The sequence below is a fragment of the Lampris incognitus genome, chromosome 2 (genome assembly GCF_029633865.1).
Source record: "Lampris incognitus isolate fLamInc1 chromosome 2, fLamInc1.hap2, whole genome shotgun sequence".
Lineage (NCBI taxonomy): Eukaryota > Metazoa > Chordata > Actinopteri > Lampriformes > Lampridae > Lampris > Lampris incognitus.
The window spans coordinates 22,531,412-22,603,500 of record NC_079212.1 but is presented as its reverse complement, the minus strand read 5'-3'; the positions used below and the strand labels follow the sequence as shown (position 1 = coordinate 22,603,500).

General features: G+C 46.4%; 3 protein-coding genes across 4 annotated transcripts in view; 2 read left to right on the top strand and 1 right to left on the bottom strand.

The window, feature by feature from the left end:
* The window catches only part of rarga (retinoic acid receptor gamma a), a 43,483-nt gene extending 40,675 nt beyond the window's left edge, over positions 1-2,808 (bottom strand). The window contains exon 1 of the mRNA XM_056275529.1: positions 2,682-2,808. The gene's annotated coding sequence lies outside the window, so the exon portion shown is untranslated. The remainder of the gene's footprint in view (positions 1-2,681) is intronic.
* Positions 2,809-42,910: 40,102 nt separating this feature from the next.
* On the top strand, positions 42,911-55,482 carry nr1d4a (nuclear receptor subfamily 1, group D, member 4a). Its single transcript, XM_056273860.1, has 8 exons — positions 42,911-43,416; positions 49,413-49,709; positions 49,820-49,908; positions 50,024-50,168; positions 52,566-53,137; positions 53,229-53,414; positions 53,570-53,780; positions 53,904-55,482. Exons 1-8 carry the CDS (start codon positions 43,401-43,403, stop codon positions 54,098-54,100), a joined length of 1,713 nt encoding a protein of 570 aa, XP_056129835.1. The 5' UTR covers positions 42,911-43,400; the 3' UTR covers positions 54,101-55,482.
* A 5,455-nt stretch (positions 55,483-60,937) lies between these two features.
* Positions 60,938-71,847, top strand: mfsd5 (major facilitator superfamily domain containing 5). Of its 2 annotated transcripts, XM_056274481.1 has the most exons (13): positions 60,980-61,027; positions 64,467-64,560; positions 66,694-66,784; positions 67,110-67,198; positions 67,394-67,458; positions 67,584-67,637; positions 67,741-67,791; positions 69,525-69,564; positions 70,253-70,290; positions 70,565-70,652; positions 70,827-70,922; positions 71,508-71,561; positions 71,698-71,847. In XM_056274481.1, exons 2-13 carry the CDS (start codon positions 64,546-64,548, stop codon positions 71,845-71,847), a joined length of 831 nt encoding a protein of 276 aa, XP_056130456.1. In that variant the 5' UTR covers positions 60,980-61,027; positions 64,467-64,545. The 2 variants fall into 2 exon arrangements, with proteins under 2 accessions (XP_056130455.1, XP_056130456.1); XM_056274480.1 differs by lacking the exons at positions 64,467-64,560; positions 66,694-66,784; positions 67,110-67,198; ... (7 more) ...; positions 71,508-71,561; positions 71,698-71,847 and adding an exon at positions 61,453-63,698 and having other exon boundaries at positions 60,938-61,027.
* The last annotated feature ends 242 nt before the right edge of the window (positions 71,848-72,089 follow it).

Here is a 72,089-nt window from a genome sequence, read left to right as displayed (position 1 = left end):
CAAACAAAGAATATGGAATATGGAAAACTGTATTATGCACACAACACACACACACACACACAAGCATGCACTCAAGCAGCTGCGCGCACGCACACACACACACACTAGCATGCACTCAAGCAGCCATGCACACACACACACACACACAAGCATGCACTCAAGCAGCCGTGCATACACACACACACACACACACACACACACACACACACACACACACACACACACACACACACACACACACACAAGCATGCACTCAAGCAGCCGTGCATACATACACACACACACACACACACACACACAAGCACACACATGGACGTGGGCACATGCACACACACACACACAAGTACACACAAGAACACATGTACACACAAAAGTTTGCACACGAAGATCTTTTAATGAGGGTTAAGAGGCAGGCATGATAAAGTATATCCTCACAATCAGAGCTGCACACCTGCAAAAATAGACACAGGAAATGGCATGCAGATAGTTTCCATGTTAATTATAGTGAAGTAATGGGGAGTATCCCCCCAGCTCTCTTAAAACCACCTGTCCAGCCCCTCCCAACTAGTTTGACTTAAATGTTATAGAAATTCCTGAAAGACAGGTATCAACAACTCCCAGATTTACCGCTCAAAGTCATGTCTCAGAAAAAAAAGAACTGTTTGCATTTTTTTACCACATAAATGACTCAGACTTTGTGTGCCAACAAGTCTTTGATATTTATTCCCCCTAATTACTCGGCATTATACATTTCGCAATAAAAATAATGGAAATTCACCTCATGGTAATGTAATCAACGCCATTGTGAAATTTAATACTTCCCCCATAATAACTGGTTAAATAATCTGCTAAAAAAAATCTGTGAAAAGTATAAATGTATTTCTTGTTTTCCTCTGTGTTTTACCCTTTTCATCCAAGTCAGAAATATTTATACTTTTTTATGCACAAATGATGACAAAACTTAATTTTGTGCAAGAGGCTAAAGAACCATGTTCCAACCTGTCGACACTTTTACAATGAAAAAGGGGGGGGGGCTTTGTTTCTTTTGTTCCTCAGCAGTTATTTTGGTGAAGACACCTTTGATCAGTGTGTTGTTAATAGATGTTTATCTGTTGCAGGTAAACGTGAGCTGTGTTCTTACCATTTGAAGCCTACCTGTTGTCTGACATCTGAACTACCAGTCTGCTAAAAATCAAAAAGGAAGAGCGGTTCTGATGAAGCTGACATAGTTGGCAATACCTAACACTTGAGCAAACATCAGCAACTAAACATGCCGAATACAGCCTATAACTCACACCGAAGCTGGTCGTAGATCCAAACCTATAATTGTTACTGTCGCTGAACAAAGGTGTAATGATCACGATGTATAGCATAGACTTTGTATAAATCCCAAACTGCTGTATGATGTATATGAGCGTTTCACTCAGAAAGACCCATGGGTGGAGCTCTAGGGAACACAGAAATATTACTCTGCTTTTGTAGATGAACTCTGTTTTCCTCAACTCCAGATGTCATCGATTAAAGAGTAAAATTGATAGGAAGACCATATGACAGAGGACGGCGACACGGATATCATGGGCCTTCCACAGGTTTCCCTCATTCGGCAGTGTGAGGGCTGAAAAACCATTCAGTTCTCACACTTATATCACGTATGCCAGGGGGAAAGACCCGGCGCAAAGCAGGTGCAAAGTCAAAGAGGTCCAGCTGCAGTGGGACAAACTGATTTAAGGTTACCTAACCAGCCAGACACTTCATGAACAAAAGCAAAACGCTGTGGGACAGCCACATTGTGGGGGGAACAGGAGACAGAGAGAGAGAACATCATGGTTGCCTGTCAGGTACCTGATCTGTATCCGATAGCCAAATCACGCAAGACTTGGTGTGTGCTGTGTGTCTGTTTCGCCTGTTGATACCTGCGTCGTTGTAACAAGTGGAACCTGTTAACCCAGGTAACACCATCACAGATATAAAACCCTCAATGAGACTGCCACTACATAAACTTCCATGTAAACTGTGCCCAGAGCTAGAGACACCCCTCACTTCCCCGAAGAATGATCCTCCCCTGTTTTGCTGATGACAAACAATGCTCTTCTTCCCCACGCATTCATATATTAGTAAGAAAGAAAGCGGTTCAAGGATTGGTCACTGTGCTTAGCTACACACATTCAAACAGATCAAACACACGCGAGCACTTACACACACACACGCACACACACACACATACGCACACATATGCTAATAATAAAAAGCTCCACAGGCACTGGGTAATGCTTGAAACACTCGCTAACAAGCACACATGTGCGCACAGGCACACACAGGCGCACACTCCCAGACAAACAAACACACATGCCGGGAATACACTCATATCCTCAAATATGTGCTCAAACACTTACTCTCAAAGACAGACACAAACAAACTAAACAATCGTAGGCAAACAAACCAATCGAGACAGAAAGGCAGTCTTTATGCTAGAAATAATGGATTTAGGGAGACCGGCGTTACTCTTCTTAACGTGACTCAAGCACCTTTAATTAAAACTTTCAACTGATTCACCCACCCACCCCTCCACACACAAAAAACCCACTCTTTCTCTCTCTCCCACTCTGTTAACAGAGGGAATGTAAGAAAAGGTAAGAAAACGAAGGCTATACTGTGTCAGAAGGTCTTTATCATTTACTTACCGGCTCTGTTGTTGATGTGACAGAGGAATAGATGAAGTACTTGGCGGAGCGGACTGATGAGCAGACCAAGAAGAGGAAAAGGAGAAAAGATTTGTGTACGCTCATCAGAGTCCCTCTGACAGCAAAGACAAAGTAGCAGTGAGGCTCTCTCTCTCACACTCCCCCTCTTGCACTCTCTCTCCTCCTCTCTCTCTCTCTTTCTCTCTCTCTCTCTCTCTCTCTCTCTCTCTCTCTCAAAATCACTCTTTCACTCCTTCAACACAGACACAGACACACACACTCTCTCTCTCTCTCTCCCTCTCTCTCTCTTTCCATCTCCTTCCCTAAGAAATAATTATACACCCTGATTCATAAAGCCTGCCTTTGTCACGTGACCCAACACTTCAAATATACAGCACATTTTTTTCACAAGCCATAAAATGCCTAGAGGGAAGAAAAGGCCCAGAGAGCTTAAGTTTCTGTTTTTAATTCTCTTTCCATTCTTTGTCTCTGTGTGTAATTCCCTTTTGCTGTTGTCCATTCTCTGGCCATTTTAGAAATCCCAGTTTGCCCACAAACTGTTTGTACACGTCAATCTGCGCCTATCTGCAGCACCATGTAGCCACCCAAACTTGCCCCTGGATTAACCTTAAAGAAAGGATCTATTTATAGCAGGGTTTAAGAAACTAATTAGTTGAAAAAAATACAACAACAACAAAAAAAACAAAAAACTGTATCAGTCTCTAAAAGCACTATTTTGCACTTAGATATTCTCCCTGAACGTAAGGAAACAACAAGAAGCAGAACTGTATGTAAAGCTGGGACGAAGTATTTCACAGGATACTGCGTTTTGGTTCGCATTCTCCTTTCACAAAGATTATGCAAATGTAGGTACTTATATAAACTTTAGTTTGTTTATGAATCTACTTAAGTCCTAAAATAAAGCCAGCGGTGGCATGAAGGCTATAGGGAAGTCCCCTGTGAGATGGTAGAGCTCTGCGGCAGTTCTGGGTGTGCCCCTGAACGTGCCCCTCTCTCTATATGAGATCATATGTTTCTGATCTGTGTTTGTGTGTTTGTGGTTCTGGGCGTGTGCCCTGAATTCTGAATATGATGTTACTCAAATTGTTTTGGTTGCAAGAAGCACCCCTAAACCTCAAAACTGGGAGGAGAAGGAAGGCACACCTCAACGGGTACCTTTACCTATCAACTTTTGCATACCACTGGCCTCCTCAGGGGGCTGGCTGCCAGGCGTAGGTCTTTGTCTTTCACTATATACATCTATTTTGATATAAACTCAGACATCTTAATGGTTGCAGACGCATGTTTCTTTTTTCTTAACCATAAAAAACAGCTTGCCTAATTCATGTCTAATTCAAAAAATATCCAAGGATTTTCATAATGTCCAGCTTATACATGCACTACTTATTCTGAAACTTCACCCAAAATGATGCCCTCTCGGCATGCTGACCATGCATCACTTCACATTCTCCTTAGCTTCACAGTCCGAAGCATAATCGGAGCATACCAAACCAGCATGCAGCATTATTCTTTTGGTAATTCAATGCACTGTAAGTCCTTGCTATCTGTGTATTCTCAACTTTCATGTACCCCTTCTGCTGGTGAATCCCTCTAACTGGCCTGAGTCAGTGATGGTAGGTTGTCCTCACATAAACTGACCCCAATATGTCTCCCTAATTAAGTCAAGCCATCATCTTCCTGTGGAGCCTCCACTCCACCCGGCCCAACTCTTTATATCCCCATGTGCTCCCAATATATACAGAACCACATATGGCGTACAGTAGTCTGCTGAAATAGTCTTTCATACCTTTAATGATGTGGTTTTGCTGACACAAAATCAGTGTTAATCAATGTGAGTGTCGTGAGTGTAGAGCCGCTGTCAAGTTGGCATTGGTTTTTTGCAGAAACCTTATATTCAGGAAGCAATGATCTAAGCCTTACACTAAGGAGCACTTCCACCGATCCTTATCTTGTTTACATTTGCTTTACATGTGTTACTTATGAGGTTCCTAGGGCTAATTCAAAGCCTGTACTGTTTACATACTGATGTTATATCAGCAATCGTTAAATATAACACAACAAGGAAAATACTGCCATAAGTGAATGTATGCATTACTTCCATACCAGTTGTTCCAGTCAAGCAAATTGAAAATTGATCATTTTGAGCCAGTTCTGTACCACTTCTTTCAACAATGCAAAGTCAACATTTTGAGTAAAGGACTACATGTGCCAGGGGAATACTGGGCAACTACAATGCTGGACCATGCATGTGTCAGTATGTGTAGTCAAGCGCATTTAAAGATACTCTTCTGTGTCAATGCGCTGAATATGCTATGCTTCTTATTGAATTATGGCAGTGAGCTTGAGAGGCCTCTGTGTGTGTATGTGTGTGTGTGTGTGTGTGTGTGTGTGTGTGTGTGTGTGTGTGTGTGTGTGTGTGCGCGCAAGTGCATATTTGAAGGTGTGTGTGTGTGTGTGTGTGCATGGCTTAGTGTGTGTAGGCAGTAGCAGCGGCAGGGTCAGAGGTTACTAGTGTTTGTGTTTCAGTGTCAGTGAAGTGTGCTGCAGGCTGAGATTTATGATCATTGTGTCTGGGAGGCTACAGAGTGGGGGATAATGAAGATAGATCAGAGTGCTATCTCTTGGCCCTCTCTCTCTCTCTCTCTGGGCACCACTGGAAACGTGGCCTATGGCCTCTGCCGCACTTGTATCATTAACTCGAGCCAGTGACATCATAACATACTGCCCTGACTGGTGACATCAATCCAAACACAGTCTACTCTGACAAAAAGTCGAACACAGGGAGGCAATTCCTCAGACTGAAGTCAAACCGAAGTCATCCAGCAGACCCAGGAATTGCTTATTGTTCAGCTCTGAGGCCTCATCGGGTGTGTTTTTCAAGATATGCAATATTCATGAAAACATCATCCTCCGCCTTGTGTTTCCACTTTAGAATCAACTTATTTGCATTCAAGAAACTATGAGTAGGAGCCTGGGGCCGGCTGGCAGAGAGAGAGCAGAAAAGAGCAGAACTGGAAAGAGGTGGGGGGGTAGAAAGAACGATGGAGACAGTAAGCAAGGGAGGGAGGTGAATGGGTCTAAAGAGGAGAGCAAGAAGGGGAGGAGCCGATGAAGAGAGGGAGAGAGCCATTGGTTGTGGGTATGCGAGCAAAGGGAGAGTTAAACAGAGAGAGGGAGGGCAAGAAAGAAGGGGTACTAGATGGAGAAAGGGAGGGATTGAAAAGGGCGAGTGTGTGTGTGTGTTTTGGGGGGGGGTACGGGTCGTAAGTGAGAGGGAGGGGAAGTGGATTGGGGTTTCTGGTGGCTGCGGCGGCAGGTTTTAATCAGGAACAAGATGCCTGTAATGAGATCACTATTTCCCCACATTCAGATTGATGTCATGTGAAGTTTGGTGCCGCACTGAGGCGCATGGGGGATGCAAAGCCGGCACACACACACACACACACACACACACACACACACACACACACACACACACACACACACACACACACACACACACACACACACACACACACACACACACACACACAACGCAACATATAAATATACACTTGCTTGCACTTGCTTACACAGTGACAGAGTAAAACACACATCCTGTGAGATGAAGGCGCTCATTCATCCAGCCTGGCAAAATGTGCTCATTTAGAGTCCAAACGTCTTGAAGTAAAAACATACACGGAGGAATACGACTCACAGGAAAATGAGTTACTCACAAGCAAAGGAGAAACTTATGTGTTTGGGACCGAGGGGCATATACCACTACCTACTGCTCAACAACAACAACAAATGAACACAAAGTTTGGAGTGTTTGTAAATGTGCCAATGGCATTACTATTTTAAAGAGCAACAGACTAAGAAAGGGGGGCTAACGTGTGGGGAAGAGAGAGAAAGAAAGGAGAGTGTGTGTGCGTACAGTTGTGCATTTTTGGGGTGCATTCTGAGGTTGTCCACACAGCACCCAGCATGTGTGCCAGCGCATGAGCAGGCTGCCTATTCTCCAACATGTGTGTCCAATGAAAGGTGAATGGCTCTCCTGTCTATACTTTCCTCAAAATCAGCCATGATGTCACCATGAACCCTTCTTGAACCCACCTCTGTCAAAAAGCATTACTCCAGCGCTCCCTCTTTCTGCCTCATTTTCTGTTCCACCTCTCCCTCCTTTACCCCGAGTCGCTGCCTCTCACTTTGCTTGAATTCTTTCACTGAAACCACATTCTTTTTCATATCCCCGTATTCTTAAATTGTCCCCTCCTCGCCTAGCTATACCTCTCTTTACCGCCCTCTTGCTTTCCCTCGCTCTCTCTTTAAAAGCAGAGACATGCTCTTTTCGACTACCTCAGTCTAATTGAATCACCAAAAGCGGAGCCCTTTGCCAAATTTGCCAGGATGCTCTGATTAATGCAGACTTTGTTTAAGTAGTGGTTTTGCAAAAAAAAAAAAAATGCTCCGCGCACTAGTGGGGTTAGCGAGAGAAACAGCCAAAATAGGAGGGATGGGGGAGGCAGCAATTGAGGAAGGGGGGAGGGAAAAAGAGAACACTAGGGAAGAGAGGGGTGGTGGGGGCAGCGAGAAGGCAGCCAGAGAGCCACATATGGAAGTGATTCTGTAATTACTGCAAATCTGTGAGCTCAAAATGAAAGGTCTTCTTTTCCATGCCTCCTTCCCTGCACATAAAACTGCCCTTGTGAGAAAGCCGGGCATTTCATACTATGCAGAGAACATAAAAAAAAAACACGGCATTTTAATTTGTTTTTCTTTCAGTCAATAACTCATGCTAAAGCTCTGGTTTTGTCATTACTTTCCGCGTAGATACTTGGAGAAGTGAAAATGGCTGTTGATCAGAAGGCTAATCCCATAAAGCCTACTCTTAGAAGATCTTTCGCATTCTTATATAATTCACTTTGCTTTCCTGAGCTTAATCAACCGTCTTGTAAAATAATCTAAACAAACTGGGAGGCACAGCCTGGTGTAAAACTTGTTTAATCTCTCATCACCCACAGCTAAACTGGCATCATACACATAAAGAACTCTTTCATCAAGAAGGTGTGTGTGTGTGGGGGGGGGGGGGAGAACGGATTGGGGGATGGGGGAAAGACAGACAGTGATGATGACTGTCTATTAAGCCTCAGGCAAGCAGTGCTTCGCAGGTGTGTATGTTGGCAGTGACTTCTGTTCTGTTCAGTCCCCAAACAGTACCAGCAGCCTGTAATTATCTGATTCCCTGCCATAACGTGTTCTCATGTTGTGCGTGTGAGTCACTCACACATATGGCTTGGCATAGTCTGTGTGGACACACTCTTTATTCTTTATTCTTTGAGATCTAAATAATCACAACGGGAGATGATTTATGTAAGGCAAACAAACCTGAATTCTTTGTCAGGATATCCTAAATGGGCTTGCCCTCATTATACCTGTCTGATCTCCTTAAACCGTATGTTCCATCTTAAGCTCTCCACTCTCAAAATACAGGGCTCCTGTGTGTACCCAAAGTTAAAAAGAAGTCAGCAGGCGGCAGGGCCTTTTCCTACCGGGCCCCGTTCTTGTGGAATAACCTGCCTGCTGCCGTCATACATCAGAGTCTGCTGAGATCCCGATAAATCCAAACTTAAAACTCGTCTTTTTGTCTAAGCCTTTAAATTGAGTATTTCACAACCTGTACTGCGGGCGGGTCGGTTTCTGTCTCAATTAATTTACTAAACTCTGTCCTGCTGATGAGATTATAGAGTATAGAATATTGACTATTGCGAACTGTTATCTTCTCTCACATCTTTTCTCTCTCCGAATGATGTCTTCTCCTTTCTCTTCTTCTGTGTATGTGAATGGTGTGATGTGAGTCTCCCCTATGTGCATGTGTAGTCTGTCCTCCTCCCAGGTCTCCATGGTTACAGTGGTTGCCACCTGGACACTGCTTGGCATCTTCCTCATTAAATTTTTTATATATCTTATAAATCCATATAATTTTGTTATCCGGTTTCAATTTCATATCCTCCTCTCTCACCGATGTGTGACTAATGTCTTTTCTTGTCTCTTCTCCCGTTTATGTGAATGGTGTGATGTGAGTCTCCCCTGTGTGTGTATGTAGTCTGTCCTCCTGTCAGGTCTACATGGTGATGGTGGTCGCGTGGCTCGGGTCCTAGGCTGTTCTAGTAGCGTCTGGACACTGCTTGGCATCCTCCTCATCATACTCTTCATATATCTTATAATTCCGTTATAATTCTGTTATCCTCTTTCAATGTTGTATTCTGTAAATTCTGTACACACAACGTCCATTGCATGTCTGTCCGTCTTGGGAGAGAGATCCCTCCTGTTGCTCTCCCTGAGGTTTCTTACTATTTTTCCCCCCTATTAAGGGGTTTTATTTTTTAGGGAGTTGTTCCTTATCCAATGTGAGGGTCTAAGGACAGGATGTTGTATTGCTGTAAAGCCCCTTGAGGCAAATTTGCAATTTTTTATATTGGGCTATACGAATAAAATTGACTTGACTTGTCTAGAGAAGCTACTCTTGTCGCCGGTGCACTGGCTTTAAAGTAAGCGCATATCAGTGCTGGCTGGTTACTCAAAAAATTGGGGAGGACAGGAGGAAAACCAACCCACAGCATCATGTTATTTTACCCTAGTTGGCTACTTATATCTACTTTCTTATGTTAAACGTAAAACAATAGTTTACAAAATTTCCTAAAAGCAAAAGAACTTTATTTTTATTGATATATTTTTATTTAATTCATTTATTTATATTGTATTTAGTTTTTTTGGGGGGGGGCATGAAAATCTGTAATTATCAAAAACAAAGCAAAACTGAAATGTGTTATGAGTTCTGCCTGTGGGAGGGCTCCACTCACTTTACACGTTGGGAGGTTATCTTCACAACTGCTGTGAGGCCTGTTGTCGCATCCAGTCTTCCAACAGCAACAGCAAAGTAAAGGCTGGTTGTCTTCTTTGGTTCTTGTAAGGTCAGAGGAAGGCTAGTCAGTAAAATATCAACACAAGTCAAGCTTTGGCAGTTAGGGTTAGGGTTACTCGCCTTTTCTTTGGATCTTGTAAGGTCAAAAGGCAGACTAACTGTTGTCACTGCTCGATAAAAAAAAGGGAACGTAAATCTGAAACAAGGAAATGTGGACTCTTCTGGTGAGAAGGCCTAAATAAAACGTGGTAGCGTATTAAGGGGGCAGCCCGGCCGGACCGTCACAGCCGGGATGCGAATCCGTATCTCCCGCACCGAGGGCGACAACGTTAACCAGTCGACTAAAGGGTCCGACCCGTTAGCTAACGTGTCTACTTATCCGTGCAAGTTACACTACACCCCCCTTCCTTCCGGCACCCCCTTTCTTCCGGAAGCCGCGTCCCCGCGCTTCAGCATATCAGCTTCCTGTGCCCTCACGCCTCTGGGCGCACGCTCTTCCGATGGCCTCACCATCCCACTTCTGACACCAATGTAACGAACTCAAGGGGGGCAGCCCGGCAACCGTCGCCACAGCCGGGACGCGAACCCGTATCTCTCCTACCGCGGGCGACAACGTTAACCAGTCGACTAAAGGGTCTGACCCATTAACCAAAGGCTAAGCGAGCCTATTCATCCGCGACCGTTACAATATATTTTTTGTGATGTGTTTAAAAGTAGTTCGCAATTTGTATGTTATAATTTCTTTTTCTAATATACTACCGTACGAGCACCATTTCATGATGCTTTGGTCAATAACAGATGACGCCAGAAGATTCTTGCACGATATCGTTGATAACCCCCTCCCTCAAAACTCTGATTGGGTATTCACCAGCACAGTATTCACCGCTGATTGGTTCATTGTTGTTAGGCGCTAAATCCAGAGCTCCTGGCTAGACCCGCCCAAAGGGAGGTTCGTCCTCCCTTACTGCCATTCACCCCTATGTTAAAAGCCAGGACTCAGCTAACGACCGTTTATAATGGACTTCAATGGGAGGCTTGGGGAGGTCGGACCTCCGTACAGTAATTTTCAATTGCGGTAGGGGGTGCTGTAGGTAGTTTGACACGGAGACGATTTTTGTGACTTTGACGTGTTAAAATAGTAAAATTATCAGTATTTTAGTCCGTTAAATTTACTTGCTTGTATTTATTTTTCTCTTTGAAGTTTATTTGTCTCTGAAATTTTAGGGAGGATGCTTTTCCCTTTCCTCAATCGACGAGCCTCCTCCCAAAGAAGCTTAAAAAATAGATTCTATGCATGCATTCAAGAGTTGCTTTGAGTTATATAAAACAAACTCAGTGGCAATCTTAAGAGAAATTATCCACTATATCAGACAGACTTCTGTTGAATATATGGATACCTACTATGGTTTGCAAAAGGATCTTGCACTTTTTCTGTTATCTGTTAAGTTACCCCGTTGCACACGGACAATCCTTCACACGGACTAACTCGGGGCAATGATGGAAGCCACCAGCCGAGAAATTTCTGGCGCTATATTTCCCTCTAGTGACTGAATGGAGAAATGCAGCAGACCCATAATCGATGCCAGGTTGTTCTTTGATGGTGTCAAAACCCAACGCCATATTTGAGTACGATATCAACTAAATCTATATGAAATACGACGGGGATGGAATCTCCTAACTGAAAGGACAGCGTAGGGTGGGATTACATTGAATAAACAAATAAAATGCACACATTGGATAGAAACAATAGATTGTGAGATAAGATGCCCCCATTGTTTCATGATGATCTCCCTCATGAATCTAGTTTCAATCCCGACTGATGAGTCTGAAAATTTTTTTCATTATGTGCCTTAAATTCTATTATTTACACACATTCCGAAGTTAAAATTTTATATTTCAATATCTAAAGATTAAGTTGTACGAAATAATGTAGCACAGCGGTTTCGTGGTTAGCACTGTCACCTCACAGCAAATGGGTGCTGGGTTCAGTCCCAGCAGAGTTGGTTGGAGTTTGTATGTTGTTTCTGTGTTTGTGTGGGTTTCCTCAGCGTACTCTGGTTTCCTCCCACAGTCCAAACACGTTGAACTGTAGAATAAACGTATCTAGATTGCCTATTGGTGTGAATGATTCTGTGTGTGTGTGTGTGCGCGCGCGCGCGCGCGTGCGCAATGTGATAGACTGGGGATCTGTCCAGGATGTCTCCTTGCCTTTTGCCTAATGCCTGCTGGGATAGGCTCCAGCCTCCCACCACAACCCTGAATTTGGATTAAGCGGGTATAAAGGATGGATGGATGGATGGATGGATGGATGAATATAAAACAGATGATCCCCAAATGAAGGATCCACATTTTAAAAATCAATCATTATAGGAATGTTTTTATTATCAAGATGCATTTCTTGTCTCATATTTGAGACAACACCTGATAGGTCACAGGTCAAATGTCAATATCAAGTCAAAATTTGTAAAATGCTGTGCCAAAACAACATGATTTCCACCCGGAATTTTTGCCAAATTACATTTTGTGGAAAACACTGATATATAAGAATACATCTATAAAGTAGTCAGTGTATGTTCCTACTTTGTTTTTAAGTAGTATTTTCCTGAATGACTGGTGTGAATTTACACAGACATCCCTAAAGTACAAGAGAGAGTGCAAAACGGAGAGCTAGGGAAGACGACATCAAATCTGTGAGGTTAGCGAACAAATTTAAAAATGTCAAAGTAACTCTGGTTTATTAATCTTTCACTTAGGATAGCTGTTTTTTCTCCTAATTAATCTCTTAAGTAATAGGCTCAGTCATCTAATTAAATCTTTAATCAGGCTGTCGAGCAAACAACCAGACTGCCAGATTGTAGTTAACATAAAATGTAGCAGTATGTAACCCTGTGGTTAAATTATAGGCCTTAGATATATTATATTGCACTACTAGATAAGAGTTTGGCCTATGTTTGTTATTTGGTTAACCTGTTGAATATGAATATATTATATTGTTGATATTGTTCTGCAAAACAGTTGTTTACCAATGTGAAATGCATTTACTTTTAGTGTTGAAACTTACCATTGTTGTGATTGGTTGGCTGTGGAGAGAATACCTTACCTTGAATGTGATTGGTTGAGAGGGCAGCGGAAAACGTCAGCGCGAGCAGACTAGACTGGGAGAAAGGAGGTCACTCGTCCCTGGTGTGAGCAACGGAGCAGTTTGATGTCGAGTTGTTATATGCTATTTTGCGGTGAGAGAAATGTAATTGAAGTTTAGTGAACAGTGATGTGTGCGGGTGTCTGACCGAGACCCATCCCGGGAACTGTTTGTGTGGATTGGGGAGACAAACTGACTACTCGTCAGTCCCATATGTGGACCCAGCGACGTTACGGAGCGAGCTAGCCAGTCGGTATTCGTTGCTGGCACAGCAAGACGGGCGAATGGACTGGACGCGGTAAGGGGCTCTCCCCACAGTGAGTCGGGCCGTCTTCTAGTTTAGCGAAGTAACGTTATCAGTTACAGTGTAGTGGTGTGTTCATGCGACCATCGAGGAACGCAGAAGGAGTCGTCTGTTGCCGTGTTGTGCTGCCGAGACGAGCGCACGGTTCGACCGTGAGATGGTGCTAACGGCTAACTAGCCAGTTAGCTAGGATGGCTGCCGGCCTGACGTTCGCTGCTGCACTGAGACGAAGAGGAGCATTCATTCTGAGTACAAGCTGGATGTGCGGGCTTCCAAGGGGAGCGAAGAGGGCTGTTTAGGGTCCCAACATACCCGATAAAGAAACAGGCCTGCAACTGGGGGTTGACTTTCTTTTATTTTATTGCCGGCTTAGTTATAGGGTTATTGAGCTGTATGCTAAGTCTGATTAATTTGTGTATATCTGAATGCAGATGCTTGTTAGCCATTGAGGCGTATCACTTTCATTCATTCTAATAATTATTATTCATAATACATTTGTATATATAATTCTATGTACCTGTGTGAGTGTGGATTATTCATGTGTGTTTATTCCTGTGGTGTCTAGGCTATGGTAAGTGACATGTTGAGACAACCTTAAAGGGCTAGTCCACCGTTTTAATATAAGTTACTCGGTGACACATTGAGGTGTCTAGACCATGTTAGATTGCCTTAAAGGGGTCATATGCCATATTTGAGCACCTTAAAGGGGTAGTCAACCTTTTTAGTTGGAGTTACCAGATGACACTGTAAGACATTTAGAGCCTTTAGAACATACTTTAAACACCTAAAAAGCGAAGTTACCATACTTCAATAGTTTATTGGATACCGAGTTGTATAGAGAACTCAGGAGCGTTGTCCTTGACAGTTAAAAGGGATAGATAGCGCTACAAGTAGAATGTGACTAGCAACCCTCACAGCTCCAATGTGTCAGTATATAGTCAGCCTGAAAGTCAGCAGTCAGATAAAAACCATATAACAGACAGAAACTATGTGATTACAAGTTGTGAACATGGCGGAGTAATAATCATAGCTTGTGCAAAACAAAACAAAAAAAACAAAAGAAGAGGTTCGCTTTGCCGTCATTTTGCTTTCTTATGGCCTCACAATATTGTTCTATGCTCAACTGGTGCTTGACCCAAAGCAGTGCCATTTCTAGATAGATAGATAGATAGATAGATAGATAGATAGATAGATAGATAGATAGATAGATAGATAGATAGATAGATAGATAGAATCAGAATCAACTTTATTGGCCAAGTTTGCTTATGCATACAAGGAATTTGACTCCGGTTTATAGTAGCTTCTAGTACTCACGTATATCACTAAAAAGGGCAACAAAAAGGAAAACAAAAGAAACAAATGGAATAATAAATAAAATACTGGAAGTACAAACCCCAATTCCAATGAAGTTGGGACGTTGTGTAAAACGTGAGTAAAAACAGAATACAGTGATTCGCAAATCCTTTTTGACCTATATTCAATTGAATACACTACAAAGACAAGATTTTTAATGTTCAAACTGATAAACTTTATTGGGATATTTTTTTTGCAAATTTAAGGACCTCTAAAACCTAGGCCCCTAGGGTGTAAATAGAGGCCTAGTATAATGTTTATTGTAATGCATATGTTATGACATTGTACTGTTTAGCATACTGCTTACTGTACATACTTTGTGGCACTTCATTTACCAGCATGCTTTGTGTCTTAAGCATTTCTTATGTTCTTATAAGTTTCTAAACATGTAAACCAATGAAATGTATTTGCTCTTTGTATTTTTATTTGAATTTTGTTATCATCCAATGATATTGTGTAAAGTTATTATGCCCGCGAAATCGCGAGGATGTCAACATTCTATCTCCTCACGGAGAGAGAGGAGGCTTAGTCCAAGCCAGTACTCCCTGGAGAGTCCATTTTCTGCTGCTCCATCTCAGTACCAGTTTCGCGGAGACTTTATACACAGCCCGTGTACTAGGCATTTGAGTTCAGGAGTGTTGCGATTGGCCCGCGGTCGTATGCTTGCTTGTGTGGTTACGATTATTTTGTCTATGCCCTATAGCCAGTGTAGCCGCTAGCTAGCTAAGTGGATTTAGCATCCAGCGCTAGTGTGTTAGCCGACTTGAGTTGTGGAGGCTAGCAAGAAGTCATCGGGCTGCACTGTACTGTGAACTATCTAGGTGAGCCGCTCTGCTCCATTCCTGGGACCTGTCTGCTGTCCAAAGAGTACTCGCTTCATCTGCTCCCCGTTGCTGGGCCCACCAAAGGATCACCATCTTCGCCAGGTAGTCCATGGGCCAGAGCCCAAAATTTCCTATTTCGGTACACTCAAGGTGGCAAAACTTACTTATAATTTTTGAAAGGATCCATGTCTGTAGAGGATATTTTGGTATGATAACCATTCCTGAGTGGCAGCTGTATCACAGTTATCAGCTCATGAAGTTAACCACCCCCTAAAGTAAATTGCATTTTAGACGCTAGTGCATATCCTGGTTTAGCCTCATGGTCAGGACATTTTTCAATGTTCTATAATATTGTCTTTGGTATCATTTTAAAGGGGACCTTCTTAGCTTTCATTCAAGCCCTGTTGTGGATATTTCTCACAAATATAGAGGTCACTTGAGCTCTTCAACCCGTCAATAACACACATCTTTCTGCAATGTTCGCCTAAACTATATACTTTCTTTTAGCCCTGTGGCATCTAGGAATATCAGGGACACAAAACACAAAAACTGGAATACTCACAGGACTGTAAAGATTCAGGAAATGTATAATATACCCATACTATTTCATTGTGTGAGGTGATTTTGAACCTTAAATTAGAAGGGCATTATTACTAAGAAACTAACTAGACCAAAGCCAGTTAGTCCATGGGTCAGACCAGATATCGATATCACCCAAGGTGACACAACTTCACTGGTGCCATTTTATTTGGTACACTAACAGAAGTAAAATAATACATGATAACCTTTCCAAATGAGCAGCTATTTCATTTTTCTTTCAGGAAACCTGTTTCTGTGCCTCTCACGATTGTGTATTTGCCCAGATTTTTACAAATATAGCATTTCAACACCCCTGGTACTGATTAGCCTAGCTTAAACTCTGGGACAGTTCTTAGTTGGCCAACAACCAAGGATAACCAGTACTGTGTACTTCCATTCATTGTGCTAAGCTAGGCTAACGTGCAGCCAGATAGCTTTCTACTAAACACATATAGAGGAAACTGGTATCTATCTTCTTGTCTCACTCTGGAGAAGATTGTAAGCTAATTTCCCATAATGTTAGCATGTTCTTTTAATGTATATCTTAATATGATTAGTTAAAGTGGCTACGAGGAACTTTCATCTTGTGTTGATTTTAGCGGCCTCATGTGGACAAAATACAGCTGTTGCATAGCAACTAGGTAATGTATCTATTTGTGGCTATGTAAGATAAATAATGGTAATATGACGCTGGTGAAGCAAAGTAAACTTTGTTTTAGTAGTGTTCATACACCTAAGTTACATGTATTTGTTTGTATGTGGCAGGTGAAAACTGACTGAATATAGCCACTGGTGAACAAGCAAGTTTTTACCCAATACCAAAGCGCCCACGGGTGGAGTGCATTATCCACTGTTCTGATGATACAGATAAGCTGGTTTCACTACAAAGTGTCGACTCATGGAGAACTCTGCTCAGGGCAGCTCAGATACGAAATCATGCACCAGTTTTGAAACTGGCAAAAGACATTCCTGAGGGACAGATTCCAGCAATCTACTACCACAGAAAGTGTCGCAGTATCTTCACTATGAAGTAAATTCTTGATGGCCTCCTTGCAAAAGAAAAGAAAAGTTGTGTCTCTGCTGAAGAGAAACAATCTAAGAGAGTAGCTCGACATGCTCCAAGTACATCTAGGACTTATGATGCAGAGTGCATATTTTGTCAGAAAAACAGCAAATATTCCAAGAGACAGAATACGAGAGAAGTACTGGTGCAGTGTCGAGAACTGCGAGCTGATGCAAAGATCAGGAGTGCAGCCACAAAGAAAAGGGACAGCAGAATCCTTGCCATTGTGAGTAGAGACCTTGTAGCAGCTGAAGGGCACTACCACAGGTCATGCTATAGACTTTACACCAAAGAAGAGGTTTCCAAAGGAGAGGTTGCCAGCAATGAAGATGATGATGCTGCAGCCCAGTATGAAGCTGCTGTGAATAAGGCATACAATGAGCTGTTCCTCTTCATCAGGATGGAGCTTTTTGGCAATCCTCAAGTGATGACAATGACTGATCTCTCTTCTAGACTGGTAGCTTCAATGAACTCCCAAGGCATTGCCCAAGTCAAGGAATCAACCAAGAAGCACATAAGGCGAAACCTGGAGAGTGAGTTTGCTGGAGCCTTGCAGATATTCCCTGATGAGAAAGGAAAATTCCTCCTCTATCCCGATAACTTGTCCATGAGGGAACTTGCCAAAGAAAATCAGTCTCTCAAAAGGGAGCTGCAGACCCTGAAAAGTGTCAGTGCACAAGATGTTATAGCTAAAGCAGCCATCAAATTGAGAGCAGACATTAAAAGTCAAGATGTTCCTCAAACCTGGCCGCCTGAAGTCAAACCAGAAGCAGAATGTCCTACCATTCCAGAGTCGCTCATTATCTTCCTGTACTCTCTACTCACAGGCTCAAATGATCCTGATCATGCATCCCAGAGAGTGCAGTGCCTTCTGCAGTCATTTGGCCATGACATAGTATATGCAGTGACATGTGGAAATACCAAGCCTTCCAAGCACATTGTTCTGCCATTCAGTGTCAAATCGTTGACAGGAAATGTAGAGTTGATAAACATCCTCAACCGACTTGGTCACAGTGTGTCCTATTCACAGATGGAAGAGATCAACACTGCCCTGTGTCTCCAGAAACTCTCATCATCAGGGAGTGGCATTGCCCTTCCAGCTAACATCCATCCTGGCATATTCACAACTTTAGCCTGGGACAATATCGACCGTCTTGAAGAAACTGTCAGTGGTGAGGGAACATCTCACAGAGTCAATGGGATTGCTGTGCAAGCAAAGCCAGTCAACCCACTTCCTGTCCAACCCATGCCCACTGTTCCCAAAACAAAGAAGAGAAGCATTGATGGACCCCCACCAATGTTACCAGCTTACAATGCTGGACAACGGGTAGGGCCACCACAAAGCAAAAAGTCAGATGCCGATACTGCAGCCAATACTAAGCTTGCCAGAGAGAAAAACCTTCTTTGGGTCCTAGCACGCATGTCACAACAAGAAGAACAGTCAGTCAGCAGCTGGACAGGCTTCAACATCCTGACTCGAGGAGAGATGACGGTCATCCCCGACAATATAGGCTATCTGCCTACCATCAATGCTCCAGCGACACAAATGTCTACTGTCAACAAGGTGCTTAACCAGTCACTGAGCATCATGCAGTGCTTAGGCCTGAGGAAGATTGTCTGTGTCTTTGACCAAGCCCTGTATGCGAAGGCTGTCGAGATCACATGGAAACACCATGACAAGTTCCATGATATCATCGTTAGGCTTGGGGTATTCCACACCATCTGCACACTGCTGGCAATAATAGGAAAGCGTTTCCAAGATGCTGGACTCAAAGACCTCTGCATTGAGTCTGGCATGATTGCAGAAGGCTCAATTGCTGGTGTTATGGATGGCCGCAAGTACAACAGGGCAGTGCGACTACACAAGCTCCTGTATGAGGCTCTCATGCGACTGACCTTGAATGGTTTCCTGTCCTGGTTGGAAGAAACTCACAGGAATGACATGGTTCACCTGAATGAGACACTGAAGACCATTGACAGCCTTGGGAAAGAAGTCTCACAACATGCTTTGAAGGAGGTCCTCGAGAACAGCTCTTGAACACGCATCATGGATCTATTTGAAGTCTACCGTGAGTTCCTTAGAGGTGGAAACGGCAGCCTCTCGAACTTCTGGATGTCCTATTTGGACATGGTTGAAATCTTGTTGGGGCTCATCCGAGCATCCAGAGAGGGAGACTGGATGCTACACTTGGCTAGCATTAGAGCAATGATCCCATGGTGCTTTGCTTATGACAGGATGAATTATGCACGCTACCTCCCCTACTACTACGCCCAGATGTCTGAGCTGCCCATCACACACCCAGATGTGTACACAGAATTCATGGAAGGAGGCTTCTCAGTCCAACTGGGCTCCACCAATCCCTTTGGCCGAATCCCTGTTGACCAAGCTATAGAAGAAACGGTGAACAAAGACACCCAAACAGCTGGAGGGACAAAGGGATTCAGCTTGAAGCCAGGAGCTATGACCAAATATTATCTCACAGCTGAGTATAGAAGCATGTACCTCAGACAGCTGAGAGACCTGACAGGTCAAGGCAGGTGCAAATGGTCTCATCCAGATCTACAGAGTCCAAGGATCAAGAGAGATGAAGCAGATGTCCAGTCTCTCATGGACCTTATGGAGAATAACTGGCTCAATCCTATGTCCCCTGATGAGATTGATTTGGTTAGCCTCTCCACTGGCAACATGGCTCCACCTGATGTGACCATAGATCTCTTGAGCGCTCTTGAGAAAGGAGAAGAGGCCTACCAAGCATTCCAGCAAACAAGGTTAGATGCAGACCCACCAACTGTGAAATCTCACGACAAGATGACCAAGCAAAGTCTGAAAACATTCTCCAATGTCAGCACAAAACAAGCTCATGGAAAGAAAGCACAGGATGTGGTTCTGGAGGCAGATAGAAACCGTTTCAGTCACATGATCCTGGTGGCTGAAAGCAGGAAGGTGAATCTGAAGGATGTCCTTGCCTACCCATTGGGCCCACTACCATGGGCACTGGCAAATGCTGATGGGTCCTTACGAAAAACAAACAAGGCTGCACTTGCCAGAGAGCTTGAAAAGAATGTATCTCCTGCAGAAGACATCCCAATCCCATCTACTTCCATAATTGATGGGATGAGCCTGGTCCAAAAAATGAATGGCAACAACAAAACCTTTGCACAGGTGGCAGAGTCAGCCTTGACCCAGGTCCTCCACGAGGGAGCACAGAGTGGGAGGATTGATGTTGTTTTTGATGTCTATCACCAGAGTTCGATCAAAGATGCTGAACGACTGAACCGGGGTGGAGACATCACTCTCCAGTACAAGAATCTTGCAGGGGGACACCACGTCCAGCAGTGGAGAAAATTTCTGTGCAGTTCCTCCAACAAGACCAGTCTCATCAAGTTTCTGGTGGAAGAGTGGAAACTCCCACGATACAGAGCTATGCTGCATGGCAAGGTGTTGTACATGACCTGTGAGGAAACCTGCTACAAGTTGACAGAAGATGGGTGTGAGGAAGCAGCAGAACTGCACTCCACACATGAAGAAGCTGACACCCGTCTGCTCCTGCATGCATTGCATGCAGCAAATGCGGGCTCAAAGTCAGTTATCATCACAGCTGAGGACACTGATGTCATGGTGCTTTGTCTTGGCTTCCAGAAGGACATCACCTGTCCCATCTACCAGAAGTGTGGGACTCAGAACCGCAAACGGTTTGTCGACATCACCAAACTGGCAAGTTCACTTGGAGACAGCATCTGTGACAGCCTAATTGGCTTACATGCCTTCACAGGCTGCGACACTGTCAGTGCATTCGCTGGTCGAGGGAAGCTGAATGCCCTGAAGATAGTGAGAAAGCACACTTCCTGCCAAGAGACTTTTAGTCAACTGGGACAGACATGGAATGTGAGTGATGAGCTGTTCCAGAAAATTGAGCAGTTCACCTGTCGGATGCATGTTGCTAATAGCAGCACTGCTGAGGTGAACAAACTGCGTTACCAGCTCTTCTGCACCAAAAGGGGAGAGGTTGAGTCCAGCCAGCTGCCACCATGTAGAGACTGTCTCTTTATGCATGTTCAACGAGCCAACTATCAGGCAGCAATACGGAAGTGCTGTCTGCAGGCTAACCCTGTGGTGCCAAGCCCTACTGAGTATGGATGGACAGACGATGAAGGCAAGCTGGCCATTTACTGGATGCGCTCCCCACCTGCACCAGATGTGGTCTTGGAAATGCTAACATGCAAGTGTGTGCATTCATGCAAAATGCCAAGCTGCATGTGCCTGTCAAATGGACTTCCATGCACAGACATGTGCAGGTTACAGACCTGCAGTAACCAAAAACAGCAGGATGGTCCAGAACTGGACTTTGAACTTGAGGAGTCGGATGATGAGAGAAACGAGCAGTTTGATGAATGAAAGTGTGATGATTCTGATGGTATTACTGTGGTAGTAGTCTATTGATGCACAGGATGTTGATTCTGGACTTGGTTACCCAGAGCTTGATAACAATAATGTAACCATATTCACATATACCCATTACCCTACCCATTACCATTACATATACCCACTAATGATATGGGATTACATGTATCATTGACTAAGTATATGTAAATGTCAATGTTGTTTAAAATATTAAAATAGTTCATTACCTCACTATGGTATTCCTTTTTATCATGTATTTTGATTGTGTATTTAAACAAATGTATAGAGACCAGTTTGTGACCTAACTGGCTTTGGTCTAGTTCTCATTTAAGGCTCACAATCACCTCACACAATGAAATAGTATGGGTATATTATACATTTTCTGAATCTTTACAGTCCTGTGAGTATTCCAGTTTTTGTGTTTTGTGTCCCTGATATTCCTAGATGCCACAGGGCTAAAAGAAAGTATATAGTTTAGGCGAACATTGCAGAAAGATGTGCGTTATTGACGGGTTGAAGAGCTCAAGTGACCTCTATATTTGTGAGAAATATCCACAACAGGGCTTGAATGAAAGCTAAGAAGGTCCCCTTTAAAATGATACCAAAGACAATATTATAGAACATTGAAAAATGTCCTGACCATGAGGCTAAACCAGGATATGCACCAGCGTCTAAAATGCAATTTACTTTAGGGGGTAGTTAACTTCATGAGCTGATAACTGTGATACAGCTGCCACTCAGGAATGGTTATCATACCAAAATATCATCTACAGACATGGATCCTTTCAAAAATTATAAGTAAGTTTTGCCACCTTGAGTGTACCGAAATATCGTCTGGCCCATGGACTAAGGGTTTTTCTGATCATTGCAACCTGTGGCCATCTTGCGGCTGAGGACGCTAACGGGGAGCCGACACCTGCCAGCTGCTACGCTAGCACTACGCCTTCCATCCTCTGGACTGCACACAGCCTCCCGGTCGAGGGAGCGATGGGTTGTGAGTAACCTGAAATTGCATTTATACTGACACACACACACACTTTTGTCTCGTCGCCTGGGCATCGTAGCGGTTGCTGCCTTGCCCTCAGCTCAGAGAGCTGTTTTATGTGCACCAACAGGCCCCAACGGAAAGCGCTGGGTATTTTTGTGTTCTTTTGATACTTTTCTTCCTGTTTATTGTGAGCAGTTGTCACACTCTGTGTAATTTCAATTAATGTACCGATGTCAATAATCTGTTATCGATTAAGCATATTGCTATTGTTCATTGGGTGTTAAGCTGTGCGATTCATAGCTAGTGCTACTAACACTGGTCTGTAACGCTACTTAGGCTAAAAGCTACAGCTAGCTTGAACCTGGGTTTCAGGTAGCTCTTTGGGTTTCTTTATTTAATCAACAATACTACACTCGTGTGGTACTCTCTGTTGTGGTTACACCGCCCCGAGCTGCCTCCCCGGCACGTTCAAGCCACTCCCCCAGCTCGGACGTGCCGGAAACATCCGAGCGCTCGGCTCGCGCTCTGAGGAGACGAGAGCTGCACTGCACCAGGTGTTTGCCATCATCCATCAGGCACACCTGTGGCAATCAGGCAGCCCTCTACAAGAAGTCTCCCAGAACACCACTCCGTGCTTCGACGTACTGAACCCTGTGACTCTCCCTCCGCGACTTCCACGGCTCCCCGCGTCTCCCTCGTCCCCAGCGACCTTCACGTTTTTCCCCGGACCTCTCCTGCGATCTCACCCCTTGTCCCTCTACCTGGACCCCTCCTTTCGGACTCGACTTCCCGGATCTCGGACCCGGACTTCCTCGGACAACCCCTCTCTTGGATCACGGACTGGACTTTCTTGCCATGTGCACGCACATTATTTCAACACCTCCTGGTCATTTACATACCGCACCACACATAGGCTAAAAACACTCACACATAGTTATACATGCAAACCACGAGACACCACACATAGTTTATTCTCACATCCCACTAACAGAACGTTTTTCGCACCATACATAACCCCTCCCACAATAAAACCACCTTTTTTTGGATTTTGAAGTCATCCTGTGTCTGTCTGTCTTGGGTTTCGCCACAAGGGTCGGGTTCTGGTGCGCGAGCATAACAGAACGTCGAAGCCATTATGGACCCAGGCAAACCCAAGGAGCAGACGGTCTCTGTGACGCCCCAGAGCCCCGTCCCCCTAGAGGCAGTAGTAAGAAGTCACAGCTGCCAACTTGCCTCTCTCCACTCAGAGCTTACTACTGCCTTCACCCGTGTCACCGGAGAGATCAGCGATCTTCAGTCCGACTCTCAGGCCACGACGAGCGCGTTAGACGCCCTCTCCGCGCAGATCGCTGCACTCTCAACAGCGGTCTCCAGGATGAGCGACCACCCTGCTCTGGCCTCGGTCTCTGCCCCCAGCTCGGCCTCCAGTTTCCCCGTTCCTGGTCCCGACGTTCCCCCTCCTCCGAGTCAACCCCCACTGGATCCCCGGTGCGAGCCTAACCTTCCCTGCCCCAAGGCCTTCGGTGGGGAGTTCGAGCTGTGCAGGGGTTTCCTTGGTCAGTGTGAGCTCCTGTTCAAACACCAGCCAGCCAGGTATAGGACAGGAGAGACCAAGGTAGCCCTTGTTATGTCCCTCCTTACCGGCAAAGCCCTCAGCTGGGCCATAGCGGCGGTTGGCCATACCGAGCGGCTCGCCTCGGACTATGGTGCCTTCCGCCGCGAGTTCAATCTGGTGTTCGACCACCCAGCTGACGGGCAGGACGCTGCCAGCTGCCTCCATTCCATCCAGCAGGGAGCCAGGTCGGTGGCAGATTATTCCTAGGAGGTGAGGATACTCGCAGCAGACAGTGGGTGGGATGACACTGCGCTCAAGAGCACGTACAGGAGGGGGCTGAGCGAGCCCATCAAAGATCTCATCGTTCGGGACCGCCCTGCCTCCTTCAACGAGCTCGTCGCCCTCCTGATGGACGAACGGCTGTGGGAGCGGCGCCAGGAACGCGCCCCGCGCACTGGTCCCTCCCATAGACCAACCCCCGTCCGTTCTACCGGTGCCTTCCCTGGGTCAGCGTCCCATGGGCTCTCTCCACCCTCACACTCCCCCTCGCAACCCTGGGTGGCTTCTGGATCCAGGCCGGAGGAGGAGCCCATGCAGTTGGGTCGGTCACGGCTCCCGCTGGAGGTTAGGGAGCAGAGGATGCGTGACCACCTCTGCCTCTACTGCGGGAGGTCGGGCCACTACATCAAGACCTGCCCGACTCGCCCAAAAAGACTCGGCTTACTAGCGAGGTGTGTCCTAGTGAGCCTGATGACCCTTCCTCAGCCCCAGCCCAAGAAGGAGCACAACCAGCTTTTCCCGGTCACTCTCACCTGGGGTAACGACTCACTGTCTATTGGTGCACTCCTAGATTCGGGGGCAGACGAGTGTTTGATGGACATCTCGCTGGCCCGGCAGGCCGGCATTCCACTCATCCCCCTAGACACCCCCCTCACAGCCCAAGCCCTAGATGGTCGTTCACTTGGTAAGATCACACACAGCCCTGCTTCCCTCACTCTTTCGGGTAATCACGTGGAAGCTATGCGTTTTTTGGTTTTGCGCGCCCCTGGTGTTAGGAAGACCGTGGTTGGAACAGCACGATCCCTACATCTCTTGGTCTACTGGGCGGATTTTGGGTTGGAGCATTGTGTGTCATGCCAACTGCCTTCGCTCCGCCCACTCCCCATCCAGCGGCCTCAGACCCGTGCCTCCCCCCACGGATCTCACTGGTGTTCCTCCCATTTATCACGATTTAGCCCCTGTATTTAGTAAGGACAGTGCACTTTCCCTCCCCCCTCACCGTCCCTATGATTGTGCCATAGATCTCTTTCCCGGGGCCCGCCCTTCCCACCGGTCGGTTGTATAACCTCTCCGTCCCGGAGAAGGAGGCTGTGCGCAATTATTTCAGAGTCCCTGGCCTCAGGAATCATAAGGCCCTCATCTTCCCCGGTGGCAGCGGGCTTCTTTTTTGTGGCAAAGGAGGGGGGCAGCCTGATGCCTTGCATAGATTATCGAATGTTAAATGATATCGCGGTGAAAAATAAATATCCACTCCCCCTTATGAGTTCCACGTTCGAGCCACTCACTCACGCCACGGTGTTCACCAAGCTAGACCTGCGCAGCGCGTACCACCTGGTGCGCATCCGGGAAGGGGATGAATGCAAGACGGCCTTCAACACCCACCTAGGGCATTTCGAGTACCTCGTTATGCCCTTCGGCCTCACCAACGCCCCGGCCGTCTTCCAGGCATTGGTCAACGACGTGCTCCGAGACATGCTGAACACGTTCGCGGTGGTGTACCTGGATGACATCCTCGTGTTCTCCAGGACTGAGGAGGAACACCACCAGCATGTCCGCCTGGTCCTCCAATGGCTGCTGGAGAACAGGCTCTTCGTGAAAGCTGAGAAGTGCGTGTTCCACTCCGCCTCTGTGGAGTTCCTTGGCCACATCGTGGAGAAGGGGCTTGTCCGCACCGACCCCAGGAAGACCCAAGCGGTGGAGGAGTGGGCACAGCCCACTAACAGGACGCAACTCCAGCGCTTCCTGGGGTTTGCAAACTTCTACCGGCGCTTCATCAGGGGGTTCAGCCGTGTGGCCGCCCCCCCTCACTGCACTCACCCCCACCCTCCGCCCCTTCTCCTAGACCTCGGAGGCAGAGGCCGCCTTCTCGGCCCTGAAGAGGCTGTTCACAACGGCTCCGGTGCTCGCCCACCCGGACCCGTCCAGGCAGTTCATCGTGGAGGTGGACGCATCGGACACGGGCATCGGAGCCGTCCTCTCCCCGCGGTCGGAGGAGGACCAGAAGATCCACCCGTGTGCCTTCTTCTCCCGGCGTTTCAGTCCGGCGGAGAAGAACTATGATATCGGCAACAGGGAGTTGCTGGCTGTCCACGCCGCCCTAGAGGAGTGGAGACACTGGCTGGAGGGAGCAGGGCAGCCGTTCATCGTATGGTCCGATCACAAGAACCTGACCTACGTGCGGATGGCTAAGAGGCTCAACCCCGGGCAGGCGCGCTGGGCTCTCTTCTTCAGCCGGTTCGACTTCACCCTCGCCTACCGCCCGGGCACCAAGAACGTCAGGGCAGACGCCCTCTCCCGTCTGTTTCCCGAGGGGTCCCCTGACGCCCCAGACACCATTCTTCCCCCGGCCCGGGTGGTGGGTGTCGTCACCTGGGCCATCGAATCGGTGGTGAGAAGGGCCCAGCCCGACCCAGGCAATGGACCCCGGAACCGGCTATTTGTGCCTCCCTCTGTCCGGCCCCAGGTGCTGGAGTGGGGCCACTCCAGCCGTTTTGCCTGCCACCCCGGTGTCCACCGAACGGCGGCCTTCATCCGCAGGGGTTTCTGGTGGCCCACCGTGGAGGCAGACACCAGAGAGTTCGTGGCTGCCTGCACCACCTGCGCCCGCAGCAAGGCTCTCCATCGCCCTCCAGCAGGTCTCCTGCGCCCCCTTCCTGTCCCCGGCCGACCTTGGTCCCACATTGCCTTGGACTTTGTAACTGGCCTCCCCGTGTCCCAAGGCAATGACACCATTCTGACCATTGTCGACCGGTTTTCCAAGGCCGTCCACTTTGTTGCCCTCACCAAACTCCCCTCCGCAGCCGAGACGGCGGACCTTCTCGTCTCCCACGTCGTCCGACCCCATGGGATTCCCCTGGACATTGTCTCTGACCGTGGTCCCCAGTTCACTTCTAAGGTGTGGCAGGCCTTCTGTAAGGGGATTGGGGCCACGGTCAGCCTCTCCTCCGGGTTTCACCCCCAGACCAATGGGCAGGCAGAGCGGGCCAATCAAGCCCTGGAGGCGGCTTTGCGTTGCGTTACCACCAGCAACCCCGCCTCCTGGAGCAAGTACCTGCCCTGGGTGGAGTACTCGCTCAACTCCATGGAGAGTTCGGTTACCGGTTTGTCCCCCTTCGAGTGTTCCCTTGGCTATCAACCCCCTCTGTTCCCCCATCAGGAGTTGGAGGTGGCGGTCCCGTCCACGAGGGCCCACCTCCGCCGATGTCAGCGCATTTGGAAGACCGTCCGAGCCACTATGTTGCGAGCTACAGAGCAGGCCCGGCGCAGCACCAACCGGCGGAGAGTGCCAGCCCCAGCTTATCGACCTGGCCAGAGGGTATGGCTCCTGGCCCGGGACCTGCCCCTCCCTACCCTCAACCGGAAGCTGGCTCCCCGCTACGTCGGTCCCTACACCATCGACCGCATCGTCAACCCATCGGCGGTGCGTCTCCATCTCCCCACCTCACTCAAGATCCCTCCTGTCTTCCATGTCTCGCGCCTCAAACCGGTAGCCTCTAGCCCCCTGTCTCCCCCTGTCCAAGCTCCTCCACCCCCCAGGGTCCTCGACGGTGGTGACATGGTCTGGGATGTCGACCGGCTGCTCGCCGTACGCCGCCGGGGGCGTGGGTACCAATACCTGGTGGACTGGGTTGGCTATGAGCCCGAGGACCGCAGCTGGGTTCCCCGGTCCTACCTGGCCGACCCCGCACTCCTGGAGGAGTTCTATCGGGCCCACCCCAACGCCATCGGACGGTGGCCCGGTGTCTCCCGTAGGAGGGGGGGTCCTGTTGTGGTTACACCGCCCCGAGCTGCCTCCCCGGCACGTTCAAGCCACTCCCCCAGCTCGGACGTGCCGGAAACATCCGAGCGCTCGGCTCGCGCTCTGAGGAGACGAGAGCTGCACTGCACCAGGTGTTTGCCATCATCCATCAGGCACACCTGTGGCAATCAGGCCGCCCTCTACAAGAAGTCTCCCAGAACACCAGTCCGTGCTTCGACGTACTGAACCCTGCAACTCTCCCTCCGCGACTTCCACGGCTCCCCGCGTCTCCCTCGTCCCCAGCGACCTTCACGTTTTTCTCCGGACCTCTCCTGCGATCTCTCCCCTTGTCCCTCTACCTGGACCTCTCCTTTTGGACTCGACTTCTCGGACCCGGACTTCCTCGGACAACCCCTCTTGGATCACGGACTGGACTTTCTTGCCAGGTGCACGCACATTATTTCAACACCTCCTGGTCATTTACATACCGCACCACACATAGGCTAAAAACACTCACATATAGTTATACATGCAAACCACGGGACACCACACATAGTTTATTCACACAGCCCACTAACAGAACGTTTTTCACACCATACATTCCCCTCCCACAATAAAACCACCTTTTTGGGGGGGATTTTGAAGTCATCCTGTGTCTGTCTTGGGTTTCGCCACACGGGTCGGGTTCTGGTGCGCGAGCATCTCTCTCTCTCTCTCTCTCTCTCTCTCTCTCTCTCTCTCTCTCTCTCTCTCTCTCTCTCTCTCTCTCTCATTATTATCTAATAAATCCTATTATATTTCGGGTGTGTTGGCAGTTCATATCCGCTTATGCAAAGCCTAGGTTACTTTTAGAGTGCTGGTAATAGGCTTGTACAGTAATTCAGTACACAGCAGGGTTATACGATCTGCATTCACCATTATTATAACTGATTCACATGTTTTTTTAATTCTGGGAAGATACACCATTCACTAGCCTTAGGTAAGTGTAGTATTTTCACAGTGGAGGCACCACGCTACTAAACTGATTATTATATTTAATTATTTCTATTATCATTTATCACTAATATTGTCATTAGTGGCACTAGCCTACTAGTACACAGGAACTTCAGCCAGCTCACCATTCCACCACTGAGAATTCCGGATCCTGTTGCGCCACTGGGTTGTATTGTAACACCTTAGTAACTGGTAGCATTAGGCTTTTGTCTTGTTTAAATGTGCTTGGCGTTGCCCGCCAGTGAAAAAAGGGTTACATTTTGGAGGCACTGCTGGGATTTTCCTGTTTTACTAACTTTAGTAGGTAGTTTGCTGTTTATTGTTGTTTGTTGTGATTAAGACAGTTAGCATGGAGCTCAATCAGGCTGTCGAGTGGAGCCGTGTACTTGATAGTCAAAGTTTTGGGTCGCACTCGGATACGTGGTTGCCATAGCGACAAGACTGGTAGGCACATGTTCATTTTAGTGGAGACTTGTGCTGCTTTAGAGCCCGTTTCTTTACCCCCTGAGGTGGGAATTGTAGGTGAAGTGGGTCCCTGGTCTGTTCATGCTCTGAGTAGCTTGCCGTCTGCTAACCCTGTCCCTGAAGGGGATGCGTTTGAGGCCAAGCTGTTGGCATTGTTACAGCAGGAGAGTAAGTCAATGGGTGATGTTAAGGCTGTTGCCATGGGCACCCAGCCTCCTACACCTGATGTGAGCACGGATTTAGTCAATGCCATAGGCAAGCTGGTTGACCGCTGTAATCAGGCCCCATCTGATGCACCTAGTTATAGGAAGTTGAGGTTTTCAGGTTTGCGACCTGTTCCCCCTGGTGAGGAAGAATATGATTCCTGGATTGAACAGGATACTCAGATGATCACTGAATGGCAGTGTGCAGACGCTGCAAAGCGGCAACGCATTGTTGAAAGCTTGCGTGGGCCTGCTGCGGACATCGTGAGGTTCTTGAAGGTCGGTAATCCCTCTTCCCCGGCTACTGAGTATTTAGCTGCTCTTGACACTGTATATGGGTCCACTTAGAGTGGGTCAGCTCTTATGGCATCGTTTTGCCATACATTCCAGGAAGATGGAGAGAGACTGTCTGCTTATCTCTATTGCTTGGATAAACTCCTCCACCGTGTTCTTGTGAGAGGAGGGATTGGTCCTGCTGACTTGAATCATGCACGCATGCAGCAGCTCTTCAAGGGTGCCCTTACCACTGACTTGGTGGCTTTACGTGTGCGAATGATGCCTACTTTACAAGATCCACCTACTTTCTCTCTGCTGATGCAAGAAATCAGAGAAGAGGAGCATTGGGTAAGTGTGAGAGAAAACACTAAGCTTTCTGTTGCTGCCGCTGCTGTTCCTCGTTTGCCTGTGTCTGTTGCCGCCGCCATTCCTCGTGCACCTGTGACTGCTGCTGCTGCTGTTCCCCAGGTGGCTGTGAATCCGGTGCCATCTGAGGTGGATAGTTTAAGGAATGAAGTCAAAGAACTGACAGCTTTAGTAAATAGAGTTTTGAGTGCTGCTACCCTGACTCCTGCCACAGACTGCAGTGGGCCAGAGCTTAGAGACCACTGTTTTGGCTGTTTCCCCGAGGGTTGTTTCCTCGATCTTTCCCACGTCTGCTGCTTTATCTTCTTTGCCTGGCATCTTTTGCTATAAGTGTGGGGAGGATGGTCACACCAAGCGAGAGTGTGCGCGTTCTGAGAACCTCAGACTGGTGAATCAGAAGCTAATCAAAAGGTCACGGCCACAGGGAAACTTCAGCGGAGCTCAGTGATGGAACGGCGTCGAGCTCCATCACACAAAATTCGTTCCACCCAATGCTTACCTCAAATTAAAGTCAGCTAGTCACCCCTGCCGGCTGGCTTAGTGGGGCCCTCTACTGAGGTGCCTGTGCAGATAGAGGGGATTTATGCCAAAGCTCTTCTTGATAGTGGTTCCCAGGTCACTATCTTGTATCGCAGCTTTTATGATGCATATTTGAAACATTTGCCACTGCAGCCAGTGGAAAATCTTGAAATATGAGGTTTGAGCTCTCACAAATACCCATATGATGGCTACTTGTCTCTCAGGCTTGAGTTTACTGAGGCTGTTACTGGGGTGGCTCAGGTGGTAGACACCCTAGCTCTTTTTGTGTCCTGACCCTCAGATCAAACAGGGGATAGCTATTTTGGTTGGCACAAACACTCAGGTAGTGAGAAAGTTGTTTGCTTCTTGTAGGGAACAGGCAGGAGACCAGTTTCTCAGTACTCTGAGAATACACCCGGTCATTAAAAAGGTTTTTGAGTCCCTCCAACACACTGGTATCGTGCAAGATTGTGTGGACAAGCATGGCACTGTGTAGTTTACAAAGCCTAAACCTGTTGTCCTGCAGCTTGGCCAGGTGTTGCAGCTTTCCGGCGTGCCTAAATTACCTGGTACCTTTAGTGGGTGTTCTGTGCTTGTAGACCAGGCTGTTACCAGTGATGAATCATCTGTGAGGCCTGAAGTTCATCCTGTTTCTGTTGTGTCTAGTCGGCATATTACAGTAACTGTAAGGAATGTTTCCTCTAGGGAATTAGTGGTGAAGAGAGGAAGTCCCCTCGCTCACCTCTTTCCAGTTGAAGTAGTTCCGCAGGTTCTGTCCACTGGCCGCTCCAAGGATGTCGGTGTGCTCAGCCCTTCTTCTTTTGACTTTGGCACTTCTTCTATGCCAGAGGAGGCCAAGCAGCGCCTCTGTGAAAAGATGATGCAGCGAAAAGATGTGTTTTCCTGTCATGAGTGGGAAGTGGGCTGTTCCAAAAGCACACATGATATTAGGTTAAATGATTCACGGCCTTTTCGAGAGAGGTCTCGCCGCTTGGCTCATGTGGATTTAGAGGATGTGCGAAAGCATTTGCAAGAGCTTCAGGAGAATGGCATCATCTCAGAAGCCAGGAGTCTGTATGCCTCGCCTATTGTAGTTGTGCGCAAGAAGTCTGAAAAGGTCAGGATGTGTGTGGACTACAGAACGCTTAACCAGCAGACCATCCCTGACCAATACACGGTTCCCAGAACGCCGTCCATTGCCTCTCTGGCAGCAAGTGGTTCTCTGTTTAGGACTTAAGATCTGGTTACTACCAGATTCCCATGAGTGAGGCTGATAAGGAGAAAACCGCCTTCATTTGTCCTTTGGGGTTCTGTCAGTTTGAGAGGATGCCTCAGGGAATCTGTGGTGCCCCCGCCACATTTCAGAGCGTCATGGAGCAGACTGTCGGGGAAATGAATTTCCTGGAAGTTCTGGTGTACCTAGATGACTTGATTGTGTTCGGACACACATTAGAGCAGCATGAGGAACGGCTCCTTAAGGTTCTGGACAGGTTGAGAGATGAGGGTCTGAAACTATCTCTGGATAAATGTCAGTTCAGCAGGACATCGGTGAACTATGTTGGGCACATACTAGTTTCACAGGACGGTATAGCCACTGACCCTTCTAAGATAGCTGCTGTTGTTTCTTGGCCTCGACCTCAGACGGTGACTGAGCTGCGTTCATTTCTGGGTTTTTGCGGTTATTACCATCGCTTTGTGAAGGGTTTTTCCACACTGTGTCGACCCTTGAATGAGTTGCTGCAAGGCTGTCCGTCGCGTGTCAAGAAGAAACCAGTGAGTTCCCAGTCCCCGGATTCTAAACCTTCTTTTCGGCCCTCTGAGCCGTTTGGCCCCAGATGGAGCGACCTGTGTGAGTCTGCTTTTCAGGAGTTGAAGATGAGGCTTACTCAGGCTCTGGTACTGGCCTTTGCAGACCCCCAAAAGCCATATGTGTTGCATGTAGATGCGAGCTTGGACGGTTTAGGTGGTGCCCTGTATCAGGAGCATGTTGACGGTTTGCTTCCAGTAGCTTTCATCGGCCGTAGTCTTTCCCCTTCGGAAAAGAATTATCCAGCTCATAAGCTGGAGTTTTTAGCTTTGAAGTGGGCTATTGTTGACCGGCTGTATGACTATCTTTATGGGGCAACTTTGGAGGTCAGGACTGACAATAACCCGCTGACTTATATAACTAAGTCAGCTAAGCTGGATGCCACTGGTCACCGTTGGTTGTCAACCTTGTCCACCTACAGCTTCAGCTTGAAGTATAGGCCAGGGCAGCAAAACATTGATGCAGACGCGCTTTCGAGATGCCCTCACATCAGTCTGTCCTCTGATGATGAGTGGCAAGAAATTCCAGTGCCTGGTGTCTGAGCCATTTTTCAGGTGGTGTCCTTACAGCGAGCAGGTTGTTCCTCATTTCCCTGTGTTGTCAAGCAGATTGGTAATCATGAGTCAGCCATTCCGAAAGTGTTCTGTAATGCTGCTGTGATAGCGACTGATCAGATGCCCTCTCTCAGTTCTGCTGAGCTTCAGGATGCTCAAAAGACAGATCCTTTCATAGGAGAGGTGTGGCATGCCATTATTCTGAAGAAACCTGCTGGCAGTATCCAGACTAGGCACCCAGATTTTCGGCCCTGGAAAAGGGAGTGGGACAAGTTTTCTATTGAAGGAGGGTTGCTGTATAGGAGAGTTAAAAAGGGGGACCAGCGTGTTAAGCAGCTGCTCCTGCCAAAGCGTTTTCATAGTCTTGTCTGTAAGATGCTACATGATGACATTGGTCACCTGGGGTTTGACAAGTCATACAGCTTGGTGTGGGGCAGGTTTCATTGGCCTCGCATGAAACTTGATGTTGAACGATATTGCAAGTCCTGTGAACGCTGCATCAAGCGGAAGACTCTTCCTCAAAGAGCTGCTCCTCTCTCCCACATCCAGAGTTCTGGGCCCATGGATCTAGTTTGCATCTACTTTCTTTGGATTGAGCCTGACTCTCGGAATGTCTGCAATGTGCTAGTGGTAACTGACCACTTCACACGCTATGCCCAGGCTTTTCTCACCAAGGACCATTCAGCTGTCACGGTGGCAAAGACTCTGTGGGAGAGGTATTTTATCCATTATGGCTTGCCTACGCGTGTACATTCTGACCAGGGGAGAGATTTTGAAAGTCAGCTAGTGACTGAGATGTTGTCCATGTTGGGTGTAAAGAAGTCTAGGACGTCTCCTTACCACCCACAGGGTGATCCTCAACCTGAGAGATTCAACAGGACCCTTTGGATATGTTAGGTACTCTGGAGTCTCATGAGAAGTCTAAATGGAGCCAGCACATTGCACACCTGGTGCATGCATATAATTGCACACCTAATGAGGCTACTGGGTACTCACCCTATTTCTTAATGTTTGGTCGGGAAGCTCGGCTCCCTATAGACGTTTGTTTTGGTGTTTCGTCTGATGACACGTCGTCTGCGTCACATATGAAATATGTGGCAAAGATGAAAGAGGAGTTGCAAACTGCTTATCAGCTGGCGCAAGCTTCCGCGGATAGGATGAACCAGAGCAACAAGGAGTGTTATGACCAGAAAGTCCGTTATCATGGTTTGAGTCCTGGGGATCGGGTTTTGATTCGGAATCTAGGTTCGAAAGGGAAGCATAAGCTTGCATACCGGTGGAGCTCCTGTCCTTATGTGGTGGATGGGCAGCTGGCTGATCTTCCTGTGTACCGCCTAAAACCTGTGGATGATGGGCCAGTGAAATTGATGCACCGTAACCACATCTTGCCTTTGGGACAGGAGGTAAGATTGTGTCCTGTGGCTGACACCACTCCTGCTCTCACCCGTAGAGCTGTCAGGCGTAGAAGAGCTAAGGATAAGCGTAGAGTCGTTGAACCTGAAGTTCCGACTCCTGTAACTCAGGAACGGATCAGTTTCTCAGATGGCGATTCCGAGTCTGAGTTTGGCTGTTATGCTGAGGATGCAGTGCAAAACGCTCCTCTGTGTGTAAACATCCAGGATGTGCAGCCTGTGATGGAGTTAGACTCCGCAGCGCCTTGTGTCTCCATTGCGGGTAGAGATTCTAGTCTAGTGCATTCACCTAGTAAGAGGGTTAGTGTTCCTGCAGAGATGGAACCTGCTGTCAGCTCACACAGTATATTGGAGGTTGAAGAACCTGTTAACCAGCACTATAGTTCTGATGCTCCCCTTCCAAATGCCTCCGATGTAGTTTCTTCAGAGTCCTTACCTGCAGTACGAAGGTCTCAACGGACGAGGAAACCTACTGATAGGTTAGTGTATGGAGAGTTATGAGTCCAGGGTACGAACCATGTAGTCGCATCACACATAGCGCCAGTGCAGCCTCATGCCTGGTGGTGTAGCCCACACTCCTGTTGCAACACATGCGCACCCACACCTGTGCTTATGCCATGCGCTCCTGCCATTGCACCCGTAGCTAGTTTCTGAGTGCTAGACTATGTTTGTTGTTTTGGTAATTTCTTTATTTTATTTTATTTTCTTCCTTATTCACCTCATTAAGTATGTGACCTGGTATGGGCAGGACATGTTATTTACTTGGTGGGTTTGGTGGGTGAGTTCTTTTTTTTTTGTTTATTGGGTTTATTTCTTCTCTTACTGCCTGTGTGACTCACCATGGGGGCATGCTGTTTATTTGGTGGGGGGAGAGTGTAAGGACTTCTAAAACCTAAGCCCCTAGGATGTAAATAGAGGCCTAGTATAATATTGTTTATTGTAATGCATATGTTATGACATTGTACTGTTTAGCATACGGCTTACTGTACATACTTTGTGGTACTTCATTTACCAGCATGCTTTGTGTCTTAAGCATTTCCTATGTTCTTATAAGTTTCTAAACATGTAAACCAATGAAATGTATTTGCTCTTTGTATTTTTATTTGAATTTTGTTATCATCCAATGATATTGTGTAAAGTTATTATGCCCGCGAAATCGCGAGGATGTCAACATTCTATCTCCTCACGGAGAGAGAGGAGGCTTAGTCCAAGCCAGTACTCCCTGGAGAGAGGTCCATTTTCTGCTATTCCATCTCAGTACCATTTCGCTGAGACTTTATACACAGCCCGTGTACTAGGCCCACATTTTCGTTCAGGAGTGTTGCGATTGGCCCGCGGTCATATGCTTGCTTGTGTGGTTGTTTTTTAGTATTACGATTATTTTGTCTATGCCCTATAGCAAGTGTATCTGCTAGCTAGCTAAGTGGATTTAGCATCCAGTGCTAGTGTGTTAGCCGACTTGAGTTGTGGAGGCTAGCAAGAAGTCATCGGGCTGCACTGGACTGTGAGCTAACTAGGTGAGCCGCTCTGCTCCATTCCTGGGACCTGTCTGCTGTCCAAAGAGGACTCGCTTCATCTGCTCTCCGTTGCTGGGCCCACCAGAGGATCACCATCTTCGTCAGGGTTTTCTGATCATTGGAACCTGTGGCTTTATACACAGCCCGTGTACTAGGCCCACATTTGAGTTCAGGAGTGTTGCGATTGGCCCGCGTTCATATGCTTGCTTGTGTGGTTGTTTTTTTAGTATTACGATTATTTTGTCTATGCCCTATAGCCAGTGTAGCTGCTAGCTAGCTAAGTGGATTTAGCATCCAGTGCTAGTGTGTTAGCCGACTTGAGTTGTGGAGGCTAGCAAGAATTCATCGGGCTGCACTGGACTGCGAGCTAACTAGGTGAGCCGCTCTGCTCCATTCCTGGGACCTGCCGGCTGTCCAAAGAGGACTCGCTTCATCTGCTCTCCGTTGCTGGGCCCACCAGAGGATCACCATCTTCGTCAGGGTTTTCTGATCATTGGAACCTGTGGCCATCTTGCGGCTGAGGACGCTAACGGGAAGCCAACACCTGCCAGCTGCTACGCTAGCACTACGCCTTCTATCCTCTGGACTGCACGCAGCCTCCCGGTCGAGGGAGAGATGGGTTGTGAGTAACCTGAAATTGTATTTATACTGACACACACACACACTTTTATCTCGTCGCCTGGGCATCGTAGCGGTTGCTGCCTTGCCCTCAGCTCAGAGAGCTGTTTTATGTGCACCAACGGGCCCCAGCGGAAAGCGCTGGGTATTTGTGTGTTCTTTTGATACTTTTCTTCCTGTTTATTGTGACCAGTTGTCACACCCTGTGTAATTTCAATTAATGTACCGATGTCAATAATCTGTTATCGATTTAAGCATATTGCTATTGTTCATTGGATGTTAAGCTGTGCGATTCACAGCTAGTGCTACTAACACTGGTCGGTAACGCTACTTAGGCTAAAAGCTACAGCTAGCTTTAACCTAGGTTTCAGGTAGCTCTTTGGGTTTGTTTATTTAATCAACAATACTACAGTCGTGTCGTACTCTCTCTCTCTCTCTCTCTCTCTCTCTCTCTCTCTCTCTCTCTCTCTCTCTCTCTCTCATTATTATCTAATAAATCCTATTGTTATTCATTATATTTCGGGTGTATTGACAGCTCATTTCCGTTTATGCAAAGCCTAGCTTACTTTTAGAGTGCTGGTAATAGGCTTGTACAGTAATTCAGTACACAGCAGGGTTATAAGATCTGCATTCACCACTATTATAACTGATTCACATGTTTGTTTAATTCTGGGAAGATACACCATTCACTAGCCTTAGGTAAGTGTAGTATTTTCACAGTGGAGGCACTGCGCTGCTAAATTGATTATTATATTGGTTAATTATTTATATTATCATTTATCACTAATATTGTCATTAGTGGCACTAGCCTACTAGTACACAGGAAGTTCAGCCAGCTCACCATTCCACCGCTGAGAATTCCGGATCCTGTTGCGCCACTGGGTTGTATTGTAACACTTCTTTAGTAACTGGTAGCATTAGACTTTTGTCTTGTTTAAATGTGCTTGGCGTTGCCCGCCAGTGAAAAAAGGGGTTACACAAATATTCACTCATTTTGAATTTGACGCGAACCCGTGTCTCCCACTCTGCAAGCGACAACGTTAACCAGTCGACTAAAGGGTCCGACCCGTTAGTCAAGGACCAACGTGTCTACTTGCACGTTCGGGAAAGCGCGTCCGTGCGTATCCCACTTCTGCACGTTACAGTATACTATGTGGCGGCTGCACATAAGAACTTGAGACAGTCACCTGTTCTGCAGGCCCTTTAAGAGTTGAAGTTAGACAGACCTCGCGAGATGAGAGTTCCGAGGGGTGTGTTTTTAACGGGTAAAAAGGGTTAGATGGAAAACGTGCAACATGCTGTTTTCTGTGTTTAAGTGAGTAATAAAAGGGGGCGTCCGGGTGGCGTGGCGGTCCTTTCCGTTGCCTACCAACACGATATCGCCAGTTCGAATCCCCGTGTTACCTCCGGCTTGGTCGAGCGTCCCTACAGACACAATTGGCCGTGTCTGCAGGTGGGAAGCCGAATGTGGGTATGTGTCCTGGTCGCTGCACTAGCGCCTCCTCTGGTCGGTCGGGGTGCCTGGTCGGGGGAGGGGGAACTGGGGGAATGGTGTGATCCTCCCATGTGCTACATCTCCCTGGTGAAACTCTTCACTCTCAGGAGAAAAAAAGAAGCCAACTTTCCTCGCCCCAGGACTGTGAAGTCCCTGCAGGAATTCCTGGGGATGGTGAACTTTCATAACAGGTTCATTCCCTGGGCAGCTCACATTATGCAACCCCTATACGATACCCTGCAGGGTAGGAACCCCAAAGGTGCAGTAGATTGGTCCCCAGAGATGGACAAGGCCTTCGAGGATGCTAAGGCTGCGCTGGCTAACGCCGTCTTGTTGGCACACCCATTACCCAGTTGCCCTCACGATCCCTCACTGCCCCGCCTCCCGCCACTTCCCCCACCCCCTTCCCGGTTCCTGACTTGGCTACTCATCACCCCACTGTCCCTGTTTCCACCCCCGCGCCTTTTAGGCGGAGCCGCTATGGGTGCCCTGTTCACCCCCCACATCACTGACCATTGTCTCGTATTTTATTTTATTCTTTTTGTTAAGGTGAATTCTTGGGAGGGAGGGGGAGTGTGGCGGCTGCACATAAGATCTTGAGACATTCACCTGTTCTGCGGGCCCTTTAAGAGTTGAGGTTGGACGGGCCTCGCGAGATGATAGTTTCGAGGGGTGGGGTTTTTCGGAGAAAACGGTTAGCTGGAAAACACGTTACATGCTGGTGTGTCCCGTGTTTAAGTGGGAGGAATAAAATGATCTGGAAAGGGTCTTAAAAGAGAAACCTCTCATTGTCTCTTCATTCCTGCACTCCCACAACTAATAATATGCACTATATAGTTATCTATTATCTATGATTATACCCATCCATCCACCCATAATCCAAACTGCTTATCCTGTTCTCAGGGTCGTGGGGATGCTGGAGCCTATCCCAGCAGTCATTGGGCAGCAGGCGGGGAGACTCTGGACAGGCCGCCAGGCCACCACAGGGCCGACACACACACAAAGCAAGAAGGTCCTGGGTTCGAGCCGCGGGGTAGACCAACCTTGGGGTCGTCCTCTGTGTGGAGTATGATTATACACTATATTGTATTATATACTTGTGTTATATTTATAGCAATAAATAATAATTTGTAACCGGTGTACAGCAGTTTTATATGTATTTACAATTGTACATTTGAGTTGCACATCTGGTTTAAAAAGTAGTACATCTGAGATATGTAAGTGAGATGTCTTGATGAGAATGGGCAATTTACAAAATGTCATATTTACATAATTAGTGTCCATGCTGTTGCACCATACTGTTAAGTGTTCATGAGAGAGATGGCCTGTGGGGAAAAAACTGTTCCTGTGTGTGGTGGTTTTGGTGCACATTGCTCTGTGGCACTTACCAGAGGGTAGGAGTTCAACCAGCCTGTGTCCTGGGTGTGGGGGGGTCTTTGCTGATTCTACATGCCCATTTCTGGGCTCTAGAGGGGTACTAGTCTTGCAGGGTGGGCAGGGGAGCACCAACGATTTTTTTCTGCTGTCCTTACGGTTCGCTGGAGTCTGTTCCTATCCTGTTTTGTTGACCATGATGGATGTGCACAGGACCGATTCAATGACTGGGCGTAGAACTGGCTCAACAGCTCCTGCAGCAGACCAAACTTCAATTGCCACAGAAAAAACATCCTCTGCTGAGCCTTTTTGAGGTTGGAGTTGATGTTGGTCTCCCAATTCAGGTCTTTGGAAATGGTAGTTCCCTGAAACTTGAAGGCCTTCATGGTTGACACAGGGTTGGTGGATATTGTGAGGGGGATCAGTGCTGAGAGGTGTCTCCTAAAGTCCACTACCCTCTCTACAGTCTGAAGAAGGTTCAGCTCCATGCTGCATCTTAGTGTGGTATGGCAACTACACCTCGGTAGACCAGAGAGCTCTGCAGCGGGTCGTCAAGGCGGCTCAGCATATCACCGGTACCCAGCTACCAGCCATAAAAGACATTTATCACAAACGCTGCCTTCGAAGGGGTCTGAGCATCAGCAGACATCCCACCCACCCCAACCATGGACTGTTCTTCCCCCTGCATTCTGGGAGGCATTACAGGAGCCTCAGAGCCCGTACTACCAGGCTCAAAAACAGTTTCTTTCCACAAGCTGTTGCCCACCTGAACCTGGCCACCCACTGAATGTATGTAGATATTTTTAAATATTTTGTACTCTTGCTCTTTTTTAACTTATTTTAGCTTTTGGTCTTCATGTGTATATATCTTATACTGTGTTTGCTTTGATTGTCTGTGTCTGTCTTGCACTGTTTGGTGAAGCCACAGCCCTCATTTAATTTTTAACATGTGCCTGCACATTGTTTTTAATGACAATAAATTGAATTGAATTGAACTAAATTGAAAATTTTCTGACTGCACCAGAACACCAGCCGCTCAACCTCCCGTCAATATGCAGACTCCTTGCCATCTTGGATGAGTCTGATGGCTGTAGTGTCATCTACAACCTTAGAGTTTAATGGCTGGGTCCTTGGAGGTGCTGTCATTGATGTAGAGAGAGAAGAGCTGTGGGAAGAGGACACATGCCTGGGGAGCACCAGTGCTGACTGTGCGTATACCAGAAGTGACTTCCCCCAGCCGCACCTTCTGTTTCCTGCCTGACAGGAAGTTGGTGATCTACTGACAGATGGCAGGGGACACAGTGAGCTGGGAGAGTTTTGAGGGGAGATTTCTGGAATGATGGTGTTGAACACTGAGCTGAAGTCCACAAACAGGATCCTTGTGTATGTCACTGAGCAGTCAAGGTGTTGCAGGATGTAGTGCAGTCCCATGTTGACTGCTTCATCCATTGACCTGTTTGCCATGTAGGCAAACTGCAGTGTGTCCAGCAGGTGTCCTGTGACATTCTTCAGGTGGGCCAACACCAGCCGTTCAAACCACTTCTTGACCACAGACGTCAGAGCATAAGGCCTGTAGTCATTCAGTCCTGTGATGGAGGGTTTCTTGGGGACCAGGATGATGGTGGAGCATTTGAATAAGGAGGGGACTTCACACAGCTCCGGGGATCTGTTGACGATCCCTGCCCCCCCCCCCCCCATCCCAACCTGTCTTAAAGCACAGGCTTTAAGACAGGTGTGTGTCTGACATTCTTGTGTAAGAAGTCAGGTTGTTGTGAAGCATATAGTGTGTTGGTGTAGTGTTGTGTGTCTGTCACGTCTCATTCTAAACCTTCACCGTTGGCTAGCAGAAATGCGAACAGGAGAGCCGAGCACGTAAATCTCTCCCTGCCAGTACATAGCCTCTCCAACAGAAAGCCCTATGTAGTGCCTCCTCGTGGCGACACACAGTAACTGGGTACACCTTGGACCCTGGCTGAACTACAAGGGACGGAGAAGGTCTGGCCCCTAGACGTGCGGTACGCAGGCCCACCGGTGTGTGGATATTCCCTGATGCCCAGGAACCAGCCCCCAGCTATGGGTTAAATAGTGCCACCACCTAGTGGATACCTCGGGAGAGGAATAGGCAACGGGAGTAAACCCCTACAGAAAATCAACGTCTACAGTGCTGTTGTTTTTTGTTTTTCTTGCCCTTTTGTATCTGTTTAAGTCGGAGAGTACTGCTGGTGTCATGTGTGGCTGCCACTTCTCCCTCTCGTAGCCCCCCCTCCCCTTCCCATCCACCCCTGTATGTTTGTGATATGTTTATCTGTTGTCTTGTTTCACCCCGTTTATTGTAAAGCGACTTTGAGTGTTAGAAAAGCGCTATATAAGATTTATTTATTTATGTATTTATTTATATTGTTGTTGTTGTTGTTTAATACAGGAGGGGGGGGCATCATCTGGACCCGATGCTTTCCTGGTCTTCTGTCTCTGTAAAAGCCAGCTCACATCCTCTACATGTATCTTGAGTGCAGCCTGAGTATCAGGGGAGCAGAGTAGGGGGGTTACCAGAGGTGTGATGGGGGCTGTGTCATAGATAGATAGATAGATAGATAGATAGACAGACAGACAGACAGACAGACAGACTGTGGCTGGATAGTTGGTTGGTGTAATTGATTTTTATGGTTGTTTCTTTTGCATACAGAAAATTATCATGCAAAAAAATGGTTATATTCATTTGAATGCAGTGCATGTTTCTCCACCCTTGCTATGCTCCGCCACTAAGGGGCGCTTTCTACAGTATAGTCTCACAGTTATAGTGGAAAGTGAAGTCTTCGGCTCATGTTGTTATTGTGCATGAATAAGTAAAGAATAAAACAAATCCATTCTAAAGTTAGAGAACCACTAGTCCAACAGTTATATTCGCCGTCAGATTTGTGCACGTTACCAAGGTGGATTAGACGTCAGTTGTTGTAAACGATAACCTTTACTAACTCCTTTCTTCAGCCGTACAAAAAAAAATTAAAAGATCACCAAATGTGGTCAAAAGATCGCAAAGTATTCGGTCTATTTGTGTGTTTACATTTTCCTTTAGCACGGGGTCTTCAAACTTGGCACTTGTTTGATGGCGGCATCAGTCAGTGTTTACCATCAATTTGCAAGGCTAGTCACAAAGCAAGCAGTCACGGTGAGCCACGCCTATTGTCCATGTGCTTCATCCTCCCATCTCTCCATCCCTCCTTATCACACGCTCTGCATTTTGCATAAAATGTGTGTCAGTGGGGCAGTGCTTCCTCGGCACATGCAGCGTGCACATGTAGCGTGGCTTTACTAAACGCATACCACGGTCGAATAAGCGCATCAAACTCCCCTTAGCTCCACATCCCCGCCAATGAAAATGCACGAAAGAGTAAAGGGGTAGAGAGAGAGGGTGAAAGGACTTCGCAGGATACAAAGAGTGAGCCAAATCCCACGCAAACAGACACAACAGAAGCTGGGGGGACCGGGAAACGGTCACATTTCCTACACACCTGCAAACGTGATTAGCGTGGGTGTTTGTGTCAGTGGGTGTGTATCTCATGCCTGACACTTCATTCACGGGCAAGCCGACTTCAGATTCTTGGAATTGATGAGACTCGTTTGCTCTCTACTCGTGCAGCATCACATGCGTTTACACCGAGGCGCACTACACAGAGCGCAGTAGGCATCCAGGTATCCTTACCGAGAGGAACCTCTTCCAGCACACCAGTCTCCGTCGCAGAGCTGAGCAATAAGACCCCTCCTCTGCACACACTTTACTTGGAAAGCCCTGTGCTCGTTGGGACAATTTTCCTCATTGCGTTTTGCGCTCTGTATGGAGCAGGTGTTTTACGCGCAGGTGTTTCTTGACTTTTTCACACGTCCTTGCAAGACTTTTGTTCCAATATAGTGACACTGACATTCACAGAAATAACATCAAGTCAGCCGTGTGTCCTCAACGCCAACAGCAAAGATGGATAACAGTCCTGGTAAGTAACATTCTCCTCGTTATATTAGTTACATTGGCACAGATAACATAGGATTGTTGATCATTACATGATAAACGCGCTATTCATCGATTTGCCTTTGGCAATCACTTCTAATGATCTTGTCAACAGTCAATATTGTAAAGCCACTGTGCACAGTCCAGCTATAGTTATGCCTATGTGGCTTTATCTAATTTGATTTTAGATCTGGGATATAGTTTTTTTTGTAAAGGCAAAGGTAGCCTTCTCTTTTTAATCGCATGTTTTAATTATAATGTATTAATTATTTCTAAAGGTCGATCTGTATAAAGTGAGCTTAAGTATGCATAAAACATGGTGTTGGTGTGTGTGTGGGACATTTTGTACGTTTTAAACATCATAAGCAGCGGTGCTGGGTGCAAGAAATGTCATTAAAATAATTTGACACAGTAACAATCACTACGTCAGTTTTCGTGCACTAGGGAGATAGAAGTCCGTTTTGGGGGGGGCTTAACATCATCAGAGTTCATGAGGGATTTGTTCGCTTGCTTTTTTCCCCCTCTATCCACTGAAACATTTTATGCAAACTATTAAAAGGCTGGCGTGCTTCAGCAGTGACTGCAGAGCGCTTGTGACGATAAATCGGAACGCCTCTGGTGGTGTTGGCGGCAACTTCCGGTTTCTCCCCATGAAAACAAACTCACGTGGAGCTACAGTGGCTGTCACTGGAGTCTGTTTGACTGTAAGTGCCAACAGGCTACTAAAGTGCACTCCACCTTACATCTGTCATCTCTGAGCGAAACAAACAAGGAAACCCTGGCGTAAATAAGTGTAAGGTCTACATAAAGGCTATTAACCTCGTGGGTAGGGCATAAAAGTTAACCACGCGCCGGAACTCTACCCATTAAGTGGCATTTGGCACTGTTTCCTTGTGGGTAGCCAGTGTGCACATGGTTTCCGTCCATCTCTCTAGTTAATTGACAAGTGATTCATTTACAACAGCGGCGGTCACGTTTCTACACAGGTGATGGAAATGGTTTGAGCCAACAGAGCAGCCTTGACTTCGTGAGCGTGACTGTTAAGACTAACCTGAAGGCAGAGCCACCTAACACGGAACCTCTCTGCGAGATCATGACTACAATATATTTTAATCCGCGCCTGCATAATTCATAAACTGTCCACGGAATGGGAATGGTATCTGATTTATAAGATTAACAGGGGGAAAAAACTATATTGGTGGTCATCAACTGATTAGTCGAGAATTATAAATTCAGACATAAAAGTTTTGCATGTTGTAGCTGCCGTCGATGATGTTGCACATCTATAATAGGTTTCTGGGTCACTGGACAATCGTGTGGGTATGTGAAGTTAAACAACAACGCAGTTCATACCAACATACGGGTTCCGTTGCAGGCGTCACAAGAATTACCTGAGGCGATAAAATATTGAATATTCATTATTGTTTTCTTTTTACGTGCCTCGGAGCAACTCGTTATTCTTCCTCTTAGCCATGTACACGGACCCTGTTGCAGAGGGTAGATCCCTTGAAGTGGCTCTGTTAACCCTATTTGACCAAGGTTATGTACACGGAAGCTTGACTTTCACTTTTGAGTTCAGTTGAGTGGATTGTTCCAAAAAACCTCATGCAGCGTATCTCAACATATCTCAACGTATCCCACATAAAACATTGCAGCTGTGGCGTATACGGCTCAGAAAGCACACCAGATTATATCAAACATCTGAGGGTCAGTTTGATCCTAAGAACGGCCCCTTTCACTTGCATATGAGATTAGACTCGCGCACTACACACGCGCGGGGAGGGGGGCAGAGTTTGAAATGGTGCAACGAGTTGTTTGGAGATGGGTCAGGCATTGTGATTGTAAAGTAAGGGGAATTAATGGCTGTCGCGACTAACGCAAAATCTCCATCAACTTCACGTCGGTCGGATTTCCCTGCGGCAAACGTGTTTGGCGGAGACGCTCAGTAGGGTCGGGCCAATGTCAGTGCTGGCCCGGATGTGTGTCTGGACAAGATGCTGGGCTTCTCCCAACACTTCGGTGCCGCGTGCAGTCGGTGTTACTGGTAGCGCAATGGCAGCACAAACCCTCGGGAACTTGTGCGGGCATAGCACGCTGCTCTGTTCAGCTCGGCTCTTTAATTAGAAGCCTCTGGCTGGGGGGCTCGGAGGGCTTTGGCCACTGAATGGGGCGAAGTGCCGTGTGTCTTACCAGTCAGACAACCGTCAAAAGCCTCCTCACGTGGATTCACTCGCAGAGCCGCGTGCTACGCGTGATTCCCAGGACCTCCTCCCACCACCTCCTCCTCCTCCTCCTCCGCCACCTCCCTCCGCTCCCCGGCTCTCACGGACGCTTTCTGTGTTGATGCCGCCTGCGGTGATGGAAGGGGGGGGGGAGCCTGGTCAGTGGGTCAGCGATTGCATGCATTAACTTTGTCTCTCGTCACGTTTTCCCTCCTCATGCGCGTTTCTTATGCTGAAAGCAAATGATTTTTTTTCTTCCCCTCCCTCCCCCTTTTAAAAATACTGACATTGCAACTATTAGGACTCGCATCATCTCTGTCCCGTGCTCATTGGTTTAGGGCACATATCCGATTTGGGCGTATTTCTGTCGGAATTTGATTCCTCCGTTAAACATAGCATACCGCCACTTTTCAACACGGACATCGATAGGGGATTAGCACCGAAAGGCTATAATGCTATCGATGACGAAATGGCGCAATAGGTCTACGGATTTCATTTTGAGAGGGTATGCATAATGAGTAAAGCTACGCACGGGGCGCTAGTGACGATTCAGTTTGAAATCGCATGATCTAAAATCTTGATACAAAATTATACCCTTTTCAATCGGAATAAACCACAAATCTTAACCGCCGCGATGCATTTACGCTGATTCATTTGCACTCGACGTAACTGCATACGCATGCGTGTGCAATGCTGCATCGGTTTGGATAGTGGCACATAAATACCAGTCTGTCACGTTACTGTTATATTGACCTACTTACACAAGCCCGGGTTAATGAAGTCTGCAACAGAAACTGAAATGGAGCTCATAGTGCAGCATGCAATGTCTTTATTTGTTGACTCATAGTATAATGTAATATAAGCACAATATACTGACATCAAGATTTGTCATTCTGACTGTCATGGGTTTTAATCGTTTTCCCACATTTTCTATTTAAGCATGATAAAGAGTGTGAGGCAAACAGAAAAGATATCCCCCCCCAGCCACTCCCTTTGTAGACATTGCAAAACAAGGATAACGAACACTATAGTCAACTGTATAGCAGCTCTGTGTGTGGCATTCTCTCCCAGTCCTGGATGATGGCAAACAAGCAAATGGAAGGGAAGGGTAGGTTAGGATGGAGGGAGGAGAGGAAAGAGGAGGGAAAGGGGGGTTGTTGTGCCTGTGAAGTCCTCACTGCTCACGTTTCTCTGCCTGACCCTAGTCCCAGGCAGATTAGTGCTTGCACGGGTAGGCCAACCTCACGATGGGTAGTGGGGACCTGCTGATTCTCCAATTAATGCTGTCTCCACTGAACTGAATTGTAACCGTCTTGTGCATAGGGGAGAGTGCAACACTCTTCTGAGTTGCATGCCTGCATAGGTTAACCTATAGATTTTGCATTTGACTGGTTGCATAGCTAAAGAAAGTGCCCCCCCCCAGAAAAAATAAAAATATATACCCAATGTCCCAATTTTAAAATTTACTTTCATAAGGTGCAGGGTTTTTTTTACCTGTAATTTGACACAAGGTGGCTGATTCAAGCTAGCCTGCAGTTGTCCTCAAAGTCCATATGTTGACAGTCAAGTTTCCTCTATGGTAGACAGTAAAATGGATTATATATTGATAGTGTTTATTGTACCATGACCTGGAGGTCCATTCATTAACAATTGCATGTGAATATTCACCTGGACTTGCAATGTGTTTGGGTGGAGGAGGGGCGGCTGGGCCAGGGCTGTCTGCTTGAAAACTCAGGTAGAAGCGAGGTCCAGGACTTTGTTGGTCTGTGGCTCTACAATGAGTCAACAAATCCACTGACACGTGCTGGCTGAGGGATTATGAAAACACTTGAGCCAGACAAATACTTTGAGCAGCAAAGGGCAATACACATCAACACGAGGGTAGGCCCAATGCATATGTGTATGCTTCCCATACACATATAATGATAAGTATGTTGAAACACAATGTTGTAATTAAACAACATGCATTGTGGAGGATGGGAATTTTCTCCAAGTGGAAGAAACAACCAAGCATTTCCCTAATGTCAAAATGGGATCGTAGTTGCAGTTGTCGATGCATGAAATGCACTGTATTGTAATGGATTCAACCTCATAATGTTCACATTACGTCAGTCTTGGGCATATTGTATAGACTATCTTTAGAATATTTGGTGAAATTCTTCTCATTTTACACTTACTCTTGTACAACTTTGCACATTTTACACGCTATGATCTTTCTTACTCTGGAAAACAGCGGTCCATATGAGTTGGCTCTCTGTCACACTAACTTATCGGTGCATCATTCAAACCGTCAAATCCATAAACTGCTTTACCGTAGGATAAACCATTCCCCTGGCAAAACGTGACTAACTTTCTCCGACTACTGGCAGCGCATGAATAGCACTGTGTGTGCGTGCGTGCGCACGCGGGGGGTCTTATGCCCCAATCGGTACCACAGCAGCTTTGGTTAGGGACCCCCCCCCCGGTCCAGTGTACGTTTATAAACATGGAAGTGCCTTCGGATTGTTGTGCATTTATTTCTGCACGAGGCTGCGGATTTGGTTCGGGCAGTAACCGTGTCAGGAGTCCATGTGAGGTGGCGGTCAGGTGTCGTGCAGTTTGGCTGGCGCTGGGCACGGTGCCAAGGGAGCGGGGCTATTATTGGAGCGGAGGAGGCAGCAGACCTCGCAGACACGTGAGGCCGTGTCTCGCCTCATCCACACGCATGACTAGAGATGCCCGAGAGGATGCGAGGGGAAAAGTGAAACTTTGGGATAAACTAGTACGACACAAAAAAGGGGGGGGGGACATCCAACAGATTTCAAAGGTGTAAACACCGCATCGACACGGGCGCGGGGATTATTTGCTGAGCGAACCGGTTGGTCTGTGCTGCCGAACTAACGAACGAACAAATCTCTGGCGCTGTTGCTGTGCTGCAAGCGGTATTTTTAGCGCCCGCTCTCTATCCGCTTGAGCGCGCGATTATGCCTCTTACGCTCACGATGAGGCAACGATGCTGCAAATTCTTGTGCAACGTTACGTCACGTCACGTTCAACCTTGCAGAATAACGGTATCAAAGGCAGACGGGGCGAGAGTTCGTGCTCAAATCAAATCGAAACGTCTTTTCCGTTTTCGGTACTTCCCACAAAAAAAAAAAAAATAGCAAAAACGGAACAGGCCCTCCCCAAGAAATATCAACGTGATACAAATTTGTTTGCACTTGAGTACATGTGAATGGCATTGATTTTATTACCCATGCAGTTATGAACTTGAACTCATAGTTGAACTCCCTGACCCGAGCGTCCGGGAAGTATAGCGGTGTTGCCTACCAACACGGGGATCGCCGGTTCGAATCCTCGTGTTTTCTCCGGCTTGGTCGGGGCATCCCTGCAGACACAATTGGCCATGTCTGCGGGTGGGAAGCCGGTTGTGGGTATGTGTCCTGATCGCTGCACTAGCGTCCTCTTCTGGTTGGTCGGGACGCCTGTTCGGGGGGGGGGGGATAACGTGATCCTCCCGCGCGCTACATCCCCCTGGCGAAACTCCTCGCTGTCAGGTGAAAAGAAGTGGCTGGCGACTTCACATATATCGGAGGAGGCATGTGATAGTCTGCGGCCCTCCACAGATCGGCAGAGGGGGTGGAGCAGCAACTGGAATAGAGTGGGGTAACTGACTGGATACAATTGGGGAGCAAACGGGGAAAAAATTGTCGAACTCTCTAACCCTAACGTCTCTTCTGTGAGCTCAACCATTGTTTTCGACACTCTCTGTTGACTGCAGGTGGAGTGATCCTATATGCAGGCTCTTCCGGCAGTGCCAGTCCCAGCCCCGGCAGCCCCTCCAGTGGATACCAGACCCAGTCGCCCTCTTCCCATTCCCAGCCCTCGTCTCCAGAGGAGGTCACATTCACAGAGATTGGGCCGTTGAAAGAGGGGGCAGATGAATGTACCACCCCTTCCGCAAAGCTGGTTTTCCAGTTCCCTGAAGTCTACAATGCCCCCCCAGTAACAACCACTCCTCAATATTCCCACCCCATCGCAGCAAAGAGACCATGCGGATTCGCAGGGACCTTCACCAGTTAGTATTCCCTGTCCTTGAGCTTTTCACTGACTCATTATATATTAAAATGGTATCTGCTCTTCTTTGTGTGTTGCAGTTCACCTGACCCTATGTTTACCCCTTTTCAGAGACAGGTGGGATGGTCCTGTTGTGCAAAGTGTGTGGAGATATCGCATCTGGTTTCCACTACGGAGTGCATGCTTGTGAAGGTTGCAAGGTAAGCCCCCACCCTGATAAACCAAAGATATAATGTGTTGAACAATATCCTGAGAAATTGTTTTCTCTGTCTCTCTTTTTTTTTTTTTAAGCATTATCTGTTTTGTGTGTTTCAGGGCTTTTTCCGCCGTAGCATCCAGCAAAACATCAACTACAAGATGTGTGTGAAGAACGAGAACTGTCTGATCATGCGCATGAACCGCAACCGATGCCAGCACTGCCGTTTCAAGAAATGTCTCTCTGTCGGCATGTCCAGAGATGGTAAGACACCCTGACACGTTTTTTTTAATGGTAGACACTTGCACCATGCTGCCAGTGGGCCGCAGTGATCTGATTAGCCAAATCAGTGGGGAAAGGGGGTATGCGGCAAGAGGCACTGTGCTACATAACTCTACGAGAAGGATGTGATGCAGGAAATCTTTTGAGGTCAACGTGCCAGTAGCGCAATCACTTGTTCCATCAGCATTGCTGCACCTGCCTTCTGCTTCTCCTGCATCATTGCACTACAGGTCTAGGCACATTTGAGGAGTCCAGTTCACTATCTGGTCCTTGCATCGCTTCCTAAGTTTCAAAGTGTCTTTATCTTGCCCTTTGCTGCATCCTTCCACTCTGTTGTCTCTTTTTTTACCCGTTTAGTACAGCCCCTCCCCTTCCCCTACCCACCATGTTTTCTGAGTCTCCACCCCACCCCTGCATCTCCCTCTCAGACAGTGATTTATGAGAAAAGGAGCCTTGAAGTCCCTAAAGCTATCTTTCATCTGGAAAACTGCAGCAAATACAAGAATTATTTTAGGAAATTGGAACAGGGTCAAGTTGATTACCTTGTGTATGCCCTTACAGCATCTTGCCGCAATTAATGAGCAATACGGTGACAATTAAGCGAGGGATGCAGAAAACAGCATGTTGCTGTCATAGGACTCATCGGGTACGATCCTCACATCCCCCTCCTTGTAGCCGTGATAGCTGAACAATGACTGATCACCTATCATCACCGATTGAAAAAATAGTTGGGTTGGCCTAAAAAAACAATACTGAATTGGGCCTATAGCGTCCTCATACATCATGACCTACTTGGGGTAGTTTGGCTGTCTTTTCTATCTCACTATGGTTTCTACTTATCTGCACCCTCCAGAGCTGCACATTGCCTAATCTAGGGAAGAGGGTGGTGTTATTTTTGCATGTGCTTGACGTTTTTGGTGCACAGAGGTGGGGGTATGTAGAAAATAGGGTGGCAAAAGACAGCTTAATAAGGGAACAAACTCTCACGTTGACCCCCTTAGAGAAGGGTGGGGTTTTTTTTAAGAGTTAAGAACTGCACCCTAGAAACCCCTAATGCTCTGGTTAAGTCATTGCAAAAACAGGAAAACCGCATGTAACTGCCTGCGGCTCACATTGAAAACTGCACCCTGATTTCACACCAGGCAGGTGTGTGATTTTCACTTCGAGATGGAAGCAAATATTGAAGTCGGTTGACATGATGGCACACTTTCCTGCCCATAACCAGAAAACATCTGAAGGTGTGGCTCATTTGTCTGAGATAGATCTTACCTCTTCTTGACTATGACATGAGTGATATGATTCAAGTTAAGGAAGCCAAGTACCGCACTGTGCAGACTGTGACAAATTTGGTCAAATTTGTTGCTACCATGTTTGGTAAAATGAACATGTCAGTATTTAGCGTGTGTGACAGTTTTGTGTAGATCACATCACCTGACCCAATGGGGTATCATTATGTTTTGATCTACATCGCTTTTTTTCGTGCCATCTAGTTATCAGGAAAAGTACTGATAAATGTGCTGCCAGCATTGCTATAATTTGATTTTATTCCATATAAGCTCTGCTTATCTTTTATTTTATTTTTATTACCATCTGAATGTCCTTCCAATCTAATGTAACCTGGCAGACATCCTCAACACACACACACACACACACACACACACACACACACACACACACACACACACACACACACACACACACACACACACACACACATTCCATGCTTCACGATCTCTCACTCCTCTCTCCCCAAGGGTCTTGCTTGTTCAAAGCCCACCTCTCTCATTCTTCTCCCTCTCTTGAGCTCAGTGCTAGTGACATCACACTCACGTTGCCCCACTGCCCTACTTACAAATAGATGGAGAGAGTGGGAAAAGGAGAGAAGGTTGGATAGAGGGGAGGATGAAGCAGATGGTTGCAATAGATCTATAAATAGCCTCTCCAGCTGATGGTTACATTGGGAGGGGGGATTGGGACATGGGTGAGGAGGGGGAAGCATCCATCTAAACATTTGCACAATGCTCCTTCGAATGCATCAATATTTATGATAAAACGTGACTGTTTTTCTAGCTTTCAGTTTGTGGGTGTGCATATATAATCTCATGCATAATGCAGTGTGATGTTTATGTTTTTTTTTAATCATGCTGAGTTTTCTTGCATGCCCTGCATGATGTACTGTAGCGCTATGCAATGTCACAATGTCTTGATGATGTTTCAGAAGCCTTTTTGCCCTTCCAAGAAAATTCCAGTGGAAAACAATGAAGAATAAAGAAACTGACAAACCAGCTACATGTTGTTTTACTGTATGTGCGACGTGATCGCCCATGCTTTCAGTATGAATACAACTCACTATGTCCTTTCTCTTTATGTCTTCTCCAGCTGTACGTTTTGGACGTATTCCCAAGAGAGAGAAACAACGGCTTTTGGATGAAATGCAGAGCTACATGAATAGCCTAAACGAGTCGTCCGCCACGGAAATGGACTCATCCCCAGTGAGGGACAACCCCCCCAGCCCAGTTGGGGGCAACTCTAAAGAGGCCATTGGGAACATCTCCAGAGCTTACCAAGACATCTTTACCAGTAGAAGCCAAGAGAGAGCAACCAAGCGGGCAAACATCGCCATCAACAGCAACACTTCTCCCTTTTCTCAGGAAGTCAGTTACCCCCATGTCTCCTCCTCTCATCCGCCCTCCACCCAGGCTTATCAGTCGTGCCCTGCTGCTTCCACCGCTCGCTGCCCAGTTGCCATTAATGACAACCAACCCATATTCTCTACTGTGGACAACAGTCGCTACAACTACTTGGTGTCATCCAATCAGAATCATGGCCAGTCTAACGGTGTCACGCCCCAAAGGAACAACTCTGCCAATCCTAACAACTGTTCCACTGCAGAGGCGACCCAAAATAGGCCTTCCTGCCCGTGGAAATTAGCTTCAGGAGCTAAAGTGCTGGTAAGTGTATATGGAAATTCTGGTGAATTTTAAAGTGTATATCTTCAACATGTTATGACACTCACTGTCACTTCTTTTCCTTTCTTCACAGGCCTGTCCTCTCAATGCCTTTCCTGTATCAGGGGCACATCGCACAAGCCAGCAGATATGGGAGTCCTTTTCTCAGTGTTTTACTCCTGCTGTCAAGGAGGTGGTAGAGTTTGCCAAGGGCATCCCAGGATTCCAAGAACTCAGCCAACAAGACCAGGTCATGCTGCTCAAGTCAGGCACTTTCCAGGTAACGGACACCATTTTGGCTTATGATTGGTATTTCTAAAAACAACTGACACGTCTGGCTCATTCTTGATGAGTGTGATTGTGTTACAGTGTGTCCAGAATGTGTCAGTTCACACCGCTGAGCAGTGCTAACAAGCTTTGTCCTTTTTCTTTAAGGTTCTGATGGTGAGGTTCTGCACGTTATTTAACGCTGCGGAGCGTACGGTGACCTTCCTGAATGGCCAAACGTACCCGCTGTCCACACTGCGGGCATTGGGTATGGGCTCCCTGCTCGATGCTATGTTTGAGTTCAGTGAGAAATTAAGCTCTTTGAGGCTGGAGCCTGATGAAATGGCCCTCTTCATGGCTGTGGTGCTGGTCTCTGCAGGTAAGAGAGGGTGTCACAATCAGGGGGAAAGACAGTGACTACACATTATCTATTCACTGATGAATAATAACATAGTGATTGTTGCTGCCAACCACTCACATCAAGTTTCCCTATGTTCCTCAGACCGCTCAGGCATTTCTGATATGTGGGCTGTGGAGCAGCTCCAGGAGGGTCTTATCCGAGCGCTGCGCTCCCTGATCACTCGCCGTCGTCCAGAGGACAGTTCCCTCTTCCCCAAGCTCCTCCTGCGTCTGCCAGACCTGCGCACACTCAACAATCTGCACTCCGACAAACTTTTGGCCTTCCGCATTGACCCTTGAGCAGGCTGCCCATACGAAGTGCATCCAATGGCACGCACACACCTACACAGAAAAACATACCACCACACGGACGGACGCACAAACATTTATGCACAAATGTTGAAACATACTTAATGACTTGTTCTTTTCCAAAGGCAGGACTTCCTTGGAAAATGAAGAAAAATGAAATGTGCAATCTGAACAGTGCTTTTCCACAAACACAAATGTGGATAGTTATGCTTATGTTTTTGATTCAAGTAAAATCTTTATTTAGTGTTGTGCCACAAGCACACCTACTCATCCACACACACACACACACACATACACACACACGTCTCAAGATCTCTTGAGGGACATTGTTCTAGGAAGACCATTAATCAGTGTGTAGAGTCATCATTACCCTTTTGGACAGATCAGTTGTGCATTCACCCAATATTTCCAGTCTACTTCAGACCAAAAAACCATTTAATTAAGTACTTCTTATTCCTAAAGTCATATTGACATGTCATCACTAAGGCACAAATGAAAGATAGTGAGAAACTGTAGATCCAAACAGTTGTGACTAAGGGACCATTAGTGATGACTGAATATGTGTCAGTTTCTGTGTGAGAGAAAGGGACCTTGTATATACTACATAGCTGAACCCAATATATTAAGGTCATTGTGTATCACTGTTTCACTAACATACCATACATACCATCTGTATTAGTATCGGAATGAAATTATTTTTCAATGTGTCACCCATACACAACAGGATCCATTCTATCATTTACCATTTTTTGATAATCTTCCAGGAAACTGTCATTTGACATCTTGGGTATGAATTTGCCAAGTTAAAACAAATTAATGGCATTTGAATCTTACGGTATTTCATAAAAATTTTGTTTCTACATCATTGCTTCACAAAAAGAATCACTGATGTAGACTCTCCATGCATGTTAGGTTTGATAGTTTTTTCTGTTTGATTTTGTTGCTGTAAATATTATGTTACTCCAGTGTCTCTGTATTAATAACTGAAAACAAATAATGGATCTGACAGATAAGTTCAGTGTCAAGAGGAATGTATTAACTTTTCTGTACTGGTTGGGACTTGGCGGTGCCAAGGGGGCTATGCATTGGAAAATATACAGTAGGGCTTCTCAGAGGGCTCAGATATACTTCCTGATATCGGATGATGTAACCAGCATAATCCCTGAAATCACCAGCACTCACTCCACATGCACCCTATCCTCTCTGCCCCAAATGTTTGTCATACAAACACAAGATATTTTTGAATGAGGGATCTTATGTGATTGGTATATACCCTTTCACTGCTTGCTTGTTTGATTATTGTTGATTGAGCACATCTTGTACATTTTGTAAATCTATCTTCCTGCATAGAAATGATATGATATAAAGTTGAAATTGTGTACCTATTGGTTCTGCCTTTACGTCCTTCTTTGGTGCCCATTTAGTTAAACTGCAGGGAAGACCAAAACAATGGTCTAAAGGCAATGTGGATTAGTGGAGAAGATAACTGAAGTGAGAAATTAATTTCAGACAGTACCTCTGAGGAATGGTTCAGCTGTACACTTTCACCAGCCAAGATACGGGTTCTGAGGTAATTGTCCTGTAATATAATGCCGAGGTACAAGCCTTGAAAGGTTTATTGGTGTTCTGTTTCACACGCCTGTTTTGTTAATTTTATCACTGCATGCATTTCATCAGGAATGAGCGATTACTAGCGCAGTGCCATTTTGGGTGTAATATCCCCCCCGACCACAATGTGGGTTGCAAAGGTAGAGTAGCGCTGTTCATCCGGTCGTCGCGGTAAAAACGGCTCTTTCTGTATGTATGTCCTCCGATTTTCTGTACAACTGCTCATCCAAAAAACTTCACACTCAACACTTCTCTTCCTTGGGTCCTCAGCAATACACCCGCCAAGTGTGAAGTCGATCGGATGAACGGTTGTCAAGAAAATCTAAGGACAGACAGAGAGACATACATACAGATAGACAGATTCATTCCAGTTTAGTATGATGTTGATGATTACATTTTTTTTACAGTTACAAGAGACCTATATCAATAAAATCATACAAAGAAAGTAGATTTAAATTTTAACTGTTATATTTGATACGCAGATTGGTCATTTAGAAGGTGGGACAAGAGAAAAATGCCATTTTAGGGGGTGCTCAAGAGCTAGTTGGTATTTTAAATAATATTTTGGAACCACTCTCTACAACTATATTTACATGTTGTCTCAGGAACACAACATTTAAACACATAAATCATAACAATTTCAACTAACACCAAGACTCCCATGAGCTGCGCTCCCCCAGCATGTAGCTGCCGACAGTCGGCGCGACCACCTCCCCTGGTGGCTACATAGCCCCCACCTGAGGGGTCAGTCGTCCCCGACGACCCCATCACCCAATACATAGTCCCTCAAATGTCCAGGGTGTTGCCGCTGAAAAACAGACCACCCAAAGCACCAGGTGTCATAGACCCTCCTCTGCCGCTCTCCGGAGCCAGCCTGGGCCTTACGGGTGCAGCTCCACATCTCATCGACAGCCAGGCCAGTAGAACCACCCCCTGAGTCAGTGGAGGGTCTTGGCATTCCTGTAGTGCCCCGTCCCCACCGAGCCATTGACCATCTGGAGAACCTGGGGACACAGCACACGGGGCACCAATAGCTGCGGGAGGCTGCTCTCTTGTCACCTCTGGTACGCCAGCATGTTGCGGAGCTTGAAGTTGCCCCATTGAGAGTTGTAGGTCTTTACCTCAGGCCCCAGTGCTGACACATCTGTCCTCTGGGGGGCGCTGCCCCATCTTCAGCCAGCCCCTCATCTGCACAAGGGCCACAGCTGCCTCCTGCTGCTGCCTCAGTTGCTGTGTGGTCAACAGGAACCACTTCTCCTCGTTGCTGGCGGTCTGAACAGCCGCCATTGTCGGCGTCATCTGGCCCTGTTCCTCTTGCTGCTGGCAGTAGCAGCACTCCAATGCTGCACTGGGGCTCTGTGCCATCTGAGTGGCGGCTGCTTGGTGACTGGCTCGCCAGTCCCTGAGCCTGCTCCTCCCTGGTTGGACTGGAGCGCCACAGTCTTCGTGCCGAGGGTGATGGTTGCCTCCGACATGTTAACATGGGCTCCCCAGCAGGTCAGCAGGCCCAGGCCGATGATGCACAGGTCCTGGATGTTGGCGAGCCAGAACTCATGTGTCAGCTCCTGGTCTCCAGCCTGGACTCGCAGTGACCTCTTCCCTCTCATGCCAATCTTCTCCCCTGTCACCATCACCAGCTGGGTGTTGGTTGGTGACCACACCACTGAGAAGGGGCCGGTGGTGCCTGGGAGGATGCCAGGTCACACCAGACAAATGGTAGACCCTGTGTCTACCAGGGCCTGGCAGGATCAACCATCGAGTTGGCAGTCCAAATACAGTCCTTTGGTGTGACCTAAGCAGCCAACCAGTGTGCACTGGCCTTGAAGGGGGGCTGGAGACTGGAGTGGCAGTCTCCTCACTAGGCCATTCTGCCATCATTTTCCCATTGGCCAGTTGACTCTGGCTTTTAGCACCGGTGCTGGGCAGTCGTGGGCTATGTGTCCAGGTTTGTCACACCGGTACTGACAGGTAGTCAGTCAGCCAGGCTGGACGTTGCCTGGATGTTGGGGGCCATCGCCAAGAATGCTGTGGTGGAAGCCGAATTTGGTAGACCTCTTCTACCTCTTCCTCTTCATCATCAATGGGTAGGAGCAGAAGGAGACAGCGTCAATCAAGTGGCGGTTTTTAACGTCCACCAACAGTCCATAAGCACGCAGGAAATCCACGCCCAGGAGGGGAATGGACACCTTCACCATCACAAAGTCCCAGCCAAACCGCCGACCGCCACCTCCATATACCTCGTGCCATAGGTGCGGATGGGGGTGCCATTGGCAGCGAATCAGCTAGTACCCACTGGCCAGAGATGGTGTCCTGAATAAACAGCAGCCTGTCTTCCTGGCCAATGCTCAGGGCTACTACTGAGCACTGGCCCTGGCTTTTCCCACCCTGCTGAAGCTGCATGGTGCACGGCATTGCTTGGCTTTGGCTCCAAACCTAGCACTCCCCCTGAGTCCTGCTGCTGACGAGAAACTACTGCCACGGCGATGCCCATAGCCTCAACCGGTGGTGGTGGAAGAGCGTGGGCAGGCAGCAGAGTGGCTGCACCCTGCTGTCAGCTGGCCAGAAAAATCCTGTCATCCTCCGCGGCCAACTCCCGAAAGTTGCTGGTGGTGGACAATTTAGAGCTAGCCAAGGCAACACGGATGTGTGAGGGGAGCTGACGGAGGAACAGCTGGCCGAAAAGGAAGGCGGGGTTGCACAAACCCAGCATAGTCAGCTTCTTGTCCATTAATTCTGATGGCTTGCTGTCTCCCAAGCCTTGCAGTGAAAACAACCAGTCTGCTCGCTCTACCTCTGCTAGCTCAAAAGCCTGCAGCAAGTGCCTCTTTTAATCGTGCCGTAGCAGGCCCAATATCCGTGAAGTCATAGATGTTCCGAGTGCCGCCACGACGTAGTAGTATCCGGTCTCATCCACGGAGATGTTCCTAATAGCGAACTAGGCCTCGATATGAGCGAACCATGCTGCCGCAGCCGTCTCCCAGAAATCAGGCAGTTTGAGCGAGATGGTGTTAGTCACTGCCGCTGCACTGAAAGCTTCATTTTCCATGGCTCACATCGGGGTCACCAATGCAAAGGATGACAGAAAGGAGATGAGACCACTTCTCCTTTTGAACACACAGCCGTGGGATCGTTTATTTCTTCCACAAAACTTAAAAGGCACAGTTCACAATTATAAACTTGGGCGATTCGAAATGCTAGCTCATAACCACCAGTAACCCAAGGCTGGATTATGGACCGGGCATGCCAGGCGAGTGCCCTTGGGCCTCAGACCACGAGGGACCCCAAAAGGGCAGGGGTCTTGTGTTCACGTATAGTAGGGATCCCCAATCATACCCTACAAAGGACGTTTGTTCGAACCCTGCATCACGATACAGGGCCCAAGCAGGTCTCTATTGATGCAGGGGCCCCAAGCTACAGTCTATACTGATGCAGGGCCTCAAGCTACAAAGTCTCTATTGATGTGGGGCCCCAAACTACAATTGCTACTGATGCAGGGCCCCAAGCTACAAAGTATCTATTGATGTGGGGCCCCAAACTACAGTCTCTACTGATGCAGGGCCCCAAGCTACAAAGTCTCTATTGATGTGGGGGCCCAAGCTACAGTCTCTACTGATTGTAGTAATTAAGAGTGCAACATGTGCCTCATGTTTACATTGTAGTGTTGACAGTGCAACAAAGTCTGACATAGCGCAACCTCGATGCTTGTGATCAAATTCATTTTTTCATTGTTTATAGTTAAACAAATGTGCTAGCTAGAATGCCCATATTGAAAAATGATTAAACAGATAGTTTTACTAAAATATGCCCATATTTCACTAAATTATTTGCTCTGAAACAAACATTATTTCCTGTTGGTAAGCCGTTGTAAGTGGGAAGTAGGCTTCGCAATATGTTTGCGATGCTGTGAGCTGCTATTCTCATCTCTGTTTGTTTTGTGATTCAAAATTGTGTTGTACTTCGTAGTCACCATCGGAATCCCATGTAGATTGGCATAGCATCGACTACCATGTTGGCTATTTGCATTAGTTTTACAATTAACAATGTTTAGTATTGTTTGCATAGCCATGAGTAACCTCAACTTCGTGTCTACCCACAATATCCTTCTGCTAACCCCTGAACCCACCATCTTAAAGGGACAGTCTCTGGTCAATGTCTCCCCTACCTTAAGTAGGTCACTACACTTTGGTATTTATTACCATTCAATACTCATAATGTTTATCTGTTTGTATTTTACAAGTTGATGTACAACATGTTTCCTTTTCAGGGATAATAAAGTAAAAATAAGTGAAGTAAAGTGATTTTTTTTTTTTTTTTTTTTTGCAGCACAGCGAGTCTGTCTTTGCCTGGAGTGGACCAGAAGTGGATATCCAAGGCCCTGTTCAGGTGGACAGCACAAGGGCATCCTGAGCTGGACTTTAGCAGGGTGGACAAACTTTGGTGGTATCCACCACAGGTATCAGTGAAGACCAGTAATTCTCCTCCATTGGAAAATTACTTTGGCCATCCCCTGCTGCTCTGGATGCCACAAAAGGTGTGGCAAGTCAAGCTGACCTGTCCACATTCAGACTGTCACAAAGAACTTCTGACCTCAGCTGGCCTGCATCAGAAGATGGATTTTACACCGGCCTACATACCATTTCCATGTAATTTTAGTTGCTGCCATACATGTTCAGGAATCAGGAACACTCAGTCATTTCACCTCATGTACTTGCGCACATGAAGTAAAACGAAATGTCGTTCCCCCAGCCCACAGCAGTGCAACATACAGACAAAAACACATTCAAGAACTATTTCATATTTGTAAATATTTATTTATATATCTATACATATTTATACAGCCTAAGGACTTGTGGGATTAATAAAGTATTATTCTTACTACTATGACTGTTGCTACTATACTTTACCACTACTACTACTAACTACTACTGAGATTCTCTTTATCAAACATCTATAGCCTATTAAATAATAAATACTTTTTTATTGCTTGTGGACTAATCATTTTCATATTTTGCCAGGCAACAACTGAGTAAAAATGAATGGCGGTTAAAAATAAATATGATCTCGGGTACTAACGGTACTTATCGTTGTGTATTACTGTTCGAAACAACATTGTCAATTCATTTTCATGCGCCCTCAGTGCCAACCCTCTTGTAAAAGACAGGCCAACAGTGCCACCGTGTGGTAGATAATGAACCAGGAAGTACATCGTCTGTTGTTGCAAGGGGTTGATGACAAGTTTCTTATGTCTCTAGAAGATGCTGTAGCTGATCCCTAAGTGGAAAAACTGCGGAGAGGGTTTCAAACGAGATGGTAAGATACATTATCTAATTTCAAATGAGTCTATGAAGCACAACTGTTATAGGACGGTGGCACTAGCTAGAACGATCTTAGCTTATTAGCTAGTGACCTTAGCAAGTAGCAAGCTCGGTTCGCTCAGCTGACGTGTTGGCTTTGTATGGATACAAACTATCGATCATCGGGTTAAAATTACTTACTGAAAGGCAAACATACGTCAGCATAATCTATATAAATGTTTCTCTAAATTCACTACTAGCGCAAATGAAACTCGACTGCTGTCTCGGACCGTCGGTGTTGTTATTATCGTTGGTGTTTGTTTCCCTGTAATGGAGACTAAATTTATATCAAGTTGATTAACCTGAAAGTGTTATCATATATCCTGACTTACTCCTGCTCTCGACATATGCCTTACTATCGCCCACTTTGTCTCTTCACAGGTTTTGAGAAATAGATAGAAAAGAACTGAAGAAACATCAGGACCATCAAATATATAGCACTATGCTGGTGACTGTGTATCTTGCCATAATCATCCTGCTGGCCCTGTGTGCTGGCCTTGAGATCACGGCACGCCGCCTCACCCCTCCTCAGCCTGCTCCCACGGCTGTAGCCAACCCATCTTTCCGCCATTTTCAGACTTTATTCCTCCGGGCCTACCTGTTAGCCTTGTGGTCGGACTGGCTTCAGGGTCCCTACCTCTACAAACTCTACCGCCACTACAGCTTCCTGGAGTCACAAATAGCTATCATATATGTGTGTGGTCTGGCGTCCTGTATTCTGTTCGCTCCCGTTGCTGGCTGGCTTCCACAAGCCCTGGGCCGCAGACATACATGCTTGCTCTTCTGCGTGGCCTACTCTGCCTGCTGTCTCACAAAGCTGTCCAGGGACTACTTTGTTTTAATCATTGGCCGTGTCCTGGGAGGCTTGTCCACTTCCCTGCTCTCCACCACATTTGAGGCTTGGTACGTGCACCGACATGTAGATGTCCGTGATTTTCCCAAGGAATGGATCCCCAGTACCTTTAATAAAGCTGCTTCCTGGAACCATGGGCTTGCTGTGGGAGCAGGGCTGGTAGCTAACCTGCTGGCTGATTGGCTCCACCTGGGACCGGTGGCTCCCTTCCTGTTGGCTGTGCCCTGCCTGGGAGCCTGTGGCTGGGTGGTGCTGACAGACTGGGGCAGGGAGGAGGCAGAGGGAAGTCTGGAGGGTGACAAACAGACACTACTAGGTGCACCCAATGTACCTCTAACCCACATGTCTGCCAGGACCAGGTTTTGGCGTAGCTGCCAAGAGGGGTTGCGTTGTTTGCTGTCAGATAGAAGAGTGATGATCTTGGGTGGTGTGCAGGCCCTGTTTGAGAGCGTCCTCTACATCTTTGTCTTTCTGTGGACCCCAGTGTTGGACCCCCACGGCCCTCCTTTGGGCATAGTGTTTTCCTGTCTCATGGCTGCCAGCATGGCTGGCTCCTTGCTCTACTGTCTGGCCACCTCCACTCACTACCGTTTGCAGCCTGGCCACTTACTCTGCCTGGCTGTACTGATGGCCTTCTTCTCCTTCTTCATGCTAACCTTTTCCACCGCTCCAGGCCAGCCCAGACCTCATGAGTCCCTGTTGGCCTTCCTGCTGCTGGAGCTGGCCTGTGGCCTTTATTTCCCCGCAGTCAGCTTCCTCCAGGCCAGGGTGATCCCAGAGGAAAAAAGAGCTGGTGTGTTGGCCTGGTTCCGGCTTCCTCTGCACCTGCTAGCTTGTCTGGGGCTTCTGGCACTCCATGGGGAAGTGTCAGGAACAGGTGGAGGGGAAGGAGGCAGTGGCACCAGGCACATGTTTGGGGGCTGTGCAGTAATGATGCTGGCAGCTCTCCTGGCAGTGGTCAGTCTATTCACCATGGGCAGGAATGACACAGACTTGAGACTGGAGGGAGGCAGAGGAGAGGGGGAGTAAGGAGGAGCAGGCAAAGGACCAGTAATCCTGTTACAGCTTGACTGATTAAGAATGAACATTGCCATTTTTGTAAAACTGAAAGTGCACGAATGCCTATGTTCTACAAGAATGAGTCGACTTTAGTTTTGCCAAAATCCGTGCAATCATGGCCCAAATGATAGTCCAAATTGTAGTAGATTACAGTCAGATTGAAAGTACAGTTTTATATTTGTTTTCCCGGTGATGTTCCCAGTTCCCAGTTCATATCTGAACTGGGAAAGTTTTCATTCAGATACTATAGACTTGCTCTCATCTGAGCCCTGTCAGTCTGTGGAATGATATTCTCCAGGAGGGTAATATCTGGAAAAACCCATACTGAAAAACACATTGTTGTCAATTGTACTGTCGGAAACCTCATTCACCGCATCAGACTTCAGCGGACAGTTTGAGAGAGACGCTTTAATGTTGTCCATCCACAGACAGGAGGGACAGTGTCAGTGTTTTTGATTTAAAAAAAAACAAAAAACGCAAGGCTGGAACTTACAAAGAGTTGATTTAAAACACATGGAAATGAGGCTATCAGTGTCAACTGGACCGTTATCAGCAGAAAACTTCATTTATTACACCTTGGTTGCAATCAAATTATTGTTTGGACTTTTGTGTATTTTACTTGAAAAAGGAAATAGTAAGTGGTTGTTTTTGTTCTGCAGTTTTTTTGTTTTTGTTTTTTAGTTCAGCATTTTTGTTTAAAATCTCACTACCTGTTGTGCCCTTTGATATTATTGTAAATAACATGTACATAAGGAATAAATACTTCTTTTGTATAACCATCATTTCTATTTTTTTTTCTAATGCATGCACTGGAAACGTTATAGTTAATTACACAGTTATGACCAAGGTGTTCAAATGATTTTCTTTTTCAGTTTTAGGATTTGTTTATTTTGAAGAAAATCAAACTCATAAACATCTCTACAGCACTGAACACTGAAAAGTATGTTTACAAAATACTGAGGATTTTGTAGAAAAAAAATGTCTACTCATCTTGCAGTTTATACATTTTACACTACACTGTGGTTTTTACAATAATAATAATAATCAGCAAAACATTTCACATGGCATCAAAATTGTATGTTGTGTAGTGCTGGTATCAGATGATTAGAAACTCATCAAAATCATTGCTGCCATCATGAGAATTAACTGGTGATCATCTCTGTGGTACAACCAGGGCTTCCAGAACAATGTACCCCCACCATTTTTGCTGCAGACCACGTATCCAGATTTCTCTGGTCTCTTCTTCCTGCACCTCATATTTTAATGCACGATGCAAGCAACTGTCCTCCCCCTTTTTGCAGGCCAGGTGGTACAGTCCAAGCTTCTCTCTGTACTGCTGCCTCACCTGGATCCTGCTAGAACATCCTTCCATGTGTGTGTGGGAGGGGTATCTGTGGAAGTCATAACTGCATTGTTGCTGGATTACGCCACCAAATTATCAACCTTTAGTCTAACCGAGCGAGGGGAACACTTGTCATTTCAGGCTGTTTCTTCATGACCTTTTAGTTCTCATTTGTTTGTTGAGAACAAAGACACTTCTGGCTCACTGAGAGACGGACATCATGACACAGGGCAAGGTAAGGACTTACTTATTCAAAATGTAATTCATCGCACCCAAATTCTCTCTCCAGCACGCATCATTCAGAACAGACTGGGCTATATTTGCTATCACACAGAATGTTATGTAACAGCCACTGGGTATGCATGTGACTCCATCTTTCACTCTCTCTGGTGGACTATTTTCTGCTAATGAAAGGAAATGCCAATACCACTGGATTTAGTGATGAGAGTGACGCGTCGTTGAAAGTGTTCGATGTTTGCTAATGTTTTTCAAATGCGACAGAATTCTTTAAAAATGAATTGGATTTGCACGTCAACCACAAGACCCTGCATGAGTCGACAAGCTTATCTACTGTATAGATTGTCGTCGATATTTAAACAGAATGCTCACTTAATTCTGCTCATTTTAAGAGTGTGGTACCTTTCTATTGTTGGATACTGCTATGTTTTTGTTGTTTGATTAAAAGACGTGATTCTTATACTGGAATTTAGGATGTAGTGAGATGCGTCACAGGGGATGTTTTGTCCATGTTATATCACCATGACAGCCCATTTCTTCCTCAACCTCTGGTACAGTGTCTTTTTTTTTTTTTGGTAGCAGTAAGATCAGTGTCATCTTATTGATCAAGTCTCTTATGCAGGTTTCTGGTGCTGCCTTTGGTGTGGTTGAGAGACAAGCCATTTCCTGACCTCCCATCAGATTATGCAATTCAATTCAACAGCTTTGTTGCAGTCATTCAATATGACTTTACATCAGACTTAATCACTTTGCATAAGTCAAGTCAATTTTCTTCATATAGCACAATATCACAAATTACAAATTTGCCTCAAGGGGCTTTACAGCAACGCAACTTCCTGTCCTTAGACCCTCACATCAGATAAGGAACAACTACCTAAAAAAAAAAAACAACCCTTTAACAGGGAGAAAAAATAGGAAGAAACCCCAGGGAGAGCAACAGAGGAGGGATCTCTCCCAAGACGGACAATGTGCAATGGATGTTGTGTTTACACAATTTACAGAATACAACATTGAAACAGGATAACAGAATTATAATGGAATTATAAAATATATGAAGAATATGATGAGGAGGACGCTAAGCAGCGTCCAGACACCACCAGAACAGCCCAGGACCCAACCCACATGACCAAAATCACCTTGTAAAAAAAAAAAGAAAATTAGTCACACATCTTAGTGAGAGAAGGATATAACATTAAAACAGAATAACAAAATTATATGGCTTTATAAGATATATAAAAGGAAAATGTGACGAAGGGGATGCCAAGCAGTGTCCAGGTGGCGACCACTATCACCATGGCAACCTGGGAGGAGGACAGACTGCACGTGCACACAAAGGAGACTCACGTCACACCATTCAGAACACAGAAAAAGAGCAAGGAGAAGACATCATTCAGAGAGAGAGAAAAGACGTGAGAGAAGAGAACTGCTTGCAATAATCAATAATCTATACGCTATAATCTCATAAGATGTTCCTCAAACATCTGCAAATCCATGATGATCTATTTTAGTATTTCTGAGATTGAGAAGCCAGATTTGGTTGTATTTCACATGGAAAAAATAGAACTGCTTCATGTGGTGCTTTGTAAATACTTATAACTGTATATCCTTGAGTGTGGAGGGGTGTATGAGCTATCTTAAATCACATGAGCTAAGATTAGTTAGACCAGCCAAGAGCCTTTGCCTAGAGAAATAGGCCACAACAACCTATTGAGGTGAGATTTCAGGACTGCAAACATTTCATAGAATAGAATAGAATACACTTTGTCATTTGTACATACATACAATGAAATTCATTCTCTGCATTTAACCCATCCTATTGTATAGGAGCAGTGGGCAGCTGCAGTGCCCGGGGACCAACTCCAGTTCTTCTTCCTATTTCCTCAGTCAGGGGCAGAGGCAGGAATATTAACCCTAACATGCATGTCTTTTTGATGGTGGGGGGGAAACCGGAGCACCCGGAGGAAACCCACGCAGACATGGGGAGAACATGCAAACTCCATACAGAAAGGACCTGGGATGGCCTGGGGTTTGAACCCAGGACCTTCTTGCTGTGAGGTAACAGTGCTAAACACTGGGGCCATGTTTCTTACGGGCTAAAGGGAAACTGACTATTTGCACTTTGTGTTCTCAGCTTTCACTTCCAAACAAGACTACAAATGGCTCCTCCAGTGGGCAGAGCACCATCTCACCAGCTCCGCCCAGCTATGAGGAAGCCACCGCGAGTAAGATTTTATCTTTCTTTTTTTTCCACATTCATTTTGTCCTGAAGTTACTTTATCTCCAAGAGTAAATTAACTGCGGGTGGTATTATTGAAATGTTTCAGGGTGATGCAGTATTGTTTGAAGGTAGAACTGATATTCAAGAATTAATTTTACATATTACGGTGACCGAAAAAGTCAAATATGACTTGAATGTCAGTGATTCTAGGTCAACGTCCACAACTCTGTAAGTCTTGGTTAAATATGTGACATCCCATTGCTGTTGGCAGAAAAATGTGCATAAATCATAACCACAGAATCAAATTGTTATGTTTATGCTTTCTGTAGGCAGCAGCAGCCCCTGCTACAGTGATGCTGAGATGCTCACAGAGTTTGGCTGGGATGACAAGAATATCAGGAGGATCTTTATCCGCAAGGTAGGCCATGTCCTGAGACCTGTTTACTAGGTTTTAACATGAAAATAATTACAGCTCTGGCCTAAGACGGCTCTGCACTTTTCATTTAAGCAAACAGCTCATTGACCTCCAGTGAATCTCCCTCAAATGGTTATCGAGCAGGGAAATGTATCACTATGCAATGTTTTTTTTTCATAGTTAGTGGCTTTCTTCTAGGTGTATGCCATCTTGATGATTCAACTTTCCGTCACTTTTGCTATTGTGGCTCTCTTCACCTTCTGGTAAGTGTCATAATAAGTGAATAATGTAGCCTCCTATTGCATCATTGTTATTATTATTATTGTTATCATTATTATTATTATTTATGTCCACTAAATTGTGTGTTAAATCACACACTTATTTTCAGTGAACCTGTGAAAGACTACATTCAGTCCAACCCAGGGTGGTACTGGGCCTCTTAGTAAGTTTTGTCAGTCTAAATTAGTAATACAAAGAGTTACAGTTAATAATTTTGGTTTGTCTTTTGTCTAATTTGATGTTGTTGCTGTTTCCATTTAACACAGTGCTGTGTTCTTCGTCACATATCTGACCCTCTCATGCTGTTCTGCACCAAGGTAAATTTCAAGTTCTCTGCTGGCTCGACTGGCTAACATGAAGCAATTGTAAATAAACCTACTACTATGACTACTACTAATACTACTACTACTACTACTATTACTACTACTGCTATTACTTTCAGCTGTTCCTGTTAGGGGTCGCCACAGTGGATCATCTGTTTCTGTCTCTTCCTGTCCTCTGCACCTTCCTCTGTTGCACCAGCCACCCGCATGTCCTCTCAGTGCATCCATAAACCTCCTCTTTGGTCTTCCTCTTTTCCTCTCCCCTGGCAGCTCCATCTTCAGCATCCTTCTCCCAATATACCCAGCATCTCTCCTCCACACATGTCCAAGCCATCTCAATCTTGTCTCTCTCGCTTTGTCTCTAAACCATCCAACCTGAGCTGTCCCTCTAATATACTAATTTCTAATCCTGTCCTTCTTCATCACTCCCAATGAAAATCTCAGCATCTTCAACTCTGCCACCTCCAGCTCCACGTCCTGTCTTTTCATCACTGCCACCATCTCCAAACCATATAACATAGCTGGTCTCACTACCATCTTGTAAACCTTCCCTTTAACTCTTGCCTTCTGTCACAAATCACTCCTGACACTCTTCTCCACCCACTCCACCCTGCCTGCACTCTCTTCTGCACTCCCCGTTACTTTGAACAGTTGACCCCAAGTATTTAAACTCATCCACCTTCGTCACCTCTACCCCTTAAATCCTCACCATTCCACTGTCCTTCCTCTCATTCATGCATATGTATTCCATCTTGCTGCTACTGACTTTTATTCCTCTTCTCTCCAGTGCATACCTCCACCTCTCCAGGCTCTCCTAAACCTGCACCCTACTCTTGCTACAGATCACAATGTCATCCGCAAACATCATCGTCCACGGAGACTCCTGCCTGATCTTGTCTGTCAACCTGTCCATCACCATTGCAAAAAAGTTTGGGATCAGAGCCGATCCTTGATGTAATCCCACCTCCACCTTGAACCCATCTGTCATTCCCACTGCACACCTCACCATTGTCACACTTCCCTCATACATATCCTGCACTACTCTTACATACTTCTCTGCCACTCCCGACTTCCTCATACAATACCACACCTCCTCTCTCGGCACCCTGTCATATGCTTTCTCTAAATCCACAAAGACACAACATAACTCCTTCTGGCCTTCTCTATACTTCTCAGTCAACATTCTCAAAGCAAACATTGCATCTGCGGTGCTCTTTTGTGGCGTGAGACCATACTGCTGCTCACTAATCATCACCTCTCCTCTTAACCGTACGGTTCTGCACATCACCGTTATTCTTGAAAATCGGTACCAGTGTACTTCTTCTCCACTCCTCAGGCATCCTCTCACTTTCCAAGATTGTGTTAAACAATCTAGTTAAAAACTCCACTGCCATCTCTCCTAAACACCTCCATCTCTCCACAGGTATGTCATCAAGACCACCGGCTTTTCCACTCTTCATCCTCTTCATAGCTGCCCTCACTTCCTCCTTGCTAATCCACCGCACTTCCTGATTCACTATCCCCACATCATCCAACCTTCTCTCACTCTCATTTTCTTCATTCACCAGCCCTTCAACGTACTCCTTCCACCTTCTCAGCACACTCCCGTCACTTGTCAGCACATTTCCATCTCTATCCTTGATTGCTCTAACCTTCTGCACATCCTTCCCAGCTTGACTGTAAATAAACCAAAGTGTCGTAACTCACATCTTTCCTAATACTTACAGGAGACGATTTCCATGGAATCTAATACTGCTTGCCATCTTTGTAAGTATGACGCTGATTTATTTGGCAGTGTCAATATATTAATCCTTCACATATGTAACCATAGGTCATACCTTGAGTGGGCAGCACAGTGGCCCAGTTGTTAGTGCTGTTGCCTCACAGCAAGAAGGTCATGGGTTCAAACCTGGGGTTTTCCAACCTTGGGGGTCATACCAGGTCATCATCTGTGTAGAGTTTGCATGTTGTCCCTGTGTCTGTGGTGGGTTTTCTCCAGATGCTCCGGTTTCCCCCACCATAAAAAAAAGACATGCATGTTAGGATTTATACTCCTGTCTGTGCCCCTGACCGAGGCATGGCAAGACGAACTGGAGTTGGTCCCCGGGCACTGCATGGCGGCTGCCCACTGCTCCTAGCTACACAGCTAGGATGGGTTAAATGCAGAGAGTAATTTCCCCGTGGGGATTAATAAAGTAGTAACAAAAATAAATAAATACCATGAGTTTTATTTTTAATGATTTTGATGAGTGATATTTGCTAGTTAAACACAAAGACTAAGATTGTGTGCTGTCTACTTATTAAGTGTCGGGATTTTAGGCGATGTATCACATGGCTTTTGTATTGTGAGAGCTGTATTGCAAGAGTTGCTGTCAGTCATCTCTTACCTTGCTCAAGAGAATTGAAAGTTGATGTAAATTCTTACATTTTCATATATACCTTCATCCTGTTGCAGACCCTCTCCCTCTCCTACATGACAGGAATGTTGTCCAGGTACTATCATGCATCTATCTGCTCAGTGTGCTATGGGATTGTCTGTTGTTTTACTTTGCATGGTGTTGTCGTTGCTTTGCATGCTTTCTTCTGACTATCTCTATGGCCACCATGATGGCTTTTACATCCAGGTAAACAACTTGCAAAGACATTTTCTTTATGCTATGTACGGTGTGCATATTTGTGGCTTGTGATGTAATGATTTTATAGCGCATCTTGTTGCCAGTCTAACTTACCTAAAATGCCTATAACCAAGTTTTACTCTTTTGTATAGCTTCTACAACACTAAGTCAGTGGTGATTTGCCTGGGAATCACAGCAATTGTCTGTCTCATTGTCACCATCTTCAGCTTCCAAACTAAGGTAGGTGAAATAAAGTTACATAATACATTACTTCTGTTTTATACATCTATCTTTCTGGGATTCAGATGATATCAAATATATGTAATATTTAGCCTGAAAGGGAATATAGTTGCAATGTCTTCTTCAGCTGTTGCAGTTCATATTAATTTTATTTCATGTCCTCTGTCCATTCAGATTGATATAACATCATGCCATGCTGTGCTCTTTGTCTTCTGCATGGTCATGTTAATCTCTGGACTGGTCCTGGCACTTGTCCTTCCCTTTCAATATGTAAGTAAAACTATACCTGTCTCCGGGGTAGTCCAGGTGGCATGGCGGTCTCTTCCATTGCCTACCAACATGGGGATCTCTGGTTCGAATCCCCGTGTTACCTCTGGCTTGGTCGGGCATCCCTACAGACACAATTGGCCGTGTCTGTGGGTGGGAAGCCAGATGTGGGTATGTGTCCTGGTCGCTGCACTAGCACCTCCTCTGGTTAGTCTGAGCGCCTGTTTGGGGGGAGGAGAATTGGGGGGGGGGGGATAGAGTTTCACCAGGGGGACACACTACGTCCCCCTGGCGAAACTCCCCACTGTCAGGTGAAAAGAAGCAGCTGGCAACTCCACATGTATTGGAGGAGGCATGTGGTAGTCTGCAGCCCTCCTCGGATCGGCAGAGGGGGTGAGGCAGCGATCAGGATGGCTCAGAAGAGTGGGGTAATTGGCCTGATGCAATTAGGGAGAAAAAGGGGGGGGGAATCCACACACAAAAAAAACAAAAAAACAAAAACATACCTGTTTAGCACTTAGATTGGATCTGTCTTACTGGGATGATGAACATAGTGGAATAACTTCTAAAACACTTTTTACATATCAGGTACCTTGGTTGGATGCCATCTATGCGTCTTTGGGAGCCATACTCTTTACTATGGTAAGTGTATGTACACATACCATAAAACCATCATACATACACACAAAACCATTATGTATGCACTAATAAATCCTGTACTGTTTCCCGTCTTGACAATGAAAGATATTTCAACTTCATATGGTATTTTCTCTTCTAGTTCTTGGCCTTTGACACCCAGCTGCTCATGGGCAACAAACGTTACACACTGAGTCCAGAAGAGTATATCTTTGCAACACTTAGTATTTACTTAGACATTGTTTACATCTTCTCCTTCTTCATCCAAATCTTTGGGACAAAAAGAGAGTAACCTCATCTCCCTACATTTCTGATGTACAGACTAAGGATGCATCAATATGGAAATCTGGTCAACACAATAATTAGCATTTTAAGTTTTGATGCTGATGAAATTGAATCTTTACCTGATACTGATACCCAGTACCAGTCATGGAATAAAATGCAATTCCCTCGTACAGATGAGCTAAAGATGATCTACATCCCCTCCCTAGATGTCAGTAACTTTTCTCCCTTCACTAGCATGAGAGGACTATA

Bases quoted from the DNA above. Each gene is read 5' to 3' on its own strand.
- nr1d4a (XM_056273860.1), top strand. The intron at 49,710-49,819 runs GTTAGTATTCCC...ACCCCTTTTCAG, and splicing joins ATTCGCAGGGACCTTCACCA to AGACAGGTGGGATGGTCCTG. The intron at 53,138-53,228 runs GTAAGTGTATAT...CTTTCTTCACAG, and splicing joins CTTCAGGAGCTAAAGTGCTG to GCCTGTCCTCTCAATGCCTT.
- mfsd5 (XM_056274480.1), top strand. From the start codon at position 61,514: ATGCTGGTGACTGTGTATCTTGCCATAATCATCCTGCTGGCCCTGTGT.